At 33.0% G+C, this 72089-nt stretch overlaps 3 protein-coding genes and 1 pseudogene across 3 annotated transcripts; all 4 read right to left on the bottom strand.

Annotated features, from left to right (window-relative positions):
• Window positions 1–97: 97 nt before the first annotated feature.
• On the bottom strand, window positions 98–9551 carry LOC113762289 (beta-glucosidase 12-like). Its single transcript, XM_027305674.1, is given in 14 exon segments — window positions 98–434; window positions 997–1099; window positions 1181–1283; window positions 1385–1416; window positions 1525–1742; window positions 2145–2260; window positions 2599–2854; window positions 4517–4604; window positions 4703–4780; window positions 5201–5218; window positions 5221–5275; window positions 8112–8170; window positions 9024–9093; window positions 9386–9551. Coding segments are annotated over 14 exon segments (1506 nt in total). The 5' UTR covers window positions 9527–9551; the 3' UTR covers window positions 98–265.
• A 30614-nt stretch (window positions 9552–40165) lies between these two features.
• LOC113762288 lies at window positions 40166–49379 on the bottom strand (annotated as a pseudogene).
• Window positions 49380–51300: 1921 nt separating this feature from the next.
• Window positions 51301–58790, bottom strand: LOC113762287 (furcatin hydrolase-like). The gene is made up of 13 exons (XM_027305673.1): window positions 58611–58790; window positions 58349–58418; window positions 58163–58221; window positions 57941–58016; window positions 57653–57730; window positions 56651–56738; window positions 56245–56512; window positions 55997–56112; window positions 54845–55062; window positions 53565–53596; window positions 53185–53287; window positions 52979–53081; window positions 51301–51698 (listed from the first exon to the last, which is right to left on the bottom strand). Exons 1-13 carry the CDS (start codon window positions 58773–58775, stop codon window positions 51533–51535), a joined length of 1542 nt encoding a protein of 513 aa, XP_027161474.1. The 5' UTR covers window positions 58776–58790; the 3' UTR covers window positions 51301–51532.
• A 5489-nt stretch (window positions 58791–64279) lies between these two features.
• LOC113762291 (beta-glucosidase 24-like) lies at window positions 64280–70182 on the bottom strand. Its single transcript, XM_027305676.1, has 13 exons — window positions 70015–70182; window positions 69411–69480; window positions 69213–69271; window positions 69007–69082; window positions 68727–68804; window positions 68334–68421; window positions 67949–68216; window positions 67691–67806; window positions 67279–67496; window positions 66922–66953; window positions 66668–66770; window positions 66491–66593; window positions 64280–64445 (listed from the first exon to the last, which is right to left on the bottom strand). The coding sequence occupies exons 1-13, from the start codon at window positions 70180–70182 to the stop codon at window positions 64280–64282; spliced, it is 1545 nt and encodes a 514-aa protein (XP_027161477.1).
• Window positions 70183–72089: the final 1907 nt, after the last annotated feature.

The following is a 72089-nucleotide window of genomic DNA, read 5'->3' as shown; positions in this document are numbered from 1 at the left end:
CAATAAATTTGAGGAGGTTAGTGTAATTTTTAAAATTAGAGAAGGGTTAGGTGATCCCAAAATAAAATGCAGAATATTTGGTAAAGTCCAGTAGTAGGGATAATATTGCAATTGGATATTGATTTGCACATTCTGATTGCTTCCCCCAAAAAGAGGAAAGAAGAAATACTTCTTAAATATAGTTATGGAAAAATATTTTATTCTGAAATGCCCAAGCTATGTCTGGATCCACTCAGAAGTGCATCATATCAACGTAGCCATCTTTTTACTTGCGGAGAAATTTCTTGAACCAAAGAGCAGAGCTTTTGGGATATCTTTTCAGTCCATCTTTGTAATCCACGTAGCATATACCGAACCTCAAGGTATAACCGGAGTTCCATTCTAAAGTGTCAAGAAATGACCAAGCAAAGAAACCCTTTACATTCACTCCCAATCTGCCAAGATTACGATTGATTTCTTATCAAAATAAGCACCTTGTAAAGTTACAAAAACAAATAAAAAGATAAATAAAAGTACCATTATAACATCACTAGGCAACAAGACGGCTACTTTTTTTTTTAAAAGGATTTACATTTTGCTAAAATTAGAATTTGTAAAGTACTATTTAGTTGACATCTAATACGGTAGTATGGTTTGGAATAAAATTTTGGCTTGGGTTTTGTTTGATTAGATGTAAAGTTATGTGAGAAAGTAAGGCGAAGGAAAATCGACCAAAGAAAAAAAAAGTCACTTTCTTATACATGTTTGATTGACAAGAAAAATTTTGGGTGAAAATAGAGAGTGGCGGTTATTATAAATAGTACGTGTAACTAAAAATTTTCCTCCAAAATGTTGCAAACTTTGTAGGAGACAAAATGTAGAAAAGCGAGGAAAAGTGTAGGTAAATTTTATAACTTTTCTGCTAATTAAAAACGTAGAAAGGTACAAAAACCTAAATTTCCTCCACTTTTCCCATACTTTTAATTGCAAACAACAACGAAAAGCAAGGAGACTCACTTCATGGCTTCTTGAACAGCCAAAAGATGGCGATGGTAGAAATCAACTCGTTGGAAATCCTTGATACTTTTTATTCGTGTGCTATTATTTGCATCACCAATCCCTGAAAATAATCAGAGCAATCAAGAGAGAACGAAAAGATAAAAGAGAAGCAAAGGCATTAATAATAGATTGTCTTATGTACCATTCTCCGTGATATAAATTGTGGGATTATTGTAGTTTTTCTTGGTGTATTCAAGAAGATCTCGAAGTCCCTTTGGATAGGCATAGAAGGCACTGACTCCAGTCTACAATGAATTTTCAGAAAAATATTAAATATTTTTCCATGTAAAACAGGGAATGTGTAGTTGGGATTTGGAAAAATCTAGAAATTATCAGACAGACATACCGGATCACCTAGGAACTTTCCATTCCTTTCCGCTGGAAACGAAGAAAATAATCAAGAATTTGTATAGCATAATTCATAAATTGGAAGAATTAACTGCGGTTTTGTGGCAAAAATATGAGATTATCAGCCATAGAACTTACAAGTGAGGTTGACTAGAGGATCTGTAGAGCTGCTAACGTTGATATTATTCTGAGAGGCAATATTAATTGCATATTTTGCTGTATAATAATTCACTCCAAGAAAGTCGAAAGAACCCTTGATTATCTTAGATTGCTCCGGGGTAAATTTGGGCAAACGATTCTTAACAAGTTTATGCATGCTTGCAGGATAATCTCCATATATCAATGGATGTATAAACCTGCGAAACCATCACAAATCCATGATACATCGTAAGCATGCATCTATAGATAAGATTGCTTAGACAAGATAGATGAAGCACCAAAAGTTTTTGTTCTAATTTAATTTATTTTAAGAACTATTATTTATTTTTTCTTGACAAAATGCCAGCCCTGAATTTTGAATTGTAGAATCATTAGTATTACCACTAATTTGGATGTCTTGTCTTACAACTATAGTTTTTAGTCAATGTAAATTTCAGATAAATACCTGTACTACTTTGTGCTGCCTAGATAGAAAATGGAAAAGAGCAAACAATAAATCTAGAACAGGAATACAATTCCTATTCCTTGAAGTTGACGATTGACGCAGTTGAACCAGAAAGAATTCAATGTTTGCAAAGAGAATTGTTGTCCAAACTCACCATCCATACATAAAATCAAGAGCTCTTTGTTTTGCAAGAATGTCAAGCTTGCTTCTAGAGTACGGTTCCATCCAGTGAGACACCAATGTAATCCCTATCTCTCCTTTTTGACTTGCCTGCAAATTGAAGTTTCAATCATGCATTTAACATCTACTCATGCACAGAAATTACCTTCACTAATATGATTTCAGGGTTCATGGGATTGATACAAAATTGGCGATGCATGCTGAAGATTAAAGAACCTATGTTCATTGAGGGTTAACTAAGAGTCTTAACTTGTAACGTAGAGATGCTCTTTTTATGTGAGACGTCTTTCAAAAACAAAATTGAGACGTCAAATGCGCCAAAATGAACATTAGTTCAAACGAGCCAACAAACAAATTCTAGCATTAAATAGTATCAATGACTTTTAGATAGTTAATTAGCTACGGGAACGAGAAATGACATTGCTGACCTGGTATTTTTCTCTGTATAATTTTACAGCTGCTGCATGACAAAGAAGCATTCGGTGTCCGACTATATAAGGCTCAGTTGCTGAATTTCCTGCTGGGCAATCGTTGTTTAGCCAAGCAGAGCAGCGACCGGGAGCCAGAGTTCCCCCATCATAACCTCCATTAATGAAAATATATGGCTCGTTCATGGTAATCCAATGCTTCACTCGATCACCAAATTCCTTGAAACACAGCTCTACAAAATCTAAGTAGTCATCCCTGGAAATATGATTGGAAAGGGTCGGAATTATAGTAGTTTTCTACAAGTGAACCAATTATTTATTGTGGTTTGTAAGCTTACTTTGAATATATATATATATCTCATTTGAGTTGTTGTCGGTTGGTGCAAGTGAAGTTCACAATTGATCAAGTATTGGACTGTAAATGCAACAAAAGTGGAAGGAATAAAAGCAAACGAGAGTTTGCCTGGATAAAAAGGATCTGCCGACGGATCCATAGCGATCCCAGCGCAGATCCTCAATAACCGGCGCCAGTCTTTAATTTGGTCTTCTCGTCGGTATTCTTCTGGTTCTGGCCACTTTTGAGTTTCGATACAACTCCGGTGCAGGAGTTTAGGCTGGAGTTCGTGGCGGAGTTCATGGCGAAAGTATGCCGACTCGCTTTCTTCAGTTTTAAGAAACCTATTCCTTTTGAAATTCAACTGGGACTTGAAGAGGCTATAAATAAGAGTACTTAGGACGTTTTTTGGGGTTAGAAAATATTAGCCTAGTTTAGTTCTAATATTTTTTCATAGTTTATTCTTGAGAAACCAAGATCAAACGTTGGCGAATCAAGGAGCACACAAGAAAGAGATCGGAGCAAGCAACTGAGAAGTTTTCTTTCTCTTATTCTCATCTTTGTATTAACTCTTTGAATTCATGGTTTTAATTTTCCAATTATATTGAACTAAATTTATTTCTAGGGTTAGGATTTTTATGAAAGAATCTGATTAATTTTTCTGGTTTAATTTCTTGTCTTTTACTGTGATTTATCTATCTTGATTTTAGTTACATGTTTATGCTTGATCACCATAAACATGATCTTTGGGTTCGTATTAAACTGGGAAGTAAGATACAGCCTTATATTAGATAGATAAGCATACTTAATTTAATCATGAGAGTAGGTTAGGGTTTGTATAACCCACTTATATCACTAAAGTTCTTAAAGGATTTAATTGAATACTTGTGAGTTCCAAAGAGACATAAGATTTAATTAGGCACACTTTAGATGTATCGAGAGATAATATAAAATATAATTGTGTGATGCGTTCATGATTTATTAAGAAATTAACTAGATAATTGACTCAAATTTTGGATTAAAACCTAAAACCCTAGACTTCCATCTATTGTTTTCTCATCCACTTTCTAATTGAATTGATCATTGTTTTGCTTCTTAATAAGTGGTTTAATCCTTAAATTTGGCTTTTGCAATTCGTTAAAATAATTAAAGTAGGAGATTAACTCAATCCTCTGGGTTTGACCCTAAAATATTCCAAGTAATTTTGTCGACCCTGTACATTTATAGAAAGTTGTTGATCAATATTGTCATAGTTATAGGTGCAATTATCAATTAGTGAAAGTGGAATTTGTTATTTTATCTTTTTTGGATAAAGGCAAAATATGCTTATTTGACATCGTGTCAATTTCTTAGTAGATTGCTCCCATTAATAGTTGGAATCAAAGTGCTTACTGGCGGTCCAAATTTCTTCTAGACCTTGATAGTAAATTTGGACCATCAACTATTGCCTACGATTGCACCTAGATCCGCCTATGTGAGGTTGGAAAAACTCATAGTTATAAATAATTTTTAGATTAAATGATGTAATAGCTTCGACCTCCATTAGCTAAAAAAGAGTTGGAACTTCCATTAGCTTTTACTTACACAATGAGAGGGCTTAAAAAGCTGTGGTACTCGTCTTCAAGTGCTTGGGGAACGTCCCAATGGAAGATTGTCACGAAGGGCTTTATACCTAAGTACGATATTAGGAAAAATTGTTAATAAGTAACTCAATAAAGAAAAATGTTTGTTCCACGGAAGCGGTTAACGAACGAAAATTAGCTAACGAACCATTTGATATGAGCTCATTGATGAGATTGTTGTAGAAAGCTACGCCTTCCTTGTTAACACCTCCACTTAGCTTCCCGCCTGAAAATGTGAATAACAAAATGACGAGTAATAGAGTAAACTTATAAGCTATAAATAATCAAACAATTTTGATCAATAATTTTTTATTGTACATCTATCGTGCACTTAATTTGCTATGTAAAATTGCAAATATAGTGGTCCCCATGTATATAGACAATCAGATAGTTTATTAGCTTGACTTTGCTTTTCAAAAGACTAAAACTCGGCAATCTTATTATTCCGTCTGCTTTGAACACACATTAGACAAACCGCTTAATTATTATACATCAAATTATTCTGAATCTGACTATTGAACTTTGTTATGGTGCGTCACAAGAAGAAGTACGAATGATTGAATGAGTTGGAAAATGAACAAATTTGATGGGCTATTGGCCTATAGCCACGCCAATTTTGAGCAATAGTTTTTGTGGTATGTCTTACGAGGCAATATTCTGGGCAGGAGATGGAAAATCTGAAAGCATCCAGTCCAATAAACTTCATCAATTTGACATCATCCTGTTGCCAATACATTAAAAGGGAAAAAAAAAAAGGCGATAATCAGATGGCGTGCAAATTACTTGTGAATAAGCACTTAATTTGAACTAAAAATGAAAAATCAAAATAGCAATCTCAAGAAAACTTAGAAGCAGACTACATTGTTCAACTACTTGAGACTGAAGTAGTATTTAGCAAGCGCATATAGGAAGAAGAAACTTTTAATTACTTGTAAGACAATAAGGCATGAAACATACCATTACTAACTTTCCGATGTGGTACATATATATATAGACCCTCTCAGATCACCAGTCAAGTTGTCCCAAATAGTGGAAGGTGTTCAGTTTCCATCCCCTCCTTGTATCCGCCCTTTTGAGTTCCATGATGGTACTCATAGAGCTCTACGTGTCCTCTTATTTACGGTTATAAATAGTTGAGTCTAATCAAATTTTAGTTTAATTAAGCAGAGTTTGATTCAATTTTTTCAGATATAAACTTGATCAAGTTTTTACTGTAAAACTTAAGCTCGATCTTAAACTTCGTTTTGAGCTTAGTTGAGATCAAATTAAAAGTTGTAGTATCTTTTAAAATGGATAAAGTAGGTATTTTACTCTAATAAATAATAAAGTGTGGGAGACATTTATGCAATTTAAATACTAATAAAAAATTAATGAAAAATATATAAAATCGAGCAACTTTGACGCGCCAATTTGAGCCAAGTATATTTACACTCGGACATAACTCGATAGTCTTGCTAAAATGATCCGAACTCAAAATTAATCGAGCTCCAATCAAGTTTTGACGGACACAACTCGCAACTGCTGGCCAGCCAGCTCGAATTGCTTGCAAGTTGCAGCCGTACACTTCCCCTTGTCAGTGTCCCGTGTGTGTCCTTTTAACGCCAATGATGGAACCCTTCCATCCGTAGGCGCGTAGTATTCATTTCATTGAGAATTAGGTAGATTACGACACATTTATGTCCTCTGGCTCAAATGAAAAGGCAATTAATCTTATTTTTAGTTATTGTTGGTACAAAAATAGATGATCTCATAAAAAAATAGTTACATCCGATATGAGGCAAGTCTCTATCGGATAATGTGAAACAAAAAAGAATTTTTGAGGCCGTCATAAAAAAGAAATTTTTTTTGTGGGGTACAAAAAGTTACGGTAATTAGATGGATTTCGTTTATATGTAAATTACAAAAATGAATAGAAAAAACTGAAAAATAGCTTATCAAAATTTCATATATGGAAAAATTTGAAGATATATTTTCATATAATCACAAATTATTTGTTACAGTGTTTTTTCCTCATGTATTTAATTTTTTTTCTATTTCCCTTGAATAAGCTTTTGAGGTGATTAATAAAAGTTTTTCCAGTTTATTCTCTAGAATCAAAGAAATGATTATAAACAAATTTTGTCATCAAGATTCAAAATTTTTTAAAATGAACTGTCTGGACTGATTGAAAATGCTCGTTTTCTTCAAAAGAACAAAAAAAAAAAAAAACTGTTTGGACTGATTTCGTACATCCAATTGTGGCCTAGATTGGTCCTAGACCATGTGCCATGTCCCCAGTCATTGCCCAGCATTTGTACGTTGAAAAGTACTGTCTACCCTACAATGATGTGATACAGTCTGTAAATTATCCACATGCATGACTTGAAGGGCTCTTCGTCAAATTTTGTAATTCATGGACAAGTAAAATGTATATCAAACTGTAGAGGTGGCAATTTGTCCCAAGTCTCAATGGGTTACCCATGCCCATGGGGACTTTGGGCGGGATGGGTATTAGATTTAGATATTGGGTTTAAAATGGGACAAATCCCAATTGTACCCATTAATTGATGGGAATACTTGGGAAATACTTGGGTACCCATTGGGCTCAAATAACAAGGGCTCTGTTTGGTTTAACTATTTTTGGGGGGTATTTTTGAAATATTTTATTATAGCAGTGTATATGAAAAATTTTTACTATAAAATTTTTTTGAAATATTTGATATACTAATATGGATGGGATGTTTTTTGAGTTATTGTATATTACTGTAACATTGTATTTGAAAAACTTATTTTTTGAAAAAATAGCCAATCCAAACGGAGTCTTAGATTAAAAAATTATCTTTAACAATTTTTATAGTCATACTAGAGAATATAATCTAGTAGTTTTCCTAGTCATTATCCACAAGAATTTTCAACATTTCAGTCAATTTAGACCTGTCATCTTTGGACAATGATGAGGATAAATATTCAACACCTTAAGTACCTTGGTCATCTTGATATATGTTGGAATATGACTGTATATCTATTTTTTCCTTTATTTGTTAATCCAATTTTTTATGGGAATCCTGAGTATAAAGCACTTGCATGTTTATTTAATAAAACTAAAAAAAATTTAATAAATCAAAAATATTAAAATTATATAAAAAATAAAAATGAATTAAAGGAAAAAAAATATGTAGAAAATAGATTTGGGTATTGGACGGGATCAATCTAAACCCATCCCAAAGTGATCCCGCCCAAGTTAGTCCCAAAACACATATGGGTAAGGTTGGGCCCAAACCCATATGACTCGGTTCCATCACAAACCCAAGCAAATCCCGCCCATCCCGCCCATTTTGCCACCTCTAATCAAACTTAACGTCAAGAGTTACTTTCCTTCTTAGTTCTTCCTTTTTATTTCTTAAACTCCACATCTTTTCTGCTTAAAAATATACGTCAAGCTGAAAAGTTAGCTGGGAAAAGAAAATAAATAACATGCAACAACAAATATTTAATTACTAGTTAATCAATTAACTCTCCGTTTCGTCTAGTATTAATCAACATTATGTTCATACTTTTTTGTGATAATAATAATATACCTTGTATCGATGATAAAAGTCTTCGGCTACATCACCATTACTTCCATTCAAGATTTTCCCTGCAAAAAAAGTTCTAATGTTTGAGAAAAAGTGTGGTTGAGATGTCACATGAAGTGTCGGCAAAAGGCAAAGGCCCGTTTGGATAGTCATTTTTCATCGAAAAATTGTATCGTTTTCCGTGATCACATTTTTCTATTACCTTTTGTTCTCACATACATCAAATCGCTATAGTAATTTTTCTACAAAAAATCCTAGAAAATACAATCCAAACAAGGCCTTGGACTCTTAAGCTTATCACATTGCATTTATTACGGGATTATTTCCTGATAATTCTAATCTTCAGGGATGTGGATTCTCAATGCTTTTGCTTATAGCCCATGTATACTATTGGATGTGATTAAAGCAGATTGGATTAACAAGGGCAAAGAAGAGACTCCAAATCTGGCATTTGCTGCCTCGTGTTGTTACAATTGTTACAGCATTGCTACCTTGTGTTTGTATCAATTGTGCGTACTGATTTGCACATTGCAACCCTCAGTTTATTGCAAATTATTTCTTTTCTTCATATTTTTAAGCTGTTTGATTACCATAGAAAGAAAGACATTAGTTTTTTTTTTCATTTGTAGTTGTTAATTCAACATATTTTTATCAGTTCTTTGCTAACAATACAATTAAGGCTTGAATTTAGGACAAAGAGGGTAGATTTAGCATTGCCCTTCATTGTACTTTTTGACCTCATCAAAAAAAAAAAGGAAAGTAGTAAGCGCTTCTTTTTTTACAGTAAACCACTCAGGTAAATGCAGTACAGATGAAAAAATATATGTTTTAATTAGTTGAAGCACTGGTTAGAGAAGTTCGTAACAAAAATTGTGGTTTCATATTGAATTGAGCATTAGTGTCACATATACAGACCTGGATATTTATGGGTAAATGTATCCCAGATACTTGGACCTTTCCCACCTTCAAATGCTGCACCTTCATACTGGAACAAGAAAAGATAAACATTCACACTTTAAATTACCATTAGGATAAATGCACAAAAGGAAATAAAAATTTAAAATACAGTTTTTTTTTCATTTCAAAAAGAAAAAATTGGTAAAAGTACAGGGACTGCAAAAATGGGACTGGTAATTTTATTTTTTCGTGAAGTAAACACAGGATGCCAAATTCAGTTTTCGAATTCTATGTCTGACTATTGGAAGTGAAAAGAGTGCGGGAACGGTGGAAAGTTAAAAGGAAAGAAAAAGGTGGTGAATTAACAAGATCAAGTGTACTTGATAGGCAGCTGAGGAAGCTCCAAATACAAAATCATCAGGAAAGCTGCTTCGATTGAATGAAGTTATGACAGTTCTTGCATTTAGGAGATGAAGGGGGAGTAGAAGAAGGGCAACCACAAAAGTGACTTGCATTGCCATAGCTAAGTGTGGTCTTGGAAGCTTTCGAGGTCCCCCCTCTTTAAATAGATGAGTTGGCCAATGGTTCCTGAGTCTTCTGTCTTCTATTTGTGGAACTTTATGACGTAACCTTAGTGTAATTTTATTAGTGTAAATTAGTGTAATTTTATTATGTTTTAACTAGTAAAAGGCAAAATTCTTGACTCTTACATTTCAATATAAATTTGATATGTTCTTAAGGTATCAAAAGCAAAAAAAATTTTTTTTTCGAAAGTTTATGCTTAATCTCAAGAGTTTTACATATTGTTTTTGTTAGGAAATTGGTTTAATTTCTTTTAGGTAGAATTCTTGTTTTATGTGGAAGTAACTAGTTTTTTAATTGGTTTTAGTTACTTGAAATATTAACCAAGCAATATTCTATTTAGTTTAGGATTAGAAGTTATTTCCTATTCTATGCAAGTCTAGGAATTAGAATTGGTGTCCTATTATTATTTGGGTTTTGGCTAAATAATGTTCTTTATAAATAGATGGGCTGATATAATACAAAGAGATACACAAAGGCATACAAGAGGCAACATGTAGCCTTATACATGGGGTGGTAAGAGACGGTTCTTGGAAGATGAGAGATGGTATACAAGGATTAGACTTGGGTTCAAGTTATATTCTTGTATAGGGTTTTCCTCTCATAATAAAGAATGGATTTTCTCTCCGTGGACGTACACTCAATGGTAGACCCGAACCACATTAAATATTGTGTGTCGTTTATCTTTCATACTTGTGGCTTGTTTGTCATTAAATTGTTGTGTACTTGATATCTCAATAGTTGTTGTTCCGCGCTTGGATCCTGACAGTTTTGTATGTTGGGTAAAATACAAGGAACCCCCTTGTGGTTTCGTGAAAAGACACCTTACCCCCTTATTGTTTAAAAATCTCCACATAAACACCCTAAATTTCATAACTAAAGTGGAAATTACTTTCTGAACCGGCTGAGTTGCCGGCTGACTTTGTCAAAATCCTGTCCCTTATATCTATGAACTCCTTTGGCATCGATGCAATGTTCAACTCTCTCAGCATTTTATCGAATCTCATGTTAATTTCCGGACACTGTCAATCACTTGATGCATATTATCACAGCAACTCACAACACAAAGGTGCGTGCATGCGTGATTCGTTCTCCCTCTTCTAGACTAATTGTCTGTCTTCTTCCTCCCTCTTGTTCGTTCATTCATTCTTTTTTTTTTTTTGTTTAGAGACGTGCAGGTTGCGTTGCATTTTATGAGGAAGGGAAAATTTTCTTGGCTGAAGATTTTTGTGGAGAAGCCACTTGTTCAGTGTTACATTATTGTTTAGGGCTCCACCTCCATGTCCTTGCCGCTGAGAAATCAAGTTCAACAAGAGGCCCAGGTTTAATAAATATTAGCTGCTGGCATTGTGATGCCAATCATGCAACTCAGCTCAATCATAAGCTCAATTATTGGCATGACATTGACAAATGCTGTAAAACCCACGATTTTTTGGCTCTGTTTTTTTTTATCTTTCCCAATTAAATTAAATGGTAATTTACCATAGGTAAAAGCAAAAAATAGTTACAGGTTAGGTTAATGGGTTAATTGAGGGATAGGAGGAGATAAAATAGGGTAAAAATTTACAACAGTTAAAATTCCTATCTAAACCACCTACTAGTTGGTGGTTATTAGGGTTTAGCACAATTATCAAATAACAAAAAAAATAACATATTCTCTACCTTTCATTGTCTGCTTCCCCTTAGTGTAAGAGCTGTCAGAAAGTAGAGAAGGAGAAAAAGACGTCGACGTCGAACAAGTAGGCAATTAAGCGTCTAAACCTGTTGTAAGCACAAATTTTGTTGCCTAGAATGAAAGACAAGAAAACTTGCACAAATATCAAATTTATTAAATCAAATAATAAGAGGGTTACAATCTCTGAAAATTCTTGAATCAAAGAAATTAATCCCCTGATTCTTTTCTTCGAATAGCTTCAATTGAAGGGCCGAAAAGACTTGTTCTCCAATCGAAAGGGTGTTTCCTACAATTTCGGCGTAGAAAACGATTGATTTGATGATGGCGTCAAACACTTGGAACTTCGAGTCTTCAACACCGATAGCAGGAGGATTTGTTTGACTTGATTTGGACTTGGATTTGAGGAAGAAAGCTCTTGAGGGAATTTGACAGAGTTTCTCCGAATGTTAGGGATTTTTCTATATCTTTGCCTTGAGGGAAAACCTTTATTTATAGCCAAATTATGTAGGCTAGGTCTTCAAGAAAACCTTCCAGATATCTTCCTGCATTTTGGGTAACTTATAACTCAAGAAACCCATTTAATTTGGGCTTAACTAGTGGGCCAATCCAAATGGTCCATGGTGAATTAATAAAGCAATCAATTCACTCTAACTTAAATGGACACTATGAATTTAATTTGATTTAATAGCCCATATAATATTGGCCCAATTTGCCAGTCCAAAACATAATGGACTTCTATAATTTAATTTAATTTAATTTAACTTAATCAAGATCGATTTAATTTGAATAAATCTTGACTAAAATAAATTAAATAAATTTTCTTTGTCTACACCTGTAACTCCCGAACGCTGTAACTCCCGAACGCGCATTAAAGTTTTTTCTCTTAAATAGTATTAATTCCATGAACTATTTTGGGGATTTTATGTATATATAGTTTGCGATATATTTATGCCTGCATGAAAAATTTAGGAAGATTCGTATCTGAATATGTGAAATTAGTGTGTTAGATTTTAATTATGAGATGAATAGGATTTACCCAAATCTGTTGGAAAGTAAAAAAAAAAAAAAGTTGGCAAAGGTCGCCGGTTGGCGACCTTGACCAAGAAGAAAGGTTGGCCGAACGGGAAACAAAAAAAGGAGGTTGCCAGCACAAGTAGGAAGGGTGGCCTTTTGGCCAACCTAGGTCTGATGACCCTCCTCCCTTTGGCCGAGAAAAGAAAGAAAAAAAAAACAGATTGTGAATAATAAAAATAATAATGAAATTTGGAAAAAAAAAGGACAAGTATATTTGGGAACAAAAATATAGTATGAGTTTAGTGAATGTCCAATAGTTAAATTTTAGGTATAAATAGTCCACTTTTTTATGGACTAACATAGGAATTAAATTGCAAAACCCAATCTAAATAATAATTTTTGGAGTTTAAAGATTTAGTCATTTAAACTTATACTTTATTTAATTAAGTCTAAAGTACTTAAATAGGAATCTAAAACATTTTAACCTAGCATTATTAGATTAAGTTATACAATGTAAGATAAGCTCTAGATTGTTGAATGAAATGCTTAAAATATTAGTAATAATAATAATAATAATAATAATAATAATAATAATAATATGGATGAAGCAAATTAAGGATATAAACGAAAATAAAATATAAATACAAGTGAAACAATTTAAGACAATAATTATAATAATAAGTCAATATATATATACATGTACACATAAATAATAATAACATCTACACATGCATAAAAATGGGAGTAAAGCAAAAGACAATAGTAATTAATTAACAAGTATATATAAATGGTAATAAAATAAAATAGTGATGCCAAAGACGATAACAATAATAATGAATAACAATAAAATAATAATAAATATATATGTATAGTAAGATAATAGTCGAGATAATAAATATGATTATGAATAATTATTTTCTTTTAAATTAGAGAACTTCACAAAAAGGAGAACTTTCCAAATTAAGAAGCGTTACAAAAAGGGAAACTTTACAAATTAAGAAACTTTCTAAAAATAGAAACTTTTCGATTTAGGAAACTTTCCAAAAAATAGAAATCATCTAATTTTTATGGATGAAACATACTAATGATGAGCAAGTTGCACCTTTGATAGAGGTAACCAAGAAATTACCGAAGGTATGTCTTTCGAAAATGGTTTAAAGTGTTTAAAGGCTAAACTTGATGTTATAACGTTACAAATTCAAATGGATGCCATTATGCATGAAATTGAGCAAAAGAGGAATGTTCATGCTTTTAATTCTAATCAAATGATTTGTGACTTGTGTGGAGGTTATCATGCTACTTATACATGTATGCAAGCATAAAATGTGAATTATTATGATGAATTGGGGCATTATAATTCTTGTTTTGATCAATATGGTGCAAATATGGGCAATTCTTCTACTTTTGGTTAGGATAATTAATGTACTTATAGTGATTCTCCTTATTTTTATGATTATCCACTTGAATGTGTCCATTATGAATCAAAATCATTTTGGGAATTGGCAATAGAAAGGTTAGTTAATGCACCTTCACTTTTGGAATTAGAAAGTGAACCATTAGCTAACGATTCTAAGCCACCTTGGGAGTTAGCCATAGAAAAGCTAGTTAATGCGATTTCCGATCGTTTTGATAGGGTTGAGGAAAGATTAGATGAATTAACCTCTCACTTTTGTAAAATAAAGAGCAATTACATGTATTGAGTGAAGCTATTTCTTCTAATAATATGCAAAATGAACCTATTATGAATGGTGGGAATGTTGCAAGTGAAAATGGATTATATTTTGATCAAAATGATGAATCCAATTTGTGTTTCAATGAGCAAATGTCCATTTCACAAGATAGTACCTTTGGAGCTAACATTGAACCTCAAGAGGTGAACCTTAACGGCTCATTTTTCACACCTCTTGAGGAATGTGTTGATTGTATAGGTTCTAAAGTGTTATAGCCCAAGAGAACCATGTAGATGTTCCTTTGGTGAGTACTCAAGTGATACATGTTCAAGGTAATAATATCTACCATTCACTTGAGTTAGATAAGCTACTTCCACCTCTCATATCATTAGAACACGTGACTCATGTGATCGAGTCACCTTTTAATGATTCACCATGTCCAAGAATGGTGGATAATTGGTTAACTAAATCTCGTAGATAATGAGGTTATATAGTCAAGCTAATGACTATAAAGAAGCGCTTGTTGAGAGGCAAACCAACGATTTCTTGTTTTTAACAGTTTTTGTGTGTTTTACAGGTGGCAATGGCAAGGGTTCATGCGAATTGTTTCAAGTACAAAAGATCTTATAAGGAGTGGATACCGACGTGAAAAAAAGAAACTTAACCTTTATTTTTGAGTTTACTATGTTTAATTTCATGATATGAGGTTAATTCAATTATTTGCATGAAATTGAAGTGCATTCAAGTGTTTAAATGTGGTCATGACCTATTTACACTCTTTTGAACCATTTGAGCACCATCACCTGCATTGGAAGTGACGAGGGGACTATTTGATCGAAGATTCTCAACCCTCAATTTGGATTCTACATGTCTTTGATTTGTTTTGAGGTGTTGAGATTCATGTTTAAGTCACTTTCCATGTGTGTGAAGTATTGAATTATTCAAAATTTTATTGTAGAGCACGAATTGGAGAGTGTGTTTCAAATTGGGGTCAAATTAAAAATTACAGAAAATTCTGCAATAAGTGCAGATTCAATCGATCCGAGGCCTCGGATCTACTTCTGCAATCAGAGATTTCTATAGCAAAAATCCGGCCAAGAATCCGGCTAATTTTTGGTCGAATTCACGGCCGGATACACAGAGGAGGACAAAAAAAATTTTTGCTCACTGGCTAGAATACGGCCGGATATCCGGCCATAAACTGGCCGGATTTTGGCCAGTCAAGCGCACAAAGGAGGAACCCGCTCACGGATTCCTCACTTCTTTTCTTTCTTTCTCCTTCAACCTACACACACACTATTCACTAAACTCACACTTTTCACCATCCAATCTTCAAACCAACTTCACCACAACACTTCTCTTAACCTCTAGAGTGAATTTCATGGTTCACATTCTTTCAAAAAATAACTCTAAATTGGTTACAAACTTACCATTAGTTAGAGTTGCACCTTCTTGAATCACTCAATTGCGCCCAAATTGGAGTAAGTTTCTTGGGAGTTTTCACATCATGTTCATCACTAAACATCACCAAACCACTTAGAGGTAACAACTCTTCACCTATCTTTGTCATTTAAACTTTACCATGGTTGAATATTTTCTATTTTTAGGCAATTTTTAATATGTGAAGTTAGGTGTATTTATTTGAGCTTATTGATGCTATTGGTGATTGTTAGCGAAAAATAAATCTTGTGGTTTGCATTTACTGTATTTATTTCGTGAATTTTTGTTAGTTTTATGCTTAATTTGGCTTGGTGATAAAGATGCATATTAAATGGTCAAGGTAGCATTTTAATTATCTTTGTGGGAGTTTATGATATCCATGTGAGTAATTTAGATTACCTAATGCATGACCAGGTGCTTGGTGGAACGATTTCTTAAATCCTTAGGTAATTCTAAAAGAAGAGGTGAATTGAAGATGGTCTTAATTGATGAAATTCATAAATGCACTTATAATCCTTGTGGTTCAATGATTTTTAGTATTTTATGAGTTCTCAAGAAGGTCATTTATATTTTGGTTTGGTGTGTTTGCCTCCATTTTGAGATTACTTTTATACTTGAGGGGACTTGATCATTGATGACAAAATATAATAATGGGACTTACTTTGTTCATGATGGTGGATTTATTTTGTGAAATTAGCTTTCCTTTGCTTTGGATACTAATGCATATACTTGATTAGCAAAGATTAACTCATTTCATAGTTTTATCCCTTGAACATTGTATGGTTCCACATGCTTGATCCCTTTCCCCTTTTCCTTTGATTTGCATGTTTTCTTCTTGCTGGTTGCAATCTTTTATTCTTAAGAAGTTGTTTTATTTTGATTTTATCTTTTTCAGGGTGCATTAATTAAACTCTCCATTCTTTCTCCAACAAAGTTGAAAATTCATCACTTGGCCATGGATTTGAATAGCGCAAGTTCAATAGGGGAGTATTACTTTATCTTATTTTCGTTATTTTTCCTTTCTCACATTGAGGACAATGTGAAGTTTAAGTGTGGGGGAGGGAAATATATGAACTTGCATTTTAGTGTCATGTGATGATATTTTGAGAACTTAAATGCATGAGAAATGTTGGAATTGTGTTTGGAAATGTTGCCATGTGGATAATTTTCTTGGAATTGGGTTTGTTGGCAGGGAGTTTCGTCCAATTATAAGGAGAAACTCTGTCAAAATTTTTCTAAAATATTTTCCAATATTTCACTATGGCCCAAAAATTCTTCAAATTTTTGCACTTTTATTTAAAAGGGGCCAAATTGTTCCAACTTTAAGTGTCTATTTTTTTCACTTGTTGAAACTTTATATGTATTTTGGAAGATTTAGCCCTCATTTGACTTGGAAATGGTTATTACGCAATTAGGATTTTTGCATTTTAGAAAGTATATCCTGTACAGTAGGGAGAATTATGCCTATAATTTTGCATGTTTAATGAGATTTCTCCTCTTTATTTAATTTTGCAAATGAGTAATTGATCTAGTCAATAAAGGTTGTACTCTTCCTTTGATTATTCTTGTGTATTTGAGGGAATATCTATTTATTGTCTTTTACATTTGAAAAAAAAAAAAGAAAAAAAAAATAAGAATAGGAGTTTTTTTTTGTTCTATTCCAATGATTCATGTACCGATTAACCGGGGGTTGACATCTACAAATGTCGACATTCGTGTAAAAATGTACTTGAATTAAGAGTATGCATAACAAGTTGAATACGTTAAATGTTGAGTAACCGGAAATTTTCACCTAAAAGTATCGATTTTCGCGTCAAAAGACATTTTCACTATTTGAGTAAAAATCATGTATGAATAAATCCCTCTTAGTTAAAAATTTTGAGAAAAGAGATGATTTTGGGAAAAGAAAAGTTATAAATTGACTATGTGATTTGCTTACTTGTGAAATTAGGTTAGGGAGAGAGATTAAGTTTAACTTGTTCAATTTAGGGCATAATTATTGTTCCTTTACTTGATATTATGAGTATTTAGTGTAAATTGAACAACTGTATAATGATTATTTGCCAAGTCCCAAGGAATTAAATTTGAAAAAAGTGCATATATTGTTTCACCTCTTGAATCATTATAGTTAATTATATGTGGATTGCTTGAGAACAAGCAATGATTCAAGTGTGGAGGAGTTGATAAGTAACTAACTTACGCTATATTTGAATGATATTTTTAGTCACTTTGGCTATATTATTGGAAGAAAATAGATCATTTTGGCAATAATTGGTGTAAAATACTTTTAAATGATTAAATGAGGTTTATCTCATTTTTACTTGTATTTTGTCCATAATTTGTATAGGAGTTGGAAATATACTTCATTTGGATGAAAAAAAAGTTAACAACTTTGACACATTTTCTTATTTTGGCTATAATTTGAGCAACAATGATCGGATTAAGATGATTCTTAAACCATTTTGAAGATAAGAGATAGATCTACAATTTATGTGAAGACATTGAAATCCGGTTTAAAGGTTTTCAAGATCAAAAAGCCAAATTACAATAGCTAATTTTTTATGGTCGAAGTTGAGACAAGGCAGTGAGCAGTCAAGGGTATTTCAGTCATTTCTCGGTCTACACAAATCCAAATGAGGTGATTATTAATTCATTGGAAAGCTAACTCAAAGGGCTACAAGTTTAGTGTTTTGGTCAAGAGTTAATTCAGCTTCCATCATCAAGAAAAAGTTCAGTTGAACATGAGGCAGAATTTGAGCCACATTGAAGACTGGACAGAAATTGCACAACTTGTTTCATCCTCCAATAATTCACACCTATTGATGGACGTGTGACACCAAATTTGCAGTTGTAAAAGTGATATTTGAAGCCTCATTTCTTGACTAAATCATTTATAAATAGCCATGGACTTGCAAGATAAAAGAGAGCTAGGAGAGTGCAAGAATACTACAAAAAATGTAGTTCTTACATTTTCTTAGTTTTAGGTTAGTATAGTATAGGATAGTTTAGCTATTTATTTCATCCTTCTTGTTTATTAGCTAGATGAAGAAGAGGTTGGAGGATGAAGAAGGTAAGGAGATGAACTCATGCGACAAGGGTTACATTCCTTTTCAACTCTTTATCTTTTGTACTTGATTCTAAGTTTAGTTAATATACAAGTTATGGATTTATATGTTATTATGTGTTTCTAAAGTTTATGCCTTGGGTTTGGTTGAACTTTCTATGATTTTTAGTATTTATTAATTAGTTATTTGATGTTATTATTTTGAGCAAGTTATTTAGCACTTTAGCTCTTTAAATCATGATTAATTTGGTAACATTAGTTGTGATTATCTAAAGATGTGTTTTTTTAATGAAAATTGAGATTTAACACTAGTTCAAGAAGTGCTAAACCTAGGGAGTACACTCACGAGAGTAGATGTGCACTTATGTGGTTTTAGTGATTCATTTCATATAATTTCATAAAAGAAATGAACTTGTAGCTAATTTCATAACTACGAGAGTAGGTATGGATTAGTTAGAAGTATAGTTGATTTACTACGAAAGTAGGTTTCACATACATAAGGAAATTACGCCATAACTATCCAAGATAGTAGTACTCAATGATCCAAAGGTAGCACTTGCATGAGTAGTTAGGAATACCATAACCTAAGGAGCTTTCATTTGTTATTATCTTGTATAAGTTTAGAATAGTTTTATTTCTTTTAATTCATTGATCATCTAAATAATAGAGAAGTTTTAGTAGTGCCGGTAATTGTCCAATATTTCTCGTGGGATCGACCCGATATATGCCCTAAACTACTAGTTGACCTGTATACTTGCAGTCAAAATAGGTATAAATTGGATTTAAACTTGTACTCATATTAAAAATCCGTCAAGTTTTTGGCACCGTTGTCGGGGAAGATTTGTGGCAATATCGGTGTGAAAAACAACTTTATTAGTTTGGATATTTTATTAGTTTTCTTGTGTCTAATTAAGTCTAGTTTGTTGTGTATTTGTCGAGTCAGTCTTGAATGTTATTTTCTTTTATTTGAGTGTTTATTGTGTGTATGTGTTTTATAACCTATTTTTCTTACTAATCTTGCTCTTAAGTTGTTTAAAAGCAATTTTAGGTAATGAGCAGGGTAGGTCAAGTTGGGGGATAATGCATGAGAAGTGGAAGATCGGCAACGGATGGTTACTATGTACAAAGCTCCTTTAATAAAGGTAACCAAGAAATTACCGAAGGTATGTCTTTCGAAAATGGTTTAAAGTGTTTAAAGGCTAAACTTGATGTTATAACGTTACAAATTCAAATGGATGCCATTATGCATGAAATTGAGCAAAAGAGAAATGTTAATGCTTTTAATTCAAATCAAATTATTTGTGACTTGTGTGGAGGTTATCATGCTACTTATACATGTATGCAAGCACAAAATGTGGATTATTATGATGAATTGGGGCATTATAATTCTTGTTTTGATCAATATGGTGCTAATAGGGACAATTCTTCTACTTTTGGTTGGAATAATCAATGTACTTATAGTGATTCTCCATATTTTTATGATTATCCACCTGAATGTGTCCATTATGAATCAAAACCATTTTGGGGATTGGCAATAGAAAGGTTAGTTAATGCACCTTCACCTTTGGAATTAGAAAGTGAACCATTAGCTAACGATTCTAAGCCATCTTGGGAGTTAGCCATGGAAAAGCTAGCTAATTCGACTTCCGATCGTTTTGATAGGGTTGAGGAAAGATTAGATGAATTAACCTCTCACTTTTGTAGAATACAAGAACAATTACATGTATTGAGTGAAGTTATTTCTTCTAATAATATGCAAAATGAACCTATTATGAATGGTGGGAATGTTGCAAGTGAAAATGGATTATATTTTGATCAAAATGATGAATCCAATTTGTGTTTCAAAGAGGAAATGTCCATTTCAGAAGATAGTACCTTTGGAGCTAACATTGAACCTCAAGAGGTGAACCTTAACGACTCATTTTTCACCCTCTTGAAGAATATGTTGATTGTATAGGTTCTAAAGGTATTATAGCCCAAGAGAACCATGTAGATGTTCCTTTGGTGAGTGCTCAAGTGATGCATGTTCAAGGTAATATCTACCATTCACTTGAGTTAGATAAGCTACTTCCACCTCTCATATCATTAGAACACGTGACTCATGTGATCGAGTTACCTTTTAATGATTCACCATGTCCAAAAATGGTGGATAATTCGTTAACTAAATCTTGTAGATAATGAGGTTATATAGTCAAGCTAATGACTATAAAGAAGCGCTTGTTGGGAGGCAAACCAACGATTTCTTATTTTTAACAGTTTTTGTGTGTTTTACAGGTGGCAATGGCAAGGGTTCATGTGAATTGTTTCAAGTGCAAAAAATCTTATAAGAAGTGGATACCGACGTGAAAAAAAGAAACTTAACCTTTATTTTTGAGTTTACAATGTTTAATTTCATGATATGAGGTTAATTCAATCATTTGCATGAAATTGAAGTGCATTCAAGTGTTTAAATGTGGTCATGACTTATTTGCACTCTTTTGAACCATTTGAGTACCATCACGTTCATTGGGAGTGACGAGGGGACTATTTGATCGAAGAATCTCAACCCTCAATTTGGATTCTACATGTCTTTGATTTGTTTTGAGGTGTTGAGATTCATGTTTAAGTCACTTTCCATGTGTGTGAAATATTGAATTGTTCAAAATTTCATTATAGAGCACGAATTGGAGAGTGTGTTTCGAATTGGGGTCAAATTGAAAATTGCAGAAAGTTCTGCAATAAGTGCAGATTCAATGAATCCGAGCTCTGATCCGTATAGATCCGAGACCTCAGATCTACTTCTGCAATTAGAGATTTCTACAGTAAAAATTCGGCCAGGAATCCGGCCAATTTTTGGCCGGATTCACGGCCGAATACACAGAGGAGGACAAATTTTTTTGCTCACTGGCCAGAATCCGGCCGGATATCAAGTGCTTGATTCCTTGACTTGTAGCTCTCTGTCCATAGGCAGCAAATCAAGTGCTTGTTGAACCATAGCAAGTTGATTCCTGAGATCCTCTATTATTGCAGATACATTACCATAGGCTTCACCGCTCCAAGATTTGAGACGATTTTTTAAGCGCTTAAGCTTTTGAGTTAGGATATACATAGGATTACCAAACACTGGGGTAGCCCATTCCTCTTGTACTATGCCCATAAAAGTAGGATGTTTCACCCAATGATTAAAGAAGCGAAAAGTTCTCGGAGTGCGAGAGACACCCTTGCAGAGAGAAATGACCATAGAAGAGTAGTTAGAGATACTAGGATTGAGAAATAAAGCCTCTGTGCCCCCTAGTTTCATATTTCATCCATAATTAACTAATACCCGATCCAGCTTGCAACAAATTCTGTGGATGCCATCCTGCTTGTTTGTCCATGTATATTTCAAGCCTCTCCATTTAAGATCATCCAAGCCACAATCAAACAGACAATTCCCAAATGAGCGGTCCCTGGGATTTACCATAAGTCCCCCAATCTTCTCATCCATTTTTAGTACTGTGTTGAAGTCACCAAGAACAATCCATGGGCAGTTACTGTCCACATTTAATTGCACTAGGTCATGCCACAGGCATTCTCTTTCATCAATAGAATTACTAGCATAGACAAAAGTAGCCAATAATGATAAAGAAGACTGTTTATCAACAATTTCAGTGTGTACAAATTGACTTGACAACTTAATAGTTTTCACAGATGCCTTTGACGGATCCCAAAAAACCCAAATCCTTCCATTATGATGGCATGCATAGTTGTCTAGTTCAACTAGATAGGGCCCAATGGCTCTAGCAATTCTATCAGCATTTTTCTGTTTTACACGAGTTTCCAAGAGTCCAAAAATAGATACTTCGTTATTCTTGATCCAGTTCCTTATTTCAGATTGTTTTGCATCAGAGTTCATACCCCTGATATTCCATGCTCCTATAACTGTCATTGGCATTGAGAGGAATAAGGACCAGGGCTAAAACCCCCTTTCAATAGTACCTTGGTCACAAGAGGATCCATTGGTGAGTCAGCAATAGAAGACATTTCGTCACAAACCTTTGTCACTGAGGTATGTTCATGAGATTGCAAGGCTATTGCATCCTGTTAAGGAGGAGGATGAAGGTTTCCTGGGGGTTGCATGAGAAGTCAAGTTACTATCATTCACTTGAGTGCAAGGGATATCTGGATTTTCCAAATAGGCAAGTGAGGCAAATCTGTTGTCGCTGGAAATGAGACAGGCTTTTTGGGGTAAAGTGGTGGATAGTGATGGCATAGATGGAGAAGATATATGTGGTTTCAAGGGAAGAGGCTCTGTAGTTTGGTGTGTCAAGGTTTCAGGAGCTGAACCATGAGATGAAGTAGTGAGCAGGGATTTGTTGGCTTTAGAGTTGAAGGTTTTTGGTGGGTTAGTGTAAGAAAGTTCAGGGGTGGGTAACGGAGGGCCTTTAGGCGTGAGGGCGCATTCGTGGGGGCTTATGGCCCAAAGCCTTGCAATGGTTGCATCTTTGGGGTCTCCATTCATACACTATAGGCTGAGAAACCCATTTGTCATCTTCCCCGACAAATTCAATTGAGTCAGGCAACTTGTCATCAACTCCAATCTCAACACAGACCCTTGCATATATTAGTCTAGCTTTGTCAGCAGTCATTTTATCAGTGAAAAGAGGCGTCCCAACCAAACTGGTAATCCTACCTATGGAATCATTACCCCAATATTGCAATTGCAATCCAAGAAGACGAATCCAAATTGGGACGGTAGTCACTCCCAATTTTTCAATATCCAAGCTTGGTGACCAAGGGATAAGGATAATAGGTTTACTTTCATAGGACCATGGACCGGATTCCAAGATGTATTCTTTATCCGATGCTTTCTCAAAGTCAAAGAGAAAATTTCCATTTCCAAGAGTGTAGACTCTGGGCAATGTAGATGCTCTCCAATTCTTTTGCACAAACTTTAGCATAATTTGATGAGAAGGGGAAGAACCCAAAACAAAGCCGACCAATGCATTCTTCCAACGATCAATTTCTGGTTGAACAGAGTGTTTTGGACAAACAACAACCCGTTTACCATTTATGATCGAAGGGGGGACGAAAGAAAGGGCAGCATTCTCACTTCGAAAGTTATTTGAAGCAAGTATGTTAGACCAAGAGGGTCTAGGCTTTGCAACTGAAGTTTGTTGTAAAGAGACAGTAGTTTGTTCAATAGAGGTGATTGTCAGCTCAGCATTTTGTGGTGGGCCAATTGGTGAGCTTGTTTGTTGCTGTGAGGAAGTAAGTGGGGGAAAAGGAGAAAGTTCCAAAGACGGAATAAGTGGGGGAGAGAGAGAGGAGTTGGGCTTACCACCACGTCCCCTACGACCTCTTGCTCCACCACGGGAGCTAGTGCCAGGAGCAGAATTTTGGCGTTTAGCGATTGGGAGTGCTATAAAAAGAGCAGGTGTGCGTTGTGGGTTAAAACCTTGGGTTGAAGAGCCCAAGTTGCTGCAGAATTTTGCTTAGAGAATTTATCAAACAGATGGTGGGTTCTAGACTTTTGGATGTGGGAGTGAAAGACAGACAAGGTAAGAAAAGGATGAAGTTTGGGTGGTCTTAGAATTAATCTGGGGAAGGTTCAGGGGTGGCCATTGCTTTCGAATTAATCTGGATGTGGGCTACTATCTTTATTTGCTCTCCGAACGCAATGAAAAACCAAGGATGAACATATTGGACAGGCGAGATAGCTCTAGGGGTGGCAATCAGGTCCAAATCGGGTTGACGGGTTGGGTTGAGACCCAGATATAACAGAAAACCCGCTGATCCAAACCTGGCCTGCCAATCCAAAATGGGTCAGGATACCTGACCCGAATCCGAAAATTTCGAGTTGGCGGGTCGACCCTAAATAACCTGAAACTTAATTTTAATTTATTAATTTACCACTGTAATTTCTAATAAAACCAATTTCGCACTAGACTAATTACATAATCAAGTAATAAAAATTTAAATAAATAATCCCAAACCAAATCTAAAATAAATTAAAACACCGTAAAAGTGTTTTATCTCAAGCCAAATATAAAATAAATTAAAACAGTATAAAAGTAAAAAATAATATAATACATTATATGTCCAAATATAATAATTTCAACTTCACACAAGTTAAATAAATTCATTTAGGATTAAGTGATTAATGCCTTTGGAAAAAAAGAATAACTTAGTTTAGTTAGATAAAATAATTTTTATGTTTATTAAATTATTTTTAATTCGTAAACGGGTTATCGGGTCATATCGGCTCACCCACGGGTTGGCCCGAATTCGACCCGTTTTCTTTTCGACTTCATCGGGTTCCACCCGATTCTGACCCGAACCTGCGAAATCTCAACCCAAATCCATTAATTTCGTATTAGATTCGTATTGTGCTTTTAGATCGTGTCGGAAATTGCCACCCCTAGATAGCTCAATCAAAACAAATACTTAAAAAAGCTCGTGGAGTTGTCACTATAAGTTGTTCAACTGCGCACTTCCGTTTTTATTTTTAATCAAATGTAAACAATCTACACCTACACCTACTCTTGGCTAATTTCTCAGATTATAGCCAAAAAAATAAAAAGTCCGTGAATTGTTGCTCTAACAAAGTCCGTGTGCTAAACTACGCAGCACGGCAGTATAGTTAATTTTTTATTTAAATGGCCAAGCTACCGTATTTACTAAGCACGGCAGCCAATAATTAAGGCACAATGCCGTGCTTAGTAATGGCAGTACTAATGGGAGTTGAAGAAGTAGACCGAAAGAGTTATTGGCAGTACTAATAGTAGCACCACTAGTATTGAGATGATAAGAGAAGAACCTTTGGGATTTGGTGAAGATTGAAGATGTTGTTGCTGTTGTGGAGATGGAGTCGGGCATGCCTCCTTTCTTCAAACCGCACAACGAATTTACTCTGGCATTCTGTTCCTTCCTCCTTTTGGGTTGTAATTAGGGATAATTTTAGAAACCTCAATTTATGATAATTTTACTTGACTTCGTTTAAAATTATAAAAATTACACCTCCCTCCCTTGCCAATTTAAAATGACAATACTAGTTTTAATAGTTTAATAAAACTCAATTTTTTGATAACTTTGAATATCGTCCAATATTTTTGTAACTTTTAATTCCTAATATCTATCCAAATCAAACGTTAAACTAGTAATTTTTTTGATAACTTTTAATATCATCCAATTTTTTTGTAACTCATTTTTTTTGTATCAAAATTAAGAATAAATCAACAATAATTAAAACTAAATGGCCCAAAATTATTACCAAACTATGGTAGTTCCATCATTAAAATAGTCCATAAAATTTTATTAAAAAAAGTCCATAAACTTAAAAAAAAAAAGATAACGCTTTCTTCTCTATTTAAAAAAAATCTATATTCCCAATAAAGCACTATAAAAAAAAGTCTATTATAGCAAAAAATTTATTGTTATAGTTAACTATTAAATAATAAATATTGGCGTGAAAAAATTGAGATTTTTTTTCTTTTACAATTGTGCCAAATTACTTTACAATTGTTTAGAAGAATAAATTTAAACTTTATAAGATAAGGGTATTTATTACATTTTTTATTCTATTTTAAGGTTTGATTACTAAAGTATCAAATTAAGGGAGGTAAGTATAATTTTTAAAACTTCAAGAAAACTAAAAAAATAATTAAAAAAATTTCAGGGAAGGCTTCTGAAATTATGCATTGTAATTACTTGCTCCTGTCTTCACGGCTTTGCTGCCTAGTACTGCATTGAATTATGCATTGAATTCTGGACTAGATCCAGAATTCAATATTCTTTACTGTTTCAACGGCCTAAAGCCACGGCTTCCTGGCTTCCTTTTTTTTTTTTTTTTGTTTTTGTCAAAACTTCCTGGCTTCCTGCTTGCGTCCCTTTTTGCATCCACAGAAAAAAAAAATGGTTGGCTGCCGTGCTCAGTGCTTACTAAGCACGGCAGCCTTGGGGGCCCATTATTGCATGCCGTGCTAACTAAGCACGCTAGCTTTTGTCATTAAAAAAAAATTAGAGTACCCTGCCATATTGGGTCAACACGGAAGGTATGGTTTAAGTACATGGACTCTGTCAGAGCAACAATTCACGGACATTTTATTTTTTTGGCTATAATCTAAGAAATTAGTCGATTTGAACACTAAATCTGATAGTAAGAAGATTTTAAAAGTCCATGCCTGACCACTAGATCGAATCTAAATAGGCTAGTGCTTCTGCTTAAATTGGTGAAAGTACAAAGACTGTTAATTGAGTGCTCATGTATTAGGTTGCCACAAGAATCATGCACAACGCAATCAATCACTGCTCTCTTCATTGTCTATTATTGGAAAGATCGAGAGGGTGCGTTAAAGACAACAAGAGGTAGATTTGCAGCCATTGTGAGAAACGTGTAGAGTAGCTTTTTGATCGTGAAACTTGATTTTAATATTACTACGTAAAAGTGAACCAGAACAAGTGGCTTCCCGAAATGATAGTAAAGAAGACTTCAAAAGTTCTTGCCTGACTACTAGATCGAATCCAAACAGGCTAGTGCTTCTGCTTGAGTCACTGCTCTCTTCATTGTCTATGACCGGAAAGATCGAGGAGGGTGCATTAAATACAACTGGAGGTAGATTTGCAGCCAATGTGAGAAACGTGTAGAGTAGTTTTTTGATTGTTAGCGAGATTTGGATTGTTAGCAATGTTTTGAAACTCGAACTGTTAATTGAACCGGTGAAGCGTTCGAGTCAAGATTCAACTAGTCGGATCGGTTCAATCTTGATTCAATGAATTTTTTAAAAAATAATTTATATGAATATATACGCACACAATAAGATATACAATGGACTAATTTAAAATTTTATGTGACGAAAAATTAAGAATGCACGATTAGAACATTACAAATTTACAATAATTTTGTGCCCACTTGAATTTAAATAATTCTTGTCCCTAATTTTGGTCACCCTTTTCCCCCAATAAAAGACAAATGCAAGATTAGAGCATTACAATAATTTTGAGCCCAATTCAATATATATATATATATATATATTGTTTTTTTAACATTTCCATCCTTCTTTATATTCTTCTAATTTTTAACTAAGTATGGGATTCGAATACTAAATCTAACAGTAGAGAAGATTTTAAAAGTGGCTACTTGGCCGCTGGATCGAATCTAAACAGGCTAGTGCTTAGTGCTGCTTGAGTTGGTGAAAATACATTATCCTAAATAATATTTCGCCTGCATCATAAACACATTTTTCAACCCATTTTTTATATTCCCAACCACCTTTTTATTTCACATATATCACATCACAAAGAGTGCTACAGTAATTATTTCAAATAATATTTTAAATAATACTCTATCCAAACAAACCCAATAAAGTGTTTGGATTGCTGAATTATCCCAAATAATATTTCGCTTGCGTCATAAACACATTTTTCAATCCACCTTTTTATATTCTCAACTATTTTTTTTATTTCACATACATCACATCACAAAAAATGTTACAGTAATTATTCCAAATAATATTTCAAATAATACTTTATCCAAACACATTATTCCAACAAATGATATTTTGAGTCTTTTTTAGTTTCTCAATTTAATTGTCAATTAAAACAAGTTTATTGATCTAGATGTGAGGTTCACGTCTCCTTTTATTATAATTTTTCTCCAATTTTTCATTAACGAACGAGTATGGTTTTTCATGCGAGACCTTATATTACCACAGAGGGTATCTTTTATCGAGATAAAAAGGTTTATGAATATACTACCTTATGACGGTTGTAAAAGTCATCCCCAACATCCCCATCCGATCCATCAGTAATTTTACCTGCAATGATGTAAGAAAACCACGAAATTCCTTGTCTACCTTCCAACTGAATCCCACTTTATGTTCCTCAGACTTAGGAATTCATTAACAAAAGAACACAATTGTTAATTTTGAAGGCTTACATTTATTGCAGACAATATCTTTTACTATATTTTAGTATATCTTGTTCTGATTGCATAATAATGAACTTGTCATGTTGTCAGTTGGTAAACATTTTGGATAATATATAAATCTAATGCATTATGGAGTAGGTCCATACCATTTTGATCTGTATACAATCCATTTATATCGAGGTTCTAATACTTTTCATGGCATGACAATATAATGAAACGAAAAAAATTGAAAAGATTAAGTTGCTGTTTCTATTACCATCAATCATCTTCAGAAACCCCCAACAAAAAAAAAAAAAAAAAAAAAAAAACCGTCAAAGAGAGAAAGGTAGAGACCTGGATATTTGGGAGTGTAGGTATCCCAAATACTGAGACCTTTTCCATCAACAAATGCTGCTCCTTCATACTGAACAAAAATGGCACAAAAAGAATATATTAATTTTGTCGAATACTGTACATTTCCATATTGCATGGTTTGTTGGATTTTGTACATGTAGTATTGTTGGCATGTTTCTTGAATTTGAGTTAAGTACTTATTGGACATAAAATGTCTTAGGATCAAAATTGTATGAAACTAGTGATGGCTTAAACAATTTTTTTGGTGTTCGAATCACAATCTAAATCTCCTAGCTAGAAAATCTAAAGCTTGATGGCTCTACCATAGGAGCAAGTTGCCCCATAATAGAAACAGTTGGAAACTTATCTGCCCTTGGAAACAGATTACAAGAACACACGTGGTAGGTGAAAAAACCATATTAAGGTCGACTTGATGTGGCTTAGATTTGGACCATTAATTTTGTAGATATGAACAATATATTTTTTTAAAATTTTTTCAAAAATGAACTACCAGATCAAGCTAAACTGATGTTGCTGATTTGGCTATAGGCTGGACTCTGTGAGTGTTACTAGCAAGTGCAGAATATAAAGGAGTGACAACTACAACCTAATTGATCAGACAAAAGTATCAAAACTAAACATAAATTATAAGGAATTAACGATTAACCACCTTTTTTCTCCTTTCTTTCCTTTAATCACTTAAAAATTTCCACTACTCAAAGGTACTAGACTCAAATTTCCTCATCCCCTCCGGATTTCTTATATCCCATTGTTCCCCTTTTAGGAAAAAAAATCAATTAAGATGGTGGAAGTTTGACGATTGGGTATCATACCTGATAGGCAGCTGAAGATGTCCCGAATATAAACTTGGGAGGAAAACTAGTTCGATTAAGGGTCTGTTTGGTTGGAAGTAAAATGTTTTCCTTGGGAAAATATTTTCCGTGGAAGTAATTTTCCATGAAAATCATTTCCCTTTCATCATTTTCAGATGTTTGGTTAGCTTATTGAAAATATTTTCTTACTTCATTTTTCTGGTGTTTGTTTAATTTTTGAAATATTTTCACTTTTATCTCTATCTTTACTTTCTACACATTATAACTACATACTTCTTCCCATGCAAAATAAGAAAATTTATCTCATTGTTTAACTTTAAAAAATCTTGAAGAAATGTATATATGAATAAAAAATATCTCCTTAAGCAATAAACAAATTACTGGCCATTTAGTGTCAAATATCAATCACATGCAATGCTTATTGTGACATATATCTTGCACTCTCACTGCTGAAAGTTTCTCTAGAAAAGAATGTCCCTATTATACATAATTAATTACTAGCATAGGATGAGCAGGATGAGGTTTTTTTTTTATTTTGAATATACTAGGGGGAGGGTTGGGTTAGGTTGGGTGGTACGGGAAAGGGAGTGTAAGGAAGAGGTCTTGGGTTCGAGTCTTCCTGTTTACACTAAAAAAAAAAAAGGAACATACTACAAGATGTTTTCAGTAAGTTTGGAACATACTACAGGCGGGATGCATGCATTTCGGAAAATAACTTCAGTAAGTTTGGAAGGGAAGTTGTTTTCCATAAGATGAGTGAAAATATTTTACATAGGAAAATGTTTTCAGTAACTTTTGTGCAACCAAACACGGGAAATTAGGAAAATATTTTCCTGGAAAACATTTTCACCCGAAACAAACGGACCCTAAGTGGTCGAGTAAAATTAGTAGTGGGAGCTTGGGCCACCGAAAGCTCACTCCAGGATAAAAGACTAGCAGAAATTGCAAAAAGACAGAGTAGTAGGGAGGAGCTTTGAATAGCCATGGCTTAAAACAGCAGATAGTTGATTAAACGTTAGGTCAATTACACGCTATTTGTACTGCAACAAATAGTGGCTAAGACATAGGATATGTTACATGTGAAACATCTTAGTTCACTGTTAAGATGTCTATTTACCCATGTGAATTCTCACAAATTCAGATGTTTGTAGGGTTTCTTGTATCCAAAATTTGTGTAAATGAGACTAGAAGACGAATGATGACTTGCCCAATTGTTAGTGGTTATTAAAGATAATTTAGACAAGGCGAAAATGATGGAATTATTAATTTATTTTAAGGACAATAGCAAGAAGGAGCGCAGCATCATGTGAGAGTGGGAAAACATGTGGAATTATGTATGCCCAGATAATGTACAAAGGTTAATAAAATTTGGACGTAATTAGTTTTTTTTTTCTTTTGCTAAATTAAAGCTAGGTTTTAGCAGATTTCAAATTTACTTAATTGTTTTTCTACTTTATGACCAAATAAAACATTCGAATGCAAATTGAGAGAGGGAAAGTAAAACAAAAAACAAATGTATGTGCAGAAAGAAACCGCAAAAATAGAAAAAATTCAAAGGACAAAAATAAAAAAGAAGCAGGCCTTCATCTAACTAATGTAATCTTGCTCCCAGATGCGGGCAAAATCAATTATGTTCATTTAATTATATATATATATATATATTTTTTTTAATTTATTTATATATACCCGACAAGCATACGCTTGAAGCATCACATATTTGTTTATCGTCTACTAAGTTCATTTGTGTGACGTCTATTCTTTAGTAGTTTTGTGGAAGTACTTTTGTTATGAAGCATAAATCAAATGGTTGAAGCAGATCCGCTCACTTACACTAAAAAAAAAAAAAAAGAATTTGAAGCAGAGGGACTAAAATCTTTAGCAGATCTTGGCTAAATTATGATTCAATTAATATTCTGATGGTAATTTATAGCTCTAATTCTACCAGACATTGTTCATATTTGGAGTCAACAATCTTAGTCTAAAAGAGTCAGGAAAATATTTTAGTAGGGACACAAATAGTAGAGTTATTTTAATATTATAAATGATATGGAACAATAATAATGTTCATGTAGTGAGTGATAGCTATTAGCGACATGTATGATTAATGCTTTACAATTTATTAAAGTACATTTTTTTTGGGTTCATGGAAAGAGTCACAAGCATACTCCCCAAAATATTGAGTTTGTGCTTGTACTCATCATTTTTATAGGTACATAACTGCAAAGCCAATATTTTTCTTATATTTTACTTTGGTGAATGGTAGCAGATTGATAAGTTAATAAAGCAAAAACTAAATTTTTTAAAAATTCTATGCCTAGAATTAAAAATTTCCTCTAATCAGCGGGGGCATGTGCTCTTGGACAACCCTCAGGATTACATGAAATAGTTTGTATTTCCAAGGGCATATTCATATTGGAACCTGGTCTACTCTTTTCTTTTTCTTTTTTAAGGAAAATTTTGGATGAATTTGATTTCGATCACTACCATACAATAATACAACGGATCTTTTGTCTCACACCCTATTCTATTATTTGTCCATTTTTTATTATATTGCTATTTCTCCTACATAAACACCATGTTTTAGTTTTTTTTCTTAAGATCCAATAACTATTAATTGAATAAAAAATAAATATAACAATTTCAAAAAAGCAATATATATTAGAAAATTAAAAAATCTAGCAGAAAATTCATAAAAAATCTCATTTTTTATGCATTTTGATTTTTTGAGTTTGTTAAGTTTTGTATATTATTCAGTTAATAGTTATTGGATCTTAAGAAAACAAAAAAAACTAAAACATGGTGTTTTTGTAGGAGAAATAGAAATATAATAAAAAATGGGATAGAAAATGGCACATGATGTGGGACCGAAGATCCGTTGCGATACAATAATCATATTTGGAGTCGACAATCTCAGTGGAGGAGCCAAGAAAATATTTCAGTAGGGCCACAAATATTAGTGTTATTTTAGTACCATAGTAAATGGTCTTGAACAATAATAGTATTCATATAGTGAGTGATAGTGTTAGGTCTGGCCCCCAAAAAATTGACGAAAAGATTTTTGACAACCCTAAAAGACAAATAACAAAACAAAAATAAATAAAATAGGAACACAGGAATTTACGTGGTTCAATCAAATTGATCTACGTTCACGGACGGAGGAGAAACAAAATTTTACTATAAAGAAGAGAGTACAAAAATATCTTAAGAAAGTGTTTCTAGACCCAAAATACCAAATAAGTGTTCCTAGACTCAAAACACCTAATACTTAAAATACAAGAGAATCCAAAATATTTTACTAAACAAAAGATTTAATGATCCAAATGCCCAAATAGCCCACTACAACTCTCTTGGTTTGGTTCGCTTAATTTCATCACATATCCACTATATTTATAGGTAACTAAGGAAAAGGTCCCCATATAAAAGGCGATATGGGACAAAGTCACTTTAACAAATCTTCACATTGGCGTATCCCCAATATCAACAATAGCAAATCTGCTCCACCTTCTCCACATAAGTCCCAATGGGTCTAAATCACTAACAACAAGCACCAACCAAGTCCAAGCATAGCTTGAACTTGTAAACTGGAAGAGGTTTCGTAAATATGTCAGCAGGATTCTTCTTGATACTGATTTTCTGAATAAGGATTTTTCCCTCAGCAATAGTATCTCGAATGAAATAAAATTTCACATCAATGTGTTTCGTCCTCTCATGATATATCTGGTTTTTAGTCAAATGAATGACACTTTGACTATTTCAAAGTAAATAATAGTAATACCTTGATGTAGACTGAGTTCGTCAAACAAACCCTTCAACCACAAAACTTCTTTAATTGCCTCGGTCATGACCATATATTCTGCCTCCGTAGTAGATAAAGTTACAACAGGTTGTAAAGTAACTTTTCAACTAATTGCACAACCATCAATACAGAATACGTAATCTGAAAATGATTTTCTCCTGTCAAGATCTCTGACATAGTCAAAGTCTACAAAACCAATCAAAGTGTTATTATTTCTCCCAAACTCCAAACAATAGTTTGAAATCTCTCGCAAGTATCTAAGAATCCATTTCACAGCCTGCCAATGTGTTTTTTCAAGACAAGACATATATCTGCTAATCACACTGACTGTTTGTGTAATATCTGGACGAGTACAAATTATTGTATACATAATGCTACCAACTACACTGGAATAGAGAACCCGTGCATATATTCTTCCTCTTCAATTGACTGTGATGACTGAACAACAGATATTCAAAAATGACTAGCAAGAGGAGTAGTTACAGGTTTAGCATCTTTCATGCCAAACTTTTCCAAAACTTTCTCAGGGTAATTTTCTTGGGTCAATAATAATTTTTCAACTCATCGGTCTCTCTTGATTTTCATGCCTAGAATTTTTTTAGCTGCTTTCAAATATTTCATTTCAAATTCACTACTTAACTGTAATTTTAAAGTATGAATTTTTGACAAATTTTGGGCAGCAATGAGCATGTCATCAACATAAAGTAGCAAATAAATGAAAGAACTATCATCTAACTTTTGGAAGTAAACACAACTATCATATATACTTCTTGAATAACCGTGACTTAATATAAAAGTATCAAATCTCTTATACCACTGTCTTGGAGATTGTTTCAATCCATATAAGGATCTCTTTAGTAAACAAATATAGTCTTCCTTTCCTTCAACTTTACATCCCTGAATTTGCTTCATATAAATTTTCTCTTCAAATTCACCATGCAAGAAAATTATTTTAACATCAAGTTACTCCAATTTCAAATCATATATGGCAATTAAAATAAGCAAAACACGAATAAAGCTATCCTTAACAACAAGTGAAAATACTTCATTAAAATCAATATCTTGTACCTTACTATAGCCCTTTGCAATCAATTGTACTTTATACCTTACATTTTCAACCCCTTGAATACCTTCTTTCTTTTTAAGAACTCATTAGCATTCAACAATTTTTTTATCTGAAAATGGTTTCACAAGAATCCAAGTTCCATTTCGATGGAGAAATTCAATTTTTTTATTCATTGCAATCAACCACTTAGTAGAATCATCACAAGAAATTGCCTTTGAATAGGTAGTGGGTTTACCAACTACATCAGTTTCTTCTGTAACAGACAAAGTATATATAACCAAATTTACAAATTTTTATGGTGGTCGAATATCCCTCGTTAGTCCATCTTTGCCAATGAAATATTCTTTCTCTTCTGAATTATTTTTATCAGTAGATTCATATGTATCTAATGGCATTTGTTAAATAGAATTACCAGAACTATCAATCTCAAACTCTACCTGCTTCTGCATACTATCATCTGCTTGACAAGAACTAGAAGATTTTTTCTTGGAAGATAACATAGAGAATTCATCAAAACTAACATATCTACTGATTATAAATTTTAAAAATTTAGGATCAGGATACTATAATTTGTACCCTTTTCCCTCAAAATCATACCCAGGGAAAATACACTTTTTAACTAGAGTCTAAGTTTTCATTATTTACATACATGTATGTTGGACACTCAAAAATTTTAAACCAGAATAATCAGCAGGAATACCTGACCAAACTTTTTCAAGAGTTTTGAAATTAAAAGCAGTAGAAGGAGCACGACTGACAATATAACAGGCCATAGAAATCGCCTCTGTCCAAAAGTTATTTGCCCTACATTAGAAATCATGCACCTCACACACTAGTAACAAAAGTGTTCTGTTCATACATTCAGCTACACTATTTTGTTGAGACGTCATTCTGATAGTGCGATGCCGAACAATTTCTTCATTCTTGTAAAATTTATTAAATTTTCTTTCACAAAATTTCATGTCATCATCTGTTCTAAACCGCTTGATCTGTTTAACTATCTGTTTCTTAATCAAAACTTTTCATTACTTGAAAGTGAGGTAAACATCATTCTTATATTTAAGAAAATAAACCCAAATTTTTCTTGAATAATCATCAATGAAAGTCAACATATACTTGGCACTACCCTTAGACGAAACACGAGATGAACCTCAAATCTAAATGAATATAATCAAGAGTACCTTTCGTCTTATGGATTGCTGGAGAACTGAAACTAACTCTTTTTTACTTTTCAAAAACACAGTGTTCACAAAATTCCAATAACCCAGTACTTTGACGACAAAGAAGTCCCTTTTTTGCTTAGTATGCCCAAGTCTTTCTCGCTTATACGTTCCAAACGCATATGCCACAATTTGGTAATATCAGAATCAGATAAAGATGATAACAACGAAACTGCAGTCAAGTTTCAAGTCTGTGCAATAATAAAAACATGTTCAAACAAGAATTAACTTCTGTAGATAGTGATAAGTAGGGTCGAATCCACAGGAATTGGGAGTAACTGTTTCTTTTGGAGTTCAAATTAACAAGGGGGTATTTTTGTATAAACGATGACAATCAAAGGAGTTCAAATGAAAATAAATAACTAACTAGAAATTAAATGACAATCCACTACAATTAGAGTAATAATAATTAAAGGTCTAACCAAGAAATAACTTTAGCAATGGTTCACCTAATTGATCATCGATGCACAAGCAATTCCAATTATTTACCAATAAATAGGTTATAACTGCCAAACAAGCGATGACAGTCAACCCCTCCTTACTGTGTCGGTGATTAAGGTACGTCCGTTAATCACTGTTCTAATTGAGAAATAATCCTAGATACGCCCGAAAGATTTAATTCCCCAACTATCTTACGTATTAGAGGAGCCCTATTCTAACCAAATAACGCACTACCAAGGTTATTTCAGGTTAGCCCGCGTATTTTTCTGACACAAATCCAATCATGCCAGCTGTCACTATTTCAAGGCAATTAAACAATTACGGATTTAACGCCCAATTGACAATAGATTACCAAATTAACTAATTATCCGGATCCAAGACAATCAATTAATTAAACAACCATAAGCACTGTAATCAGAGAATATGCGAATACCAATAAATAAAAGAAAAAGATAAAATTAAATCGATCTCATAATTTTTAGGCGAACCAAAGCCTCCGTTGTTTCTTGATTAGAAAAGGGGTTTAGTTCATCTTTAATGAATAAAGCCCACAGGAAATCGAAGCAACAGTAGCTGCCATTATCCTTGTCCGCGAGGCTTCAGTTTGACCGAATGAATAAAGAAAAGCCAGAAAAACAGAGAATGGTTCAATTCTTCCAAAGGTTCCTGACATGCGAGAGGACAAACTACTAAGAGTCCCACTAGAGGACGAAGACGGAAAAGTCAAAGAGCTAATCTCTAAAATAGTGCTAGTTCTCTGCTATTTCTATTTGCTATCTAATTACTACCACTACTGTGCGGCGTCCCCTAATTGCCCCCAAAGAAGAAGACTCTTAGTCAGCCAAGGAAAAGGGCTCCGTTGTAGCACAATTATGGGGCCATGGTTGTAGATCTTTTTGGAAGCTCCCCACGTATTGAATATTTCTCAAGAAGACATACCTTTTTAGCACTTTTCTGCTTCACCTCCTATAATTCAGGTCAAATACCAAATATAAGTATATATTAACAATTAAAACAATATTTGGTAAGGACAAAGGGAAAAATTAACAATAAAAGTACTAACAATTAACACCCTATCAAATCCCTGCAAAAAATATAAAATACCAACCCTGCAAGCTTTCATTACAACGAGAGCACCTTTAGAAACCTTTATAATACTATTTTTATCTGTGTATTTGCATCCAAGAACCTCTAGGGTGCCCAAAAAGATGAATTTTTTTTTTAAAATTAGGAACATGTCTAACATTAGTGAGCGTTCTCACAATACCCTCATGTATTTTAATTCGAATTGTACCCTTATCAACAACATCACAAACGATATTGCCCATCAAAACAATTTCACCATTACAAGATTCATAAGTGAAAAATAAATTTCTATTGAGATATATGTGATAAAAGCACCCGGAATCTAAAATTCATTCATTTTTAAACCTTGTCCTGTTATCAGTAACAAAGAAAATATTTCTTACATTCTCATCAGTTGCAACACCAATTTCGCAGTCTCAATACTTTTCTCATCAGATTTTTCTTTTTGTTTCAATTTATTTTTCAATTTAAAGCAATTTATCTTAATGTGCCCCATTTTATGACAATAATTGCACTCTAAATTTCTATGTCCAGATTTAGATCTATTGTAAAATTTTCTTTTCTCGATTCTGTCCCTAACAACCAAATCTTCTGCCTGACTTCCACTAAATTTCTCAGTAATATCCCTGTCTATCTGTTCGTTAATGCAGATTTAATTTTCTAACAAAATTGTTTCTTTTCCATAAATCATAGTATCGCGAAAATATTTAAAAGATTGGGGAAGGAAACACAAAAGTAATACGGCCTAATCCTTATCATCAATTTTCGAATCTATATTTTCCAAATCCATAATAATAGAATCAATTTTATCAAGATGTGAGAGTATAGATGTACCTTCAGTTTTGCGAAACATATACAAATTTTACTTTAAATAAAGCCGATTCTCAACTGTCTTCTTCATATACAAGGGTTTAATCTTATCCCACATGGCCTTTGCCGAAATTTCAGTGGCTACCTCCTGCAAAACTTTGTCAAAGAGATATAAAATAATACTGGATCTTGTTTTCTTATTCATCTCAGCAAAATTTGCATCTATCACACCCTCTGGCTTTTTCTCAATTCCCTGTATCTCTAAATCAATTCCATCTTGAACCAAATGGCCTCCATATTGAGTTGTCACATCTTGAAGTTGACATTCTTGTCGAATTTTTCGACAACAATCTTTGTTATTGTCATTGTTGTCACAAAATTCAAAGCCTCTGAAGAAATTTTGATATCAGTTTGTTAGGTCTGGTCCCAAAAAATTGATGAAAGAATTTTTGACAACCTCAAAAGACAAATAAGAAAGTAAAAATAAATAAAATAGAAACACGAAAATTTATGTGATTCGATCAAATTGACCTATGTCCACGGGTTTCGATCAAATTAATCTACATCCACGGGCAAAAGAGGAGCAATATTTTACTATGAAGAAGAAAGTACAAAAATGCCTTAAGAAAGTGTTTCGAAATCCAAAACACCTAATATTTAAAATACAACAGAGTCCAAAATATTTTACTAAACAAAAAATTTAATGACCCAAAGACCCAAATAACCCACTATAACTCTCTTGATTTGGTGCGCATAATTCTATCACATGCTCACTATATTTATATGCAACTAAGAGAAAGGTTCCCTTATACAAAAGGCGATGTGGGACAAAGCCACTTTAACAAATAGCAATTAGTGACATGTATGATTAATAAATAAAATAAGCAGATGCAAAGAACCTTTTAATGTTCTACAATTTATAAAAGTACATTTTTCCTATTCATGAAAAAGCTCAGAAGTATACTCCCTAAAGTGTTGAGTCTGTACTCGTAATCATCATTTATATGCACAGAGGGTTAAAAATAAAAAAGTTCCTGTGGTATATCTAATACACAGAAAAACCTCTCGTGGTTTCAAAATATACAAACTAACAGAATTCGTTAAACTTAACGGATTCCGGTAAACTTAACAGAATCCGGTAAATTTAACAGTCGAGACCGTCATTTTCGTTAAGTTTAACGAATTCTGTTAGTTTATAATTTAATTCAAAACATGAGATGTCGTTTTGTATGTTTTGAAACCGCAGGGGATTTTTCTATATATTAGGTATACCACATGGGACTTTTTTGTTGTTAACCCTACGTACAGATCTGCAAAGCCAAAACTTTGGCTTTTCTACAATTGAATACCTAATATGTATATAGATTGATATATATATATATATATATTAATGTAGTAACAGATTGATAAGTTAGTAAAGCAAAAATAAATTTTTAAAAAACATTCCATACCTAGAATTAAAAATTTCCTCTTATCAATGGGGGCATGTGCTCGACTGGACAATCCTCAGGATCAGATGAGATAGATCGTGTTTCCAAGGGCATATTCATATTGGAACTTGGTCTTTGCTACTGAGGAAGGTATTATTTTTCACGATAACGTCCCATTCTGGAACTTGGTCTTGGCTGGAAGTTTTCTTCACGTCGTTAACAGGTTGTGAAATTTCGTTTACCAATAAATTTATATGGAAAATATTTAGTAAATTACCATAGCTTTAATATGAGAAGTCGAGAAATTAATTTTTGAAAATCTTGGTAATATCTTTTTCTTTAATTGAATGGCATTTCAATAATGAATTTGCCAGTTTGCCACCAGTAGTTGGAAATTCACGATAAGTTGTGTAATTAATTTACTCAAATGAGATTGTTCAATTAGAATCTAAGCTTATAGCACCTAAGTAGAGAGTATACATATAGACCATGTTGAGTATACAACATTTACGTGAAATTTTCTTATATTATCATACATCGCTTAGTTATTTTGTGGTTCCTATATATACCATGTCATATACAAGTAGGCCTGTAAATCGAGCCTATCTAGGCATTTTACTATTATCTTCAACCAATGCCACTTTCCAATTTAGAAACCAAATAATCACATCAAACATCGATGTGAAACAAGCTATGAGGAAATATTGCTATGCATATAATTATTTTTCATATGGAAAATCAAGTACATCACAGGAGCTTGTCAAAGCTTTCGATTCCTAGCTATTGAGGACATTATTTTGCAATTATTGGCAAATATATATATATACACACACAATCATCTCACAAAGCATAAGCGATCTGTGTTACTTGAGGAATTGCTTCAACCAAAGGGCTGAATGCTTGGGGTACCTCTTGAGTTTATTCTTGAAGTCAACATAAGTGATGCCAAACTTCATTGTGTAACCTGAGCCCCATTCATAAGTGTCTAAAAACGTCCATGCGAAGAATCCTCTCACATCCACGCCCTTCCTGCAAAAGAGTAACAAAGTGTTTGAGGAGATCTCTTTCACAATTTAATTTGATTCCTTGACGGATGGTAACCAAATTTCTGTGTTCATTTAAGGGTCCTCTTTATTTATTTTATTATTATTATTATTATTATTATTATTATTATTATTGAGTGTGTTTCGATAGAGTATTATTTGAAATATTATTATTTGGAATAATTACTATAGCACTTTTTGTGATATGATGTATGTGAGATAAAAAATAGTTGAGAATGTAAAAAAGTGGATTGAGAAATATGTTTATGATGCAAGCAAAATATTAATTGGGATAACTTAGCCTTAGAATGTGTGTGTCTCTAGACCAAGTACTAAATGTTAGAATATTAGATGTGAAGAAAGTTGACCAAGTGCGAAGGAAACTGTTATCTATCCCGTTTGGATAGCTATTTTGTGGAGTTTTTTGTTGTAGAAAATATACTGTAGCAGTTTAATGTTTGTGAAATAAAATGGCGATTAAAAAAATATAGTCATAGAAAATGTAAAATTTTTTTTTTTGGAAAACTACAATCCAAACGAGACATAATTCACCAAAACTTAAACATGGTTCACAAAATCAAGTGTGGCAACTTGAGAGAAAAATTAATGAAACAAACTATTAGCTAACTATAATAGGTTACCTTGGTATCTGCTTACTGAAGAAAAAAAAAAAAGGAAACTTTACCATCTCAAATCTACTATTCCACCTATATACATTAAGAAAAAAATCAAAATAGCGATATTTATCTAAAAAAGCATCGATGACTTATGGCGTCATCTAATGGGGTGCCTGTCAAATAAAAGGACTACATGTATTCTGAACTTAATTTATTAGTGAAAACAAGTGAAAATTTTTTAGATAAATATCGAAATACATAATTGTTTTCATGCAAGTTAAGAATCAATTGATGTCATAAATTTCAGGAAGCCTGAAGAAAACAACGAAATTTTTAAGCTGTATCATGGACTTCTGATTGCATTAGACCTTGACTGAAGATTGACATAATCGAGAAACATTCTATACATTTATAGACTCTGATTTGTAGGAAAGCGTGATAAACGACTCTACAGTTAATGTGGAAACAAGAAGAGTACTCACTCAATGGCTGCCTTCAAGGCCTTGAAATGACCACTGTAGAATTTTATCCTATTTGTATCATGGATCGCTTGCTCAATACTATTGATATTGGTTTCAGCAAGTCCTGGTCATTGTGCAAACGAATTTGAGTTATTTAAGTGAAAAAGTGAACATGAATCTTGCGCTAGAAAGTACTAATTATTGTCTATTTAGTTTTCTTCCTCACCATTCTCAGTAATATAGATTGTTGGATTGTGGTAGTTTTTCTTCAAATAGACAAGAATCTCAGTAAGCCCTTTTGGATAAACATATAAAAACCCTGCTCCTGTCTAGCAATCACCACAAACGAATGAAGGAAATATAAACACAAAAGTAAATTGGGTTAACGTCAAGAAAAGAAGAGTTTTCTTGCTAGTCTTATAATATATATAAAATGGCATTATTTCTCTGATAGTTTCAAATAATCGTAGCATAAATTAAACTTACCGGCGCACCAATAGGCTTGCCGTTTCGTATTGCTGTCAAACAAGAAATAGAGGTTATGTAGGTAAAATTATATAAATTGCACTTATAGTCCCCTATATTTGGGTTAGTTTTAGGTTGATCCCATTAAAGTATAATTATTTTTGAATTTGACCCCCCCCCCACACACACACACACACAAACACACCCACACCCCAATATACTATTTTGATTCATTTGGTATATTCTCTGTGTCAACAGAAAGCTACAACTGCAAGTTGATGGACATAAAAAGACCCTAAATTTATGAAAAGTCAACAACAAGCGACTAATAGTAGAAATCAGCATATTTTAAGAAACCAGCCGCGTTAGAATTAAATTTTAAAATTAGAAACGAACAATGATAATGTTGATTTTCTAGGGACTTACATGTTATATTAACTTGAAAGTCTGATGTGTAGCTAATATTAACGGTAGTAGCATGGGAAATATCCTCAGCATAACTTGAACTATAGTAGTTCAATCCCAAGAAATCTAAGGAGCCCCTGATTAACTTTGATTGCTGTTGAGTGAACTTTGGTAAGCGTCCCCCTAGTTTGTCACGCATGCTTTTTGGATAGTCACCAGAAGTTAGTGGATCTAGAAACCTGTCAAAACCATAGAATTGTCAAAGCTATATTTTGTCTTACATACACTACTCAACATGTAATAAACTGAATGTTTTAGCTCAATGATATAGTTATTTTATACAAGTGCATTTGCAGCACCTAAAATTGTACTCACCATCCCAGGAAAAAGTCTAGGACTCGTTGGGCAGCTATTGCATCAGACTTGGCATTGGAATAAGGCAACATCCAATTAGTTACAAGCACTATTCCTATTTGCCCCTTTTGAGATGGCTTCAGAAAAAAAAAATGCCAAATGTAGATTTATTATTGTTTCACGTGGGAAACATAAGTGATATTATTGTTGTCAACATATTCAGTAGTAAGAAGTACTTTATTTAAATTGTAAAGACAGTTAACTTTTTTTAGTATAGTAACCTTGTATTTCTCCCTGTATAGTTTAGCTGCTGCTGCATGGCTAAGGATGATGTGGTGGGCAACCAAATAAGGCTCAGTCGAAGAATCCCCAGCAGGGCATCCTTTGTTCATCCATGCCGAACATCGTCCAGGGGCTAATGAACCTAGCTATAAAGGTGGTAGAGTCATAACCACCGGTGGAAAATGTCCATGGCTCGTTGAATGTGCTCCAATACTTTACTCTGTCACCAAATTCTTTGAAACAAAGCTCTGCGAAATCTCGAAAATCATCCCTGTCAATTAAATTAAATTTGAGACAATCGACCTAATGGAAGAAAGTTGATCTAGATTATGATGTGGATGCTCTCACTCACCATTCTACCCTAAAAAAAATAACGTATCTTTCAAAGAAGCCCCTTTATTGCCTTCAAGATATTCCCTTTTTTTTTTTGAAAGGAAAAAAATCATTTAATTCTCCACCTTTCCATTGTTCCAAACATGCCATCCAATGTTCAGGTATATTGCACTTACACTATACTAATGTTTAGAAAGCCGCCACATTCATCTTCTAGGGCTTGAGGAGGATCCCAATGAAAGAGTGTCACAAAAGGTGTTATGCCTGTTTTAATTTCATAATCAGTGTTAGTTTGAGATAGAGAAAGAAATAAATGGCTAATTCTTTGAGTTCCTTCTTTGCTATGACTCCGTATTCCTTCTAAATTTGCCTAACCCTCACTTATTTTGGAACATTAAAGAGTAGACACATGCCTCAAATAGACAAGAGAATTGATAATCAAAGTGGTTCAAAAGATCGGAAGTTGATGGAAAAATTGAAATCCTAGTTTTTGATTATTTTTATGACTTTTTTTGGCATGCAGCAGTAGAAGGTATCGGACAAAGCTAAATAGTATCATCACAAAGAATGATTCCTTATACTAAGGGACACAGCTAGAAGGTATCATCAAAAAATTGATTCCTTATACTAACGGACCAAATTATTCCACATCCAAACTACCAAAGTCTCCTCATCCAAATTGTCGGATTTGAGATAGGTACGGTTATACTTTCCTTTGATTTTTTTAATAATGAATATATTGTTACATTATTTGATTACAATTATATTATATTGCTACATTCATGAAAATGTTAGTGTATATGAACAAAGTATTCCACATTTATTTGTTACATTAATGAAATGTGATTATGTACTAAACATCGTAGTAACCACTAGAATCAGATAAAACTGGACATAAAAAAGCAGTATATGCCCCAGGTTCGAATTGACTCCCAATTTATGTCCTGTATGCAAAACTAATCTGCAATTTGTTACAACTTGCACTTTTACAACCTCAACTATAATGCACTTTCGGAAAGCAGTTGGTAGCATAGGAGTTCTAAAATGTTGAGAGCAGAATTTCAATTGGCTGGAGTTATAATCAAATCCTAATACTACAATTAAATATTGCATTGCAGAATAGGATGTCGAAGTAAATATTATTTTGCGTTTGAGAGAGGATACTTACCCTTTGTTATTAAATCATTGATGAGATTGTTGTAAAAGGCTATGCCTAGCTTGTTCACTCCTTTGCTTAGCTTTCCATCTGATCAATAGAATTACATGTTAATCATACTAAGTATCTGCATAAATTACACTGACAATAAAGCACTTACTATTATATAATTTTGGAAATAAAAATATGAAATAAATAACTTGAAAGAAATTGGTGAATATGGAGAAATAATATTACGCTGATATGCATAAGGGAGCTGAGGGAGGATTGGATTGGATGATAAGGCGGAAGAAGTTATAAGTAGGAGATTTTGGATTTAAAACCTTCCATTTTAAAAAAGAAAAAAACATCCCAATATTTTTAAAAAAAAGGGATACTGTAGCTTATTTTCCTGTGAAGCTCATATATATGTCCCTTGGTTTTTTTTTTTTCCCCTACCCTTGCTTTCCGTTCTGGATTTTCTGTAGTTATGCCAAATGGATGAAAAGACAAATAGCAGAACATTTTTCTTGATGAAGTTAGAATACTGCCTTTAAAGGATTGATTAGAAGATGAAGAAAGACTAAACTAAATACTCACGATATAAATGTTAGATGCATGAGTGGATAATAGATATATAAATAATTATCGTGTAATATGTTTCTGAGTAATAAATAAAAAAGAATCATCTTACGAGGCAATACTCTGGACCACGAGATGGAAAATCTGAAACCATTTAAGCCTATGTATTTCATTAATTGTACATCTTCCTGCATGTCACATTGTCTTCATCAATCATAGAAAAAAAAAATCTTTAAAAATAGTTTTTAACAAATAAACAAATTGAATTCAATTGTCAGTAGGATTCACCAATTGAATATGGTCAGTTGGTGTACTACAATTAATTAACTTTTAAAGGTTAGGACATCTGATTGGGCAACAAACCTTGTAAAGATGATAGAAATCATCTGCTACATCTCCATTGCTGCGATCTATCGCTTTCTCTGCAGAAATCACAAAAGAACCAGCTTCATCATGTGATTGACAAAATTTGTCGTCATTCTTTTAATGCATCATTTAATATGAGCTACTTTTAGTTTATATTTTATGAAGTTTAGCGTTGCTATTTAACAATCCTAGAGGGTGGTATGGTGCAGAGGGAGGTAGAGACCTGGATATTTGTGGGTGAAAGTATCACATATACTTGGTCCTTTTCCATCTTCGAATGCTGCTCCTTCGTACTGCATGGAATAGCTTAAAGGCATGAGTATTTCAGGTAGGGATATAGCAATTTGAGTGCTTATTCTATAATAAGCTCTTGGAGCCTAAGGTCTGTTTGGGGTTGCAGTGTTTTTGGTAAAAATGTACTTTTAGGTGTAAAAAGTACTTTTAAAGCGTTTGATAAAATCATTCCATAAAATTAGGAGTAGAACTTTTAGTGTGAAAAGTGCTTTTAGCAAAAGCTCAAATTTGGTGCTTTTGGAATAACTTTTATAATTTAAAAAAATAAAACATTAAATTTAATCATTTTATCCCATATTATAAACTAAATAAAGAGATAAATACATTTAAAAATTTTTAAATTACACATTATCCAATATAATAAACACTTATTGAACTATGTCTTCAAATAGTATATTTAAAAGTAGTTAAACATTTAATAAGTATTTTTATTAAAAACTCTATTGAGGAAATATCTTTCAATAAGCTACCGCAACTCCAAACGTACCCTAAATCAGCCTGAAATGTCCAGACTCAACTTGCTAGTGGAAACAAAATCAAGGACATATATACATGAGTCATATGCCTAATATGTACAAATTGCAAATTAAATATGACGAAGCCTCATCAAAGAACTTAATGTAACAAAACTGTTAGTGTGAAATAGCAGACAAAACTAGTTTGGCAAATTCACGCGTAAAAGATTGACTTATGCATGCACATTTGCTATTTTTTTTTACTGTGCTACATGGAAATTTTCTTTCTTGCTTTTAATCTGAAGTCCGCATTATTATTATTTGCATGTACAAAAACAAAATGATTGTTCACACAAGAGATTGAATTCAAGAATTGGAGGAATTATGTTGTGAACCGAGTCTCATGGATGGTGATGGAGCTAATCATCTGATTAGCTACAATGATGATCAAATGAAAAGCAGGTGTAAGTTAGTTACTGCCAGCAAGCAAGAAGTTAACAGTTTGTTAGAATAATAATATGTTAATTAATAGAGGGAATTGAGCAGTGTTTATTGCTACATCTTCAGCCCACTTTCTATATATAAATAGAGTATTGATTGCATCTGAGGTAGTGATGATTTGAGCTGTAATAACTTTTCCTCTCTGAAATAATAAAATCTTCCCATTCTCCCTCAACTTCTTCTCTGATTCTTTCCTCTTTCTCAGTTCTCACCTCTTCTACTTTCTCCCTAAAATCTCTTTTCTGAACCAAATCATTACAATTGGTATCAGAGCTTCCGATCCTTGGACGGAAACTTTTGGAACCCAGCAATTGCAAGATCTTTCTTGGTCTCCATTTCTTTCTTCCCTTCCCCTCCCTCTATTCTATCTCTGCTCCTTGCTGATTCTTTCTTCTCTCTCCTGTTCAATTCTTCCTCCTAATCCTCCTAATTCTTTCTCCGATTCCTTCTATGAAATTCTTTAACTGACACCATTAATCCACCAACATTTTGGATTGATTTCCAGATTACGGACTTGTCAGATTTTACCAATGGATGATAACATCATCTATCAACTCTTGGAAGATCAAATCCAGAGAGGTGATCTAAATATGGATGAATTGGAGGGACAAATTGAATTACAAGCTCAAGGATTCCATGATCAGTTGGCTGCAAAAGGAAATTAAGGCTATCACGAATTGGATGTGTCAATGTACAAATGCAGATGTACTTTCAATGTTATGTTTCGGGTACTCAGTCATAAACAGGGGTTCACACTAGAAGAGCATCAAAAGATTATTGGGAAAATGGGACAGCATCCTTCATCCAATCAAGGCAGGGAAATAGTTGAAGAATCTGTAGTAGGCATTGAAGGGGCTTTTGAGAATCAAATTCTTGAAGAAACAGAGGAATCAAATTCCAAGGAGGTCCATCTTTCAACATCTACCCCAATCAAGAAGTGGACTGATGCACATTCGACAACGGTAAAAACAAAAAGTTTGAAGTCCTCCATGGTGAAATGGAAGAAAATTTGGAAGGTGACTATGGTTTTGCAATTGAAGAACACCACCTGTTTGGTGAAAGGTCAAAACTTAATTCTTCAGCCATTTCAATTCAAGGGGAGTTGGAACATTCAACGTTGAGCAATGAAAGATAATTAGAATTCAAGAATCAACTTCTTGAAATTGAGATCAGTAATTTCAATTAGATGTTAATTGAGGAAAAAGTTGGTATGATTTCTTTCCCGCAATTTTCAAGTACTGACTTGGTTATGTCTTCTAAGGGAAATTCTAGAAAAGCTAGAAAACATGATGAATCATATCTAGTTTGTCAAGTAATAGTCAGATTTTGGTAAATGATGAAATGTCTGTAGAAGAGAACGGTGACTATGGTGGGCTCCAAGCCTCGCACATGGTTCATGGGAAAATAAATGGGACAAAGTTCTGTGATGGCCCAAATAGTAGTTTTGAATTAGATGTTGAGAAGTCCCAACTTGAAGCCAGCTTTGGTGACATTAAGATGTTTGGCAATGAAACTTTTCATGAGGTCAAAAGAGAATGATATGATTCAAACTCAAGGATTGCATAAACTGATTCATTTGTTGTTATTGAATCTGATACGGGCTTCACTCCATTATCTGATGTTGGTGTTGGAATGATAGAAGATTTTGGAGTGAAATTGTGTCTGGATTCAAGGGAAGTACTCTAGCAGAAAGTTTCATTCTTGAATTTGTTGATCCCAATAGAAACCGAATCAAGATGAGAAAGATCCAATCATTGGATTTTGTTGATACTAATTCCAGAGGAATCAATCTTAGGAAAGTAATGGAAATATCATCATGTGAGCGGGAACTTTCTGGCTTGCAAAAATGGGGACAAGACATTCTTATTGAAGTTTATGGGTTGCCAAAGATCTTGATAGTTGCAAGAACTTGGCCTGCAGTAGGAAGTTCAATCCAGGGTTACAAACTTTTGGAACAGAATTTTCCGTGGGATCCAGGAGGCCAGGATTTTCTACTAGACTGCAACTTCCCAAATTGACTACAAGCCTTTTTAAAAAATTATGCAGGCTGCTCCCTTGGTCATATTCTTTTAGGCCAAGCCATTTAGTATCATTACTGATCTCAATCCTTGAGGACAAGGATTCTTATAAGGGGGAACTATTGTTATGAACCGAGTCTCATGGATGGTGATAGAGCTAATCATCTGATTAGCTACAATGATGATCAAATGAAAAGCAGTTGAAAGTTGGTTACTGCCAGCAAGCAAGAAGTTAGCAGTTTGTTAGAATAATAATGTTAGTTAATAGAGGGAATTGAGCAGTGCTTATTGCTAAATCTTCAACCCACTTTCTGTATATAAATAGAGTATTGATTGTATCTGAGGTAGCGATGATTTGAGCTGTAATAACTTTTCCTCTCTGAAATAATAAAATCTTGCCATTCTCCCTCAACTTCTTCTTTGATTCTTTCCTCTTTCTCAGTTCTCACCTCTTCTACTTTCTCCCTAAAATCTCTTTTCTGAACCAAATCATTACAAATTAAGAAGAAATTGCCATGAGATCACCAAAAAAGTGAAAAGGTAGCATACCTGATAGGCAGAAGAAGCAGTACCAAATATAAAATTAGGTGGAAAAGTGCAACGGTTGAATGGAACAGCTATATTATGAATTGGTGCTTGTGCAGTAGAAATCTCTCTAAAGAACAAGAAATTCAGCAAGACTAAGAGGCCTAGGGAAAGAGAAACTTGAACTGCCATAGCTGACTACTGTTAAGATTTCCTCTGTCAATCCTTTAAATAGAATGTGAAGCACTTGAACAGGCATGTCTATTTTACTAAGCTATTTTAATAGAACATTTAATTGAGTCCTTATCTACCTAGAGGTTAGCGGGTTGCTATCACGAATTGAATTCATCAATTAATGCCAGAAGTGCACTAAAGAATACGATCAAGTAAAGTACTTAGATTATTCTCACTAGTAAACTGAGAAGAATACTGTTTTAGTAGCTAATTATTTGGGGTAGATGGATGGTTGTTGTTACACATTAATGGAGGATTTTTTTGACCAAAAATTATGGGGGAGCATATAATGCAATATGAATACGAATCAGACAACAAGAAATCTACAAATTGAGGTAAAATAAATCAACTTATGTAGCCAAACAAATTTATAATATTACATGTCAAACGTCAAATTTTACTTTTTTTCTTTTTTAATTTGGAAGCTAAATTTATTTGAATTAAACAGACATCTTCTCACGAAGAAAAATAGCTGATTTTAGATGGAATTTGTACTTAGTGAAATTTTCTCAGTTGTATCTGGTAGAAGTTTTTCTTTTTGTTTTTTCCCTCTTTGATGTTAAATATACTCAAACTTCAATTTCAATCGTTTTCTAAATCTCTCAAACCACCTTAAACAGTTAAAACATCTCTAATATTAGCAGGGTTTCGTGTTCCAATGAACTGTTTTTGATAATTAGTAGCATTTCTTGAACAAAACTTGTGAAGCATGTGAAAATGAAGGAATTTAGACGTGCGTTGGAGTCATAAACCAGCTTCTTCTAGGGTTGCTTTTTTAATATAAAGATAGCCTTACGAAATGATTTTCTTGAATAAAATCCTGTTGCTGATTTGATCAAATGGTTGAAATTAAGAGTTAATTTATTAGTTAAACTATCTCTTATGAAATGATAATCGTTCCTCATACTAACTATGCCCTCGAAGTATTTTCTCTTAAGAAGTGATTTGCACAAAAGTATTATTATAAACTTGAAATTTAAAAACATCTGTTGCATAGTTATTTATCTTTTTAATTATTATGTGCGTATGTGTTTATTGATCATCCACTATTGGAAAACCAATTTTAATTAATTCAGATCGTAAATTTCTTTGACAAATGATTAGTTTTGTACTTGCGTCTCCCAATTGTTTCGTATTAGTTAATTACTGAAAATGACCCAATTGTTAAATAAAAGAATAAATAGTTAAAGTTTTTCTTTAAAAAAAAATTGGAGTTCTTGTCACTCACTTTAAGACTATTAACTATTAAGTACTGAAAAATGCACCAATTTTTGGCTTCATAAATCAAAGTTCAAATACATAAAATTGGCTACCACATTATTGGTTATGATTATCCAAGAGTGCGTTTAATAAAATTAAAGTTTAAAATTTGAATCAATTAAATTATTGAATTATTAAGTATCAAATATAATACATTTAATTATATATCATATTAAATACTAAATGAATAACTCGTCACCTATTTTTAAAACAGATTTTATCTAGAAAACTCAATAATACTATTTAATTAATTCACATGTACTATTTTTATTATCAAACTCATCTAAACATAATAATATCTAAATTCATTAAATTTAAATGTTAAATAGTATAATCGAAAAGGGTCTAAGAATATCATGTAAACTCCCTTGCGAACTAGGGACTCCAGTGGCCCTTCCTGGGTAGCTCAGCCGGTGACCACATGTGGTAGTATCCCGTAGGTCATCGGTTCGAGCCCCAGTAACGAAAATGGGATAACCCAACAACCCGAATAAGGGTTGGGGCCTGAAATGGGGCCAGATCCTTTTTTTTGACAAAAAAAAAAACTAGGGACTCCAGTGAAAACATTGCGCTTCGCGATGTCAAACCAACCTACCACATCAAACATCAACAACTCAACTGAATTTAATTACTAAACTACTATTACTTTCATTTGGGAGCTGACAGAATTTCAAGCCTCTCAAGTAGTAATACAAAACTTCTGGCACAAAGTTTACATAGCTTGTAACTATGCATAATTATTTTCGATACGTACAACTAAGTAACACGAGCCTGTCTGTCGAAGCCTTACTACTTGCTAGGGACATTATTTTGGAATGAAAAGTAGGGTTCAATTTTTGCAACTGATTATATTACTCGAGGAATTGCTTGAACCAAAGAGCTGAATGCTTGGGGTGCCTTTTAAGTCCATTCTTAAAGTCAACATAAATTAAGCCATACTTCTCAGTGAAACCTGCATTCCATTCAAATCCGTCTAACAACGACCATACTAAGAATCCTCTTACATCAACTCCCTTCCTGCCAAAAAAAAAATAAAATTTGTAAGCATATTTAAGATATATATTTTTTCTCTTTGTCCTCACCTACTAAATTTTGCTAGGCATATTTATCTAATTCCTAAAAATTAAAAGATATTATACTAAGAACAATGGTTCTGTTATAGATGCGTGAAGTTACAAATGTCAGTAGCAACGGATGGTAGTAAATTTTTTTTTTTAAAAAAAAAAGAATAAATCTTATATATACTGTATATTATTACCGTTAGACTCATAGTACATGTACAAAAGTTAAATTTCAGATTCAAAATTTGTTGTTATATTCATCCAAAAGTGACACTATACACATATCAGAAGATTAATCCAAACAACCAAAAAAGTAAAAATAAAAGGACATCAAATAAGACATGGAAATGACAAAATGGAGTTGGTTAAGGCGACTTTACAGTTACAGTGCAACCCAAACCTTTCTATTACCGCAATATGACATGAAAGGGCCCGCTGTTTTAAAGAACGAGAATTGAGTGGTCTTTTTCTTTTGGCAACATTGTCATGCAACCAGATAAAAAAAAAAATTGCAGATTAGCTAACTTTGGCAACTTGTGGCCAAATTTTTGGGGTTTAAGAATTACCATCTTCAGTTTTCCTTTCACTAGATAAGGCCATGAGCTTTCTTTCTTTCTTCCCCTTTATGAGCTTTCTTTCATTATATTAGTCACTTGAAGTTTCTATTTGGTAAAGGGTCGTCCCTTTTGTATCAACTATCAAGCCATTTTAGTCTTCACAATAGGTCCTTGTGTCAAGTGGCAATGTTAATTAATCGGTCCAAACAATATTATGTAAAAGATTAACCTTCTCCAAAGTTACTTATGAAAAGTTAAACATAGTTCACAAAATCAAGTGTAGCAATTGAAAACAAAGATTAAAGAAACAAACGACGGATTGACCATAAAAGAATACTTTACTATCTCAAATCAACTAATCCTCAACACAAGATATAGCGTCTTCTATGAATATATGCAATCTCTTAAACAAAAGAAATTGTTCATAACTTTCTTAGGTTATCGATCTGTTTATTAAGAAAAAGAAGATGAAAGCCTTTTTTTTTTTTTTTTGGGTTTCTGTGAATGCAACTAAAGTACCCACTTGACCTGTTATAGAATTTGAGCAAGCTTGATAAAAACATGGAACCTTTGGAACGATTTCAGGAACTTCTTAATTAGAGATTTAGCCCTTGAAATTTAATGTAGACATGGGCAAAAAGATTCTTTAATTAATTCTGCAAACAAGAAGTGCACTTACTCAAGGGCTGCCTTCACTGCCTCGAGATGGTCGATATAAAATTTGATCCTCTTTGTATCATGGGTCGCTTGCTCAAGACTATTTATATGGCTTTCAGCATATCCTGGTCGTTGTGCAAATCAATTTGAGCTATTTGAGTAAAGTGAATTTAGGTGATCATATGCTAGAAAGTAATATAGTAATATTCTATTTGTTCTCCTTCTCACCATTCTCGGTAACATAGATTGTTGGATTCTGGTAGTTTTTCTTCAAATAGACAAGCAGCTTAGCAAGCCCTTCTGGATAAACAAACAAATATTCTGCTCCGCTCTACAAATCAACAGAAATTAATTGGGGAAAAAAATAAGGATATAGGTTTTTTTTTTTAAAAACCAAACTGTCACTTTCCATCGATTGAGTAAAAATGTTAGCACAAGAGATGAGAGTCAGCTACAAAAATCTATACTATTTACATAGTTACAAACAAATTCAATAAAGATATAGGTTAATTCAGCGTTCGTAGGTTAAAAACAGAAAAGGACTTTCCTTCCTTAAAATGCCATCTCTTTTGACATTTTTAGCTCATATAGGTGCAAAATGAACTTACCGGTTCCCCAATAAGTCTTCCATCCCGTATTACTGTCAAACAAGAAATAGAGGGTCATTTAGGCATAATCAAATTGAATTGAAAATCTAGTCCGTACTGAAAATCACTTTTGCTCCCTTTGTTTAAGTTTTACCACATTTGATCTATTAACAAATGTTCCTCTCTTCATTCCCCACATTTATATTTTGGCAAGTTCATTTCTTTATATGTCTCAAACAATACATTTTCGAGACTACTCTAGAGATGCAAATTTGATAAACATAAATAGTCATGTTAATGGATAGTGTTTAGATTGGATTCCTTTGATCCAGATCTAAACTCATTAAATTTAGCTAAATCAAGGCTCTTATGGGAACCCTAATGGATTTGAGTATCCAATGGGTATCCGTGGATTTTTTTTTTAACATAATATGAAAAACTAAAGTAAAAATATTTTGAAAATAAATAGAATTCAAAGATAACATAAATATCATCCAATTTTTATTTTCAAATAATAAAATTAACATTCAAAATGTTAAATGCAATATTATAAACTCAAAGAAAGAACTACTATCAACTAAAACTATTTATTTTCAAAACTTCATCTGCATTTATATTCAATATTTTATTTGTTTGCTTTTACTTTTCTCCTCTTCGTGAAAAGGTTTATACCAATTATGCTAACATAAAATATTAGATTATTTTATAAATAAATAAATATACATACATACACACACACAAACACAATGAGTTTGGTAGTCTAGTATGGATTTGAATTTGGATTTGGATCATGAAAAACCAGACAAGACCCTATTCAAACTCGTAAGATTTAGGTCTGGATAGGGTTCATGTATGATTAGTTAAATCTAAATCCTATCCAAATATATAGGGTTTGGGTTAGATTTGGGTAAGATCCGACCTACTGATATGCCTAAACATAAGGGACTAAATCTACGAAAGTTGAAAGGTGAGGGACAAAAATTGGAATTGTTCATAACTTAAGGAACCATATGCATAGAAATGAAGCATGAGGGATCAGCTCAAAAAGTCCTTCAAGATGGGAACCAAATACTTAATTACTATTAACTCTCGCACTTATTTCTTTTTTTTTTGTCCACAATTAGTTATAATGATAATATTAATTCCAAAAGAGCAAGGCTTCTCTTCCCACTCTAGTAATCTTTGAATGTCTAAATAAACAGGGTGAGGTCTATACCCAACCTCACCACTTTAAAAAAAATATTAATTTGAGCTATTTACCAGTGATATTAAAAAGGATATTATTAATTTGAGCTATGTACCTGTGATATTAACTTGCATGTCGGTTGAATAGCTCATATGAACACTATTATCCTGGGGGGCATCATAAGCAAACATGGAAGTATAGTAGTTCAATCCCAGGAAGTCTAAGGACCCTTTGATCAACAATTTCTGTTCTTCAGTAAATTTTGGTAAGCGTTCCCCCACTGAGCTACGCATGCTTTTTGGATAGTCACCAAAAGTGAGTGGATCAAGAAACCTATCAAAACCATAAGACTCGTGTTAAAAATTTGAAGGTTAATACATTATGCAAGCAAGATACTAATTGAAGAGTTCATGTTAATAAACAATGGCGGAGCCAGAAAAAATTTTTAGTGGGGACAAAAGCAACACCAAAATTTTTTACCTACTCTTTTTCTAGTTTTTAAAGGAAAAAAAAATTCACCAACAAGTAGAAATGATGCATATATTCCATGAAAAATATAAAAAGACAAATTCAAAATTATTAATGTAATAATAATTTTATTTCAAAAACAAACTAAACTATTTAAAATTGTTCACTGCGAGTTTTTATATTTTGATAACTAATTTGGTTGTGGAAGTAAGAATGGCTCTCGATTATGGAGGGAAAATGGCGGACCAGTGGAGGGAAGAGAAATTGGAAAGTGAGGACAAAGGATGTAAATGATATGATTAGAAGAATTGATCAAGAAAAATAGTAGCTAGCTGCTTGGTTGTAAAAGGCAATGGCTCTCGGTTGTAGGGGAAAAATGGGGGACTCGGTTGTGGGGGAAAAATGGGGGACCAAAGGAGGAAAGGGAAATTGGGAATGGGGCCCAAAGAAAGTGAATGATATGATTGATACTTGCAAGTTGAAATGAAAAAGCTTTTTTTAGCTTATTTCAAATGGAATTTGTGCCCCACGTATCTTTTTAAAATTTTAGTTTATGAACTAACTTAAAAAATCACGTAATTCTTTCACATCCTTTCTAAGAAAATTCTGGAGCACACTTAAAATTATATTAAAATTGTATAAGTATTATAGGAATTACGGGCCCCCACTGCCTCCACCTTAAATTCGCCCCTGTTAATAAATATGGTCTTGTATATCATATCAATATTATTAATTTCAACTCTCAAGGGAATAATAATACTAGTTGGGAGAAGAAATTAGCTCCTAAAATGGTACTCACCATCCAAGGAAAAAGTCCTGGGTTCTTTGGGCCGCAATTGCATCAGCCTTCGAATCGGAGTAAGGTACCCACCAATTTGCTATCAGCACTATTCCTATCTGCCCCTTTTGAGATGGCTTCAGAGTAGAAAATCCAACTAAATATTTAATATCTCTCATTGAAAAACCAAAAATGTTTTTCTTGCGGAGAAATTATAGTGTAAGAAGCATAATAAATACGAACACTAACCAATTAATGGTTGTAGTTACCTTGTACTTCTCTCTGTACAGTTTAGCAGCTGTTGCATGACAAAGGATAATATGGTGGCCAACCAAATATGGCTCAGTTGAAGAATCCCCTTCAGGGCATCCTCTGTTCATCCATGCCGAACACCTTCCTGGAGCTATGGCGCTTGGAAAGGTGCTACCGTCATAACCAATTGTGGCAAAAGACCATGGTTCGTTGAAGGTCAACCAGTGCTTGACCCTATCACCGAATTCTTTGAAACAAAGCTCAGCAAAATCTCGAAAATCATCCCTGCCAGTTAAATTACAAATGTTAATGGAATCGAACTCTGTAAAATAAATTTGATTTGATTACGATTATCCATTTGTAACTTTCTTCGTTTATTTTAAAAAAAAAAAAGAAAAGAAAAGAAAAGGAATCTTGACTTACACAATATTAATATTTAGAAAACCACCATATTCATCCTCTAGGGCTTGTGGAGTATCCCAACTAGATAGTGTCACAAAAGGTGTTATGCCTGTTTTAACACAAAATCAATGGTATCAGTAAATGAAGAAAGAATTGCCATGGTCCCCTCTGTTTTAGTTTGGCAAAATTCTTGCTTAACTAGAACTTTAAAAGAGTGGACACTAAACACAACATCAAGGTATTGAAAAGAAAACGGAACGTAAAAAAGTGGTCTAGAGCATCTATAGTTAAGAAAAATAAAGAGGAAAAATTAAAAGTAAAGTTATGCCCCCTGTGAAAATTAATCTTTAATATCATCCAATTGCCCTGTTGCAACTTTGCCAAAGTTGCAGCTTCAAATGCAGTAATTGCGTGAGACTGTTTAGGGACAATTTGGAGAAGGGGAATAAGAAGATTCAAAATTCATAACAATGGTGTAAGTTTTGAGAAATTTGTGAATGGGGCATGGATAACTATTCAAGAATTAAAATAACTAAAAACTTTATTACTAAATGACTAGTTATCCTCATAATAATATGCACTCCATTAAATAGAAAAATTCACGGTAACAAATGAAAATGCGTACTTCGGTCAATATAAGTGTATATTCAAATAAACACGGTTATATATATGCGCATACTAGCATCTGCACATTGGAGTAACTAATACCCCTATTACAAATTTTCCAAAACTTGTACCAATCTCATGAATTTTGAATCATTCTATTCTCTTTGTTCATGTTCCCCCCCCTTCCCCCCCCCCCAAAAAAAACCCCCTCAACACCCCCAATTTTAATTACCATGTAGAACTCAATTTGTCTTTATTTGGAGTTTTGGTTAAACCACATGATTCGTACCTTCATAAACTTATTAGTTTGTTTCCTATGATAGGATAACACATAATAATAGACTTCTCTTAGTTATCAGAGAATAAGAGATTATGTAGAATACAATTATGCAGAACACATTGAGAAAGCATCCTAACCCTTTGATATTAACTCATTGATGAGGCTGTTGTAAAAGGCAATGCCTAGCTCGTTCACTCCTCCACTCAGCTTCCCATCTGAAATCAAGAAGCGTGGTAAGCATACAAATTATCAAAGGACTGATTGAAAAAAGCATTTACTATTGCACATATGTGCAGCTAACCAAATGCATAGTAAATATGAGTATATGACTAGAAAGAAATCTGATGAATAACTACTATAATTGGATATTTGACAGATGATAATTAGCCTTTTGACTAATACATTAAAAAAAAAATTCATCTTACGAGGCAAAACTCTGGACCACGAGATGGTAAATCTGAAACCAGTTATGCCTATGTAGTCCATCAGTTGTACGTCTTCCTGTCAACATAAATCATATGCAGTGAGGATTCCAAGAGCAGTATTCACAAAAAAAAATAATAATAATAAAAAGTTTTACATCAATTGAAATTCTAAAGATTGAATATAGCCCACTGATCTAATGCATTAATTATTGTATACCAAACCTTGTAACGATGATAGAAATCATTAGCCACATCTCCATTGCTGCGATCTTTTAGATTCTCTGCAGCAAGCACCGGTGGAATGTGATTCAAAACTTTGTCATTCTTTTAACATCATTGGAATTTTTGGTTATTTCTTTGAGTTGTAGACTAGTTATTGAGAGACAGAGAGAGGGAGAGAGAAGAGACCTGGATATTTGTGGAAAAAAGTATCCAGTATACTTGGTCCTTTTCCATCTTCGAACGCTGCTCCTTCATACTGCAGGCCATGGATTCATGACATGAGTGTATATTTCAGCTAAGAAAGTAGCATTTCGGGTGTTTTATCTTTTAACTGATGGGTAGAGATGAAAAATGATGGTTCACACAGGAAATTAAGTCCAAGAATTTTGAGGGATTAGAAAGACACAGCCGAAAGATTAGGAAAAAAAAAATATGGAAGGTGGCTTACCTGATAGCCAGAAGAAGAAGCACCAAATATGAAACCAGGCGGAAAACTACTGCGATTGAATGGAGCGGTTACAATATGACTTGGTTTTTGCGACTGATGAACAAAAAGCTGAATAAAGATTGCCAAGATTAAGAAGCCAAGCCCAAGATAAACTCGAGATGACATAGCTCAGTACCGTGAGAAGAATCTCGAAAAGCTCAGGAGTGGGTTGATGGACTGTCCCTGAACAATACCGTCACGAGACTCAATAAAGAGGCTGAAAAAGAGCCACGTCGCCAAGCACCACAAGGGAGGTAAAACGTGCTTGTTCCAATTAGTAAAGATATTTTTAAAAAATAATAATTTTGGATTTGTCCCATCCTAATGGATTGCGCTTTCAACTAAATTCAACTTTCAAAAGTTTGAATTTTGAATTTGGTAGTAAACTTCAAATTAAAATTGGGAAAATCGATTATTCAACACACAACGTTCAACATTGGCGGTGATTGTTCAACACTGGTGGAGAGAACTAGGGACCGCACTAAAATTATTGCCGGGTAAAAAACAAAAAATAGCTTAGAACATCGATGGAAAAAAAGCCACACGAATGTTGATCTGACGACAACATAATTTCCCTGAACGAGTGAGCCCGGCATGGGGAGTTTTTTCTAACCTTTAAATTGTAGGCTGTTGGGTTGATGTAGCCTGGCATCCATTTGCCAAAAGCAAACGTAAGCACAGCAGGCACTTGGAAATTTTTTCTTTTAAACTAAACTAAATGTCTTTTTTGTGTTTGGATATTAAATTATTTAAGATAATTTTATAAAAAAAAAATATTATATCATTTTTTTTATGTGATGTATATAAGATAAAAAGTGATTGAAAAATGTGTTAATGATACAAGCAAATCAGTGGGAGTGTTGGATAGCACTTATTTCAAATAATATTTCGCTTGCATTATAAACACATTTCCAACCTACCTTTTTATATTTCTAACCACCTTTTTATCTCACATATATCACATCACAAAAAGTGTTACAGTAATTATTCTAAATAATATTTCAAACAATATCCTATCCTAGTACGTGTAAATAAGATGAAAATAATATATAATCCAAACACTAGTAGGAGTCAATAGGGATGGCAATGGGGGCGGGTGCCCGCGGGGGGCTCTCGGGGCAGGGGTTGGAGCAGGGGATGGGGCGGGGGCGGGGGCGGGGGGGAATTTTTTCCCCCGGTTTAGAAACGGGGCGGGGGGGGGGGAGTATACCCCCGCCCCGCCACCCGCAAAAAAAAAGTATATATATATAAATAAATATATATAATATGTAATTTAATTAGTTATAAACTTATGATAATGATATTATTAGTTAAATGTATTATATAATATATATTAGTGTATGTAATATAATTGATATTATCAATTATATGAATAATTAGACATGTCTACTAATAGAATTTATCAATTAGTTATACTAAATTTACTAATACATTTATACTAAATTTCTAATTACACTTAATAGAATAACACTTTTTTTTCAAAAAAAAACACAAACACAATAATAAATTAGTGATTGTATTTGTACCAAAAGTGAAAATTTGACTATTTTAGTTGTATTTATTTCATCCTGTTGGATTGTATTCAAATAACTTTTGTTTGATTGTTTTTATGAGTTTCAATTGTAAAATTACAATGAATAATAACTTGATGATGTGTTGATATTTTAGTACTTGATTATTTATTAAAATTTAACTATAATAAAATTTTATTAACCCCACGAGAACAATTTTATTAACTCCGCGGGAGAAGCGGGGCGGGACGGGGGGAGTGGGAGGCGGGAGACGGAGCAGGAGTCGAGAGAAATTAATAGGCAATGGGGCGGGGGGTGGGGGAGGGGTCCCCCGCCCCAACCCCGGCCCGTTGCCATCCCTAGGAGTCAAATTATTGTGGTGCCACTGTTTGATAGGGACCAAGTTTGACAACAAAGGAGGCACAAAGGTGACAACGGGTAGACCTGGACCATACACTATATCATAAAACATAAAATATCAAATAAGTTAACTATTAGACTTGCCAGCCTTTGAATTGAATTGTCTTTGGAATGCTCAAAGGTTTGCTCGAGCTATTCAAGCTCTACTCAAGTGCTAATTGCACTCACAAGTTGACTCGATTTGTTTGTAGTGATCCAATAAGTTCAACTGCCAATGTATTCAACGCTAGATTAGTCTAAAAAAAAATTAGCCTCAAAATTTAAAGGGATAATTTCAGAAACCTCCCTTGAGGTTTCATGAAATATCACCTAACTCCCCTAAACTTTTCAAAATCTCACTTAGCACCCTTAAAGTGATTGCAGGGCTATATACTAATATCAAAGGTGATGAATTGTCAATAATACCCTCATATTTAAATTTTCTAAACTTGTTTTTCTTTCTCTTAATTTCCTACTTTTCTTTAACAATGTCTATACAAACATACATACATACATATACACATATATATATGTATGTATAATTGAATTGCAAATGTCAATGAAATATTCAATGCATTTGAAAAATAATAGCTGCAGTTTCTTTTTATTTTTTCCCTTTTTTGGTGTTTCACAATTTTATTTATTTATTTATTTATTCCTATTCATGTAGAGCGCAAGAGAAATAAAGTATTTGAAACTCCGAATAGTTTTTCAAATTCTGACTTTTTCTATAATAAATTTTTCATATTTCACACCCATAAAAAAAAGTCTGTCTATTTTGAGTAAATTTTTTGTATGATATTGAAGTTGAATTTCATCTATTACTAAGTTTTTTTTCCTCAAATGCATGATTTTTTCAAATTCTGACTTTTTCTATAATAAAATTTTCATATTTCACACCTATAAAAAAAAGTCTGTCTATTTTGAGTAAATTTTTTGTATGATATTGAAGTTGAATTTCATCTATTACTAAGTTTTTTTTCCTCAAATGCATGATTTTATATGCTAATTACCTTCAACACTATGAAGGATTCTATTTATAGAAATAGTTTAAAAAATAGTATTTGTTTTTACTATCTCTTCATACTGTAGAAGTGACTATTGGTTGTAACATAAAATCTTACCAATTTTCATCTGCTTACTTTTAAGATGGTTCCAATTTAGTACTTTTTTTTTCTTAGTTTATAAAATGTTCATTTTTTTTATAGCCTAAGGGTATTAAAGGCACTAAAATAATCTCTCTCCAAAGACATGAATTTTTTAATATTACTTTTGGTTAGAAGGGCTTCCAATGTTACAAAAATGTCAATTCAAGGGGTGCTAAGTGAGATTTTGAAAACCTCAAGAGAGCTAGGTGATATTTCATAAAATCTCAGGGGAGGTTTATGAAATTATCCCAAATTTAAATTGTAAAAAATATATGATACAAACAACACGATATGCATTATTTTTCTCATAAAAGCACACTCAATAATAAGATTTTGTGCAAAATTATTTACTATAATAAACTTACAATATTAAATAAATTAACTACAAAAAATTTTATACATGGTCCAAGAAATTCTATATCTTTACAACGTTTCATCCCTTCCTCTTATGACATACTACAAAAGGGGAAATGAAGCAAAACCATTTTTTAATTTTAAAAATATATGATGTATACGTGTTTTAATCATACCATAGCATGTTCTTTTCGGATTAATGATTAAGAAAAGAAAAAACACCACTCAAGAAAATTTAAAAACAAAAGAAATAAAAGAAAAGCAGTTGAACCTAAATAGGACAACGAGCAAAAAATTGCCAAAATGTGAACATAAAGGAGGTATAACAGCCACGCTAATTAATACCAGCCAAATACATTACAAGTAGAGGTGGCAAATCAACCCACTTAATTAAATTTATCCATACCCGCCCATGAATAGATGGGTATGGGTATCTTAAATTTTTGTATATGGGTATAAATGGGTTACCCAATAATACCCATTTATTAAATGGGTATTATTGGGTAACCCATCAAACCCAATTAACCCATTTAGAATTCTCTTCCCCCCAAGTCTCTTCTTTTCCCCCACCCATTTTTTTTTCAAATTTTTCATTTTGTCATGATGTTAACTACTTTTGTTTCATTATTATTATTATTATTTGTTGGTTTTATCTTATTATTTTATTTTCTCTTAGTTTGTTAACTTGCTCATTAATTTATGATAAATTTTAGCCTATTTTCTTATCTTTCTAAAATGAAATTTTAAATTTATATATGAAAAAAATGTTAGGAGTTCAAAATTTTTGGATTAAGTTTTTATATTAATTTTTATAGTACTTAGTTCAAATTTTTATATTCTTATTATTCAATTATTAAATAATAGGTAATTTTGTGACATAGAGTATAAATGAAAAAAAATTGGTAATTAAGTTTATTGAACATTATAAATAAATATTTAAAACTAATGATGGGTACAAAGAGTGGTATAAATTGATAACTTAGTTTGCAAAAATGAATTTAAATGAGTTTACAAAAAGTTAAAATAAATGAGTTATAAATAGGTAATTGGGTTACCCAATTCATTTTTTGATTTACCCATTTATACCTATTTAATTAAATGGATATAAATGAGTTGACTCACTTATACCCATTACCCATTTTACCCAACCCAAACCCGCCCAAGTCACCCATTTTGACACCTCTAATTACAAGTGATGATTACATGTGGCACGAAGTGATGATTACATGTGGCACGTGAAGAGCAAGCCATACGAGGAGCAAGATTCTCGCCATACGAGATTCTGCAACAAAAAAATTGTGGCAGGCGTACTTTTTGTCGTTTAGAAAAAAGTATCACCACTGCTGTGCTTACTTAGCCTGGCAGGATACCGCTTTCTCGAAAAAAAAAAAAAAAAAGCTTAAAGTACCTTTTTTTTTGGCCTGATCCTGAGTTAGCCAGACAGTGTACGCGATTAAAAAAAATTTTCAGGGCTACCGTGCTTAGGCATAGTTCGAGACCAACATTTGCACCACTTTTTTTTTCATTGATATTTTGAGCAATTAGCCATGGGTCTTTTTAAGAAATTAAAGTAAGAATTTTAAAATTTTTTTTTTTTTTGTGTAAGTGAAGGAAAATTTTGCAAAATAGTTGCTTATATTTTTCTCAAACTTTCGAGTGGACAGAAGACTAGACCCTATGATACCAATACAAGATTTGTGAATGTTCACAAAAAGCAAAAGTCAAAATTATGTAGATAAAAAAGTCATCAAAAGGGATGTTGCACTTTGTGTGTACAATGGATGATTGTGGATTTTTTTTGTGATTTGGGTGTTATCCCATATATAGATATTAATCAAACCAGAACAATCGTTTTATGTGTGAAAGGGATGATATTATATTTTTTGAAGCCACAATGGACTTTCTTGTAAGTTGACTTAATCACGGGCTTTCTGCATTTTAGCCTTATATATATATATATATATATATATATATATATATATATTATTTCATCTACCTAAATTAGTTTTGACGATCTTCGTCACATTTTCAATTTAGTTCAAATTACGAGACGTCGGATTATATATTTGGAAATCACGTGAAACTTTTTTGTATATTCACTTAACCACAATTGGCTTTTTCATTTTTAACCCAAACATTGTGCTTCGCATTTTCAAAACAACTACCACATCAAACATCAACAACTTAACTGAATTTGATTGCTAAACTGTTATTTTTATTACTTGAGGAATTGCTTCAACCAATGAGCTGAATGCTTGGGACACCTTTTGAGTCCATTCTTAAAGTCAACATAAATTATCCCAAACTTCTCAGTGAAACCTGCAGTCCATTCGAATGTGTCCAAGAAGGTCCATGCCAAGAATCCTTTTACATCAACTCCCTTCCTGCAAAAAAAAAAAAAAAAGATAAGAAGAAATAGATACGTATTATATTTTCTCTTTGTTTTTCATCTACGGTATTTTGTTGCGCATATTTGAAATAGTTTGTTTGGACAACAAGAATTTGAAATAAAAATTTCAGATTTTATTTTGCTTGCATCATACACATAATTCCCAATCACCTTTTTATCTCACATACATCACATCACAAAAAGTGCTACAGTAACTGAATCAAATAAATCATCCAGATAAATTCTTATCCAAACAAACTAATTAGTACAATAGTTCCATTATAGCTACCGTAAGTTACAGAAGCCTGTAGAAACCGATAGTAGTATATTAGTACTGTATTTTTTTGAAAAAATAAAAGGAAAATAAAAAAGTTAAAGGGCATCAAATAAGACAAGGAAACGACAAAATGGAATTGGTGAAGGCTATTTTAAAGTGCAACCCATCACTTTCGCTATTACCACGATATGACAGATCAGCAAATTGCAATTAACTTTATTGTCTTGTTCAACCATGTACTTTCAATAGGGATTTTGTCGTGTTCAACCAGATTCCCATTTCTTTAAAGCTACTTGTTCAACCAGATTCCCCATTTTGTCTTCTTTCTTTCATGAGCTTTCTGTCATAGTTTTAAGGGATAATTTCAGAAACCTCTCCTGAGATTTCTAACAATTTCACTAAACTCTCATAAAGTTTAAAAAATTACACTTATCTCCTTTAATTTGATAGTTTTAATTACAAAATATTAAAATAATATTGACTTTGTCAATTTTTACCCAAAAATACCCTTGTATAATGAGTTTTAATTTATTTTTCTATACAATTATAAGATTATTTAGTATAATTATAAGGCAAAAGTGTCATATTTTTCATGTCCATGTATACTATTTGATAAACAATTATAATAATAATTTTATTACTATGATATGATACTTTTGATGGTATTTAATTATAGATTTAGATTTATAAGATAGAAAAGAAAATGTTGAAATAATTTATTTAGAGTTTATGAATTTTTCGAGTAGTGAGATTATCATAATTTAATAGTGATTTTGGGCCATTTCTTTTTGATTTATTGTTAATTTTAATATAAAAAAATAGAAAATAAAGATCGGGAAAAATATTGGATTGCATATAAAATTAACTCGTCAAAAAAATAACTAGTTCAACATTTGGTTATAATAAAAACTAGAAGTAAAAACTAGAAGTAATAGTGATATAGTTCCATAGTTTTATTGGCAAAAAATTTAAAAAAAAGGAAAGAGAAGGAAAAAGAATGAAAGAATAATTTTAAAACTCATTCTAAATATAAGCATGCTAAATAAGGGAATTTCATTAAAATATTTAAGAATACAATTGTCATTTTAAATGTAATTTTTTAAATCTCAGGGGAGCTCAGTGAAATTGTTAATATGCACTCCGGGGAGGTTTCTTAAATTATCCCTAGTTTTAATCACTTAAAGTTTCTATTTGGTAAAGGGTATATCAACTATCAAGCCATTTTAGTCTTCAGAATAAGTCTTTATATCAAGCGACAATGTTAATTAATTGGTGCAAACAACATGTATGTAAAAGATTGACTTTCTCCAAAGTTAATTATGAAAAGTTAAACATAGTTCACAAAATCAAGTGTAGCAATTGAAAACAAAGATTAAAGAAACAAACAACGGATTAACCATAAAAGAATACTTAATTACAATCTCAAATCCATTATTGCTCAACACAAGATTTAGAGTCTTCTAAGACTATATGCAATCTCTTAAACAAAAGAAATTATCCGTAACTTTTGTAGGTTATCAATCCGTTAATTAAGAAAAAGAAGATCAAAGCCTTTCTTTTTTCTTTGTTTTTTTGGTGAATGCAACTAAAGTACCAAAATTGACCTGTAGTAGAATTTGAGCAAACTTGATAAAAACATGGAACCTTTGGAACAATTTCAGGGACTTCTTAATTTAGAGATTTAGCCCTTGAAATTTCATGTACACATAGATAAAAAGCTTCTCCAATTAATTCGATCTGCAAAGAAGAAGGAGTGCACTTACTCAATGGCTGCCTTCACTGCCTTGAAATGGCCGATATAAAATTTGATCCTCTTTGTATCACGGATCGCTTGCTCAAGACTATTTATATTGCTTTCATCATACCCTGGTCATTGTGCAAATCAATTTGAGTAAAGCGAATGTAGATGATCAATTTGAGTTATTTGTTCAATTTCTCACCATTCTCAGTAATATAGATTGTTGGATTCTTGTAGTTTTTCTTCACATGGACAAGCAGCTCGGTAAGCCCTTTTGGATAAACATAAAAAAAACCTGCTCCGGTCTACAAATCAACAGAAATTGATTGGGGGGAAAAAAATAAAGATATAGGTTAATTGAGCGTTTGTAGGGGGAAAAAATTAGGACTTTCCTTACTTAAAAAGTTCTCTCTTTGATAATTTTAGCTCATCCAGATATCTAATGAACGAACTTACCGGTGCCCCAATAGGTCTTCCATTCCGTATTCCTGTCAAACAAGAAATATATGGACATTTAGGCATAACCAAATCGAATTGAAGATCTAGTCCCTAATGAAAATCACTTTTGCTCCCTTTGTTTAATTTTTACCACATTTGATCTCTTAATAAATGTTCCTCCCTTCATTCCCCACATCTATATTTTGACGAGTTCGCTTCTTTATGTGTCTCAAACAATACATTTTCCGGACTACTCTAAAGCTGTAAATTTGATGAACATGAGGGACTAAATCTATGAAAGTTGAAAGGTGAGGGCCAAATATTAGAATTGTCCACAATTAGTTATAATCATAATATTAATTCGAGCTATTATACCTGTGAAATTAACTTGCAGGTCGGTCGAATAGCTGATGTTAACACTATTAGCATAGGGGGCATTAAAAACATAACTTGAAGTATAGTAGTTCAATCCCAGGAAGTCTAAGGACCCTTTGATCAACAATTTCTGTTCTTCAGTAAATTTTGGTAAGCGTTTCCCCACAAAGCTACGCATGCTTTTTGGGTAGTCACCAAAAGTGAGTGGATCAAGAAACCTATCAAAACCATAAGACTCGCGTTAAAAATTTGTAGGTTAGTACATCATGCTAGCTAGTAAGATGCTAATTGAAGAGTTCATGTTAATAAATTAATATGGTCTTATATATAATATCAATATTATTAATTTCAATTCTCAAGGGAATAATGATACTAGTTGGGGGAACAAATTAGCACCTAAATTGGTACTCACCATCCAAGGAAAAAGTCTAGGATTCTTTGGGCCGCAAGTGCATCAGCCTTCGAATTGGAGTATGGTATCCACCAATTTGTTATAAGCACTATCCCTATCTGCCCCTTTTGAGATGGCTTCAGAGTAGAATATCCAACTATAAATATTTCATATTTCTCTTTGAAAAACCAAAAAAAAATGTTTTGCTTGTGGAGAAATTATAGTGTAATAAGCATATGAAATACAAACACTAATTAATTAATTAATGATTACAGTTACCTTGTACTTCTCCCTATACAGTTTAGCAGCTGTTGCATGGCAAAGGATTATATGGTGAGCAACCAAATATGGCTCAGTTGAAGAATCCCCAGCAGGGCATCCTTTGTTCAACCATGCCGAACATCTTCCAGGTGCTATAGTGCCTCCAAAGGTGCTGGAATCATAACCACCAACGGAAAAAGACCACGGTTCGTTGAAGGTCAACCAGTGCTTGACCCTATCACCGAATTCTTTAAAACAAAGCTCAGCGAAATCTCGAAAATCATCCCTGCCAATTAAATTACAAAGGATGTTAATGAATTTTAACTCCGTAGAATATATATTATTAAGCTTATCTATTTGTAAATTTCTTTGTTTATTAAAAAAAAAAAGAATCTTGACTCACACAATATTAATATTTAGAAAACCACCATATTCATCATCTAGGGCTTGTGGAGGATCCCAATGAGACAGTGTCACAAAAGGTGTTACGCCTGTTTTAACACAAAATTTAAAACAAAATCAATGGCATCAGTAAATGAAGAAAGAAAGAAAGGGAAGGGCTATTAATTTTTTAGTTTGTATACACTAACAGCGTTTACACTATCAAGGTTTGATGGATGACACATGAGCAAATTTTGAATTTCAAAATTTACACATGTGTCATATATCTAATGGTGATAATGTTTACACTGACAGTGTATGTAAAATTAATTCTTTTTTTTTTAATATCGTCTTCGCTATGTTCCCTTTGATAGTAAGAGAATAAGAGATTTCATTTTTGAGAAAGCAACTTAACCCTTTGATATTAACTCATTGATGAGGTTGTTGTAAAAGGCAATGCCTTGCTTGTTCACTCCTTTACTCAGCTTCCCATCTGAAATTAAGAAGCGTGGTAAGCATACATATTATCAAAAAACTGATTAAGAAAATCATTTACTATTGCACATATATGCTGCTAGCCAAACATATAGTAAATATGAATAGAAAGAAATCTGATGAATAACTACTATAACTTGATATCTGACAGAAAATTATTATCACTTTGACTAATACATAAAAAAAAAAAAACATCTTACGAGGCAAAACTCTGGGCCACGAGACGGTAAACCTGAAACCAGTTATGCCTATGTAGTTCATTAGTTGTACGTCTTCCTGCATGTGACATTGTCAGCATAAATCATACGCAGTGAGGATTCCAAAATTTTGCATTTAATTGCCTGTGATATTTTAACAATCGAATATAGCCCATTGATCTGATGCATTAATTATTGTATACCCAGACCTTGTAACGATGATAAAAATCATCGGCCACATCTCCATTGCTGCGATCTCTTATTCTCTCTGCAGCAAGCACAAGTGGTATGTGATCATAAATGTGATTGAAAACTTTGTCATTCTTTTAATATCATTGGAATTTTGGGTTCTTTTTGGTTATTTTTCTGAGTTGTAGAATTGTTATTGAGAGAGAGAGAAGAGAGACCTGGATATTTGTGGATATAAGTATCGCATATACTCGGTCCTTTTCCATCTTCGAATGCTGCTCCTTCGTACTGCAGGCCATAACTTAAAGACTTGAGTATATATTTCAGCTAAGAATGTAGCATTTCGGTAGAGATGAAAACCCTGGAAGAAGTTTCTCTTCATCTATATGTGTTCAATGCCTATCAAACTGATCATATTCCCTAATGGTTGTATATAATTTAACCATCATGGCTTCTGTCATTGACGTTGCCAATGTGTTTCCAATGTGTGACTGAAACTGCAAACTGTCCATGATTCTTCCAAATTGACTAGCTACAAGATTATGTTTTTCCTAAAATGAGAGGGTCTAATTAGGATCATATCCCAAATATTAGCGACCAAAATTGTATTTTTTTTTCTGAGTGTGAAATAGTAGACAAAACTGTACAACAGAATTAGGAGTGTATATAATTACCCTTGTCCATTGTTTAATGATACATGGCTGCTAATGTTCATCAATAAAATGATGGTTAAAGCTAGAAATTAAGTTCAAGGAATTTTGAGGGATTAGAAAGACACTGCTGAAAGATTAGAAAAAGAAAAAAAATTGGAAGATGGCTTACCTGATAGGCAGAAGAAGAAGCACCAAATATAAAATTAGGTGGAAAACTACTGCGGTTGAATGGAATGGTTACATTATGACTTGGTTCCTGCGCAGCAGAAAGCTCTCTAAAGAACAAGAAATTGGCCAAGATTAGGAGGCCAAGCCAAAGAGAAACTTGAAATGCCATAGCTCAGTATTGGCAAGATTTATTTTGTAAATCCTTTAAATAGAGCGCAAAGCAATCTCACATGCTTGTCTACATTTTAAAGCAATTTCAGTAGAATAATTGTGCACTTATCTGCTCAGTTGGCAGTTGGGTGCTTTCACATGCCAGAAGTATGCAAAAATTTGCAATCAAGTAAAACATTGATTATTCTCGTTACAGTTTGTCTAACGGGTGCCCTTTGAGCATTTGTTAAGATATATTTTATATATTATATTTTTAAAATTATAAGATTAATTAGAAAAAATAAATAAATACAAGAGAGGGTAGGTAAAAATAAATAAGGAAAGTATATAAATATAAAAGATAATAATAATCATTAGTATATGTATATATATGGCTAGTTTTTGGACGGTGGAATGTCCCATCTTTAAGTTATTTTGTTCCGCATATCAATTGCATACTTATTTGGAAAGACTTTTCCGATATGGTAGCGTATCTTGCTATATGATATTTTCGAATTATACAAAGCAAAAAATCTACAGATTGAGGTAAGTAAATCCACTTATTTAGTCAGTCAATCAAACTAATTGTATAGCATGCCAAACATCAACTTTACTTTACTGATCTCTTCTGAAAAAGAGATATTACTGATTCTAGATGAAATTTCTAATTAAAAATTTGCCAACTTGCATTTGGTCAGAGCACTTTATTTTTCTTTGAGATCAGTATTTACTCAAATTTGATTTCATTTAATTTCAATAGTTCTCAATTCATTGTTTAGTTTACGTGTGAAACAACTACATATACAATACAATGATGAAATATACCTATATACGTTTCCAATCTTAGCAAGTTTTCTTGTTCCAATAAACAATTTTTATCAATTAGTAGTACTGCTATAACGGAGGAAGGCTCCATCGGAGAATTGCAAGTGAATCACGCGGACAAGTAGGAACCTAGCCGTGATCGGGAGTCATAAAGCTTCCGAGTCTGAAATGGAAGGTGGCTTATTGATAGCCAAACAAACTAATTCATTACATGTCAAACATAACATTTATTTTAGTAAACTAATATAAGAGAAAAAATTGATTGTATATGAAATTTCTACTTAATAAAATTCGATTTTCTAACAAGTGCGTAATGGGCACTCATTAATGTATCTAAATCACACTAACATACCATGTAAATGCACACATTACTAAATATTATTCTCTCTTGTATTTATACACTTTTTCTAGTTAACTTTATTTTTTAAAAAAATTTCACACCTGAATTACATTTTAATGATTGCTCTGTCCTCATTTGACAGACCCTTAAAAGTTTTCAAGTTGTATTTGGTTAAATTTTTTATTTTGGAGGCAAAAAATCACTCAAAGTTAATTATATCCAATTTTTAAAATTCTGAAATAACTTTCTAGCTTACACGTGAATCACCTGCACAATCAGTGATCAGATATACCTATCAATTGAAGTCATTAATGCATTTTAAAGCTTAGCAAGGTTTCTTGTTCCAATAGTCTATTTTTATCAATTAATTCTATTTGCTGCAGTAGAGGATGGCTTCATTGGCAAATACATGTGAATCATGCGAATTACGGAAGAAGGTAGACGTGACATGGAGTCATAAACCTTCTTGTAGTTATTTTTTTTTCCTGTTAAAACATGCACTGAATCATTAATAGAGATTTGCTGAAGAGACAGCCGAAGGGATTTAGCTCTTGATATATATGCAACAAATTCTGCCTTTTTGATGGGTATAAAGTGTAGCACATTCACGTGTAAATTGTTAGCTAAGGGTGATTTTTGAGCTCTACTTGAATAGAAACTACTTAATTTTGATCATATGTTATTCTAACAGGTGAATAGCTTAATTTGAGAGAAAATGAACCAATCTTGATAAGATGTATTGAGTGAAGGAGCGACAGAGC

This window comes from Coffea eugenioides, chromosome 2, assembly GCF_003713205.1.
Source record: "Coffea eugenioides isolate CCC68of chromosome 2, Ceug_1.0, whole genome shotgun sequence".
Lineage (NCBI taxonomy): Eukaryota > Viridiplantae > Streptophyta > Magnoliopsida > Gentianales > Rubiaceae > Coffea > Coffea eugenioides.
The sequence above is the reverse complement of the archived record's forward strand: the minus strand, read 5'-3'. Positions and strand labels throughout refer to the sequence as shown.

Bases quoted from the DNA above. Each gene is read 5' to 3' on its own strand.
- LOC113762287 (XM_027305673.1), bottom strand. From the start codon at position 58,775: ATGTCATCTCGAGTTTATCTTGGGCTTGGCTTCTTAATCTTGGCAATC. The intron at 58,222-58,348 runs GTCTCTTCTCTC...TGCTTGCTGCAG, and splicing joins TTTTTTCCACAAATATCCAG to AGAATCTAAAAGATCGCAGC. The intron at 58,017-58,162 runs GTTTGGTATACA...TTATGTTGACAG, and splicing joins ATTTCTATCATCGTTACAAG to GAAGACGTACAACTGATGGA.
- LOC113762291 (XM_027305676.1), bottom strand. From the start codon at position 70,182: ATGGCATTTCAAGTTTCTCTTTGGCTTGGCCTCCTAATCTTGGCCAAT. The intron at 69,272-69,410 runs GTCTCTCTTCTC...TGCTTGCTGCAG, and splicing joins TTATATCCACAAATATCCAG to AGAGAATAAGAGATCGCAGC. The intron at 66,594-66,667 runs GTGAGAAATTGA...CACAATGACCAG, and splicing joins AATCTATATTACTGAGAATG to GGTATGATGAAAGCAATATA.